At 37.3% G+C, this 54516-nt stretch overlaps 1 protein-coding gene across 1 annotated transcript; it reads left to right on the top strand.

The window, feature by feature from the left end:
- Window positions 1–16767: 16767 nt before the first annotated feature.
- On the top strand, window positions 16768–41973 carry LOC105991914 (calcium-activated chloride channel regulator 4-like). Its single transcript, XM_013024665.1, has 14 exons — window positions 16768–16926; window positions 19802–19942; window positions 20064–20211; window positions 23054–23162; window positions 24916–25093; window positions 25597–25815; window positions 27325–27552; window positions 31000–31177; window positions 32976–33082; window positions 36221–36436; window positions 36981–37248; window positions 39304–39474; window positions 40793–41026; window positions 41555–41973. The coding sequence occupies exons 1-14, from the start codon at window positions 16768–16770 to the stop codon at window positions 41971–41973; spliced, it is 2775 nt and encodes a 924-aa protein (XP_012880119.1).
- Window positions 41974–54516: the final 12543 nt, after the last annotated feature.

The raw sequence follows: 54516 nt of genomic DNA, 5'->3' as shown, positions 1-54516 counted from the left end.
GGGAGGGAGGGGATGGTAGGGGGAAAACAATGGAGGGGCTAACAATGTTCAAGAGGAAGTGTACTCATTACCTCACTCATGTAACTGTAACCCTCTATATAGTATCTTTACAATAAGAAAAATAAAGTCACAAATACATTTTAACCTTCAAAAAAAAATTCAATGTTCCTTTGGAACTACACTTTAACCCTTTGGGAGTCTATACTCAACCCTGTTTTAACTAGTAGCAAAGATTATTTTTTTAAGTCCTGATTTTCAGAGAAGAGAAAGATAATTGATTCTTGGAAATATTTCTTGCTCCCTGTAGCCAAAACAAAAATTATTTGCTATCACTAAGCATCTTCTATACCTCCCCTGTTATGCATAAGAAAAGAAGATTGATAAACATAAGAATTGTGTTACAGACAGAAGCTTGTAGCTCATGCTTGTAATCCTTGCTACTTAGGAGGCTGAGTCCAGAGGATTGATATCTGAAGAAAATTCAAGCAGACCCTACCTCCAAATAGCTGGCAAAAATCTAGGCTAGAGGCATGGTTCAAGTTGTAGGGCACCAGCCATAATCAAGGAAACTGAGCAGTTGTGAGGTCTTGAGGTACAGTCCTCAGTACACAGGATCTAGAAACCCACGCTTTTTGACCAACTGACACATACAAGCCCAGAAGATGTACTAATGACACCATGGTAGGACCACTCTGAGAGTAAAAGAATCATCTTGGGAAAACTTAGTGAGAGTGGAGCTCCAGAAAACGTCAGGAGCCATGCACCAATGACTCACCTGTAATCCTAGCTACTCAGAAGGCTGACATATGAGGATTGCAGTTTGAAGTCCACCTGGGTGGGGAAGGTCCACAAGAATCCTATCTCCATTAAATCTTCAAAAAAAGACAGGAATGGAGCTGTGCTTAAGTGCTAGCCTTAAGGAGAAAAAAAAACCTCAGGATAGCACTAGGGATGTTGGGGAGGAAGGAGAGAGAGGGACAAAGAGAGGGAAAGCCAAACACTGATATGGAAATGAGGCTTTATAGGCATCAATATTAAGTCGCTGGTATGTGAGATGACAGGTAAATGTTATAAAGGAAGTTGAAATGCTATTTCTTTGCATACTATCTCAGAAAAAAATAGCATTTGTAAAATTTAAAAAATCCAAAGCTTTTAATGATATTTTAACTTTTTGGGGGGTCCAGTTGTGGGGCCTGAACTCTGGGCCTGGGCGCTGTCCCTCAGCTCTTCATCTCAAGGCTAGCACTCTACCACTTGAGCCACAGCACCACTCTGGCTTTTTTTTCTGCTTATGTGGTGCTCATGCATGCAAGGTTTTTTATTGTGAAAATACCATACAGAGGGGTTACAATTACATGGGAAAGATAATGAGTACATTTCTTATCAAGCATTGTTGCCTCCTCCTTTGTTTCCCCTTCCCATCCCTTCCCAGACCTCCCACCCCATCCCTCCACCCCCCCAAAGTTGTAAAGTTCATTTTTCGACATAACGATTTGTACATCTCATTGTTGCAATGGGTCCACTTGTATCCCTATTTAAACAATTTGTTTTTTTCCTTCCCCTCCCCAAATTATACCAACATCAAATACAGTGAAAGCAAGGGTTATACCATGGGGGAGGGAAATACAAAGCAACAAAGAAATCATCTTATAAATATGCTAGAAACAATCACATGAAAGACAAAAGCATTTGAATACTTATCTTGGGGTTCATTTCACCTAACATCAACTTATTTGACTGTTTCTGCTTGTCTCAGACAAGCAGAATAAGGGAAACCATGGGACCTATGTTTCTTTGGGCCTGGCTTACTTCACTTAATATAATTTTTCCAAGTTTTTCCATTTCCTAACAAATGGGGCAATGTCATTCTTTCTGATGGAGACATAGAAATCCATTGTGAATATATACCACATTTTCTTGATCCATACATCTACTGAGGGGCATCAGGGTTGGTTCCATATCTTAACTATGGTAAATAATGCTGCAATAAACATAGTTGTGCTGGTAGCTTTAGTATGGTCTTGTTTGTGATCATTTGGGATATTTTAACTTTTAAGGAATCAAGATGATCTTGCAAATATGATCTTAAACATCTCCTGTTACAGACTAGTGTTAATTTTCCCGGCCTCCAAAGAAAGAACCACCATTCTGGCTAGTGTAGCTCTGTGTCTTAAAATTTGTACATTAACCAAATCACTTGGAGTTAGTTAAATAAATATTCAAGTTTGGTAGATTCATTTTAAATGAACCACAGATAAAGCTATGAACAAAGTTTGAAAAAGCAAGGACTGAGATCAGCCCTATTTCTCATTTCTTTGATTATCTGATCTTCCCTCCTTTATAGTTGACTCAGAATATGCCCCTGACTATTAGTTCAGTATCATCTCCCAACTACAGGTGATTCAGTTATCAGGGTGGACACCTGACTCAGTCAGATCAATGTCTTCTGGCTTCAGGTGATTCATTCATTCAGGGTGGGTACCTGACCCAGGAAGATCAGTGTCTTCCCCTGGTTATAGGTGATTATTCATCCAGGGTGGGTACTTGACTCACAAAAGGCTTATCAGTGCTGTTTTTCAGGATTTTTAGAGGCAGAACTAGGGAAAAAACATTCTCTCTGGCACAAAGCTATGTGTTCTGAGGTTCAGGGTTATTCTCTACATATTCCTGCTGAAAGAGAAAAGGTAATATAAAAGGTGAGGCCCAGGGCTTTGCAGAAATCAGACTATATTTATGTCCCTGGTTCCCCAGATTCCCCTAAATTGGAGCTCTGGTGGCAGCCTTGCCTCTGCAATATCATGTGAAACACTGTCCTTTACATTTATCAATACTTATTTCAGTTTATTTTCGGTCACCTGAAACCAAAAATTACAATGCAATTGGTATTTCAAGATATAACTTTTTTTCTTCTCTTTTGAACTAAATAAAAATTCTTTGCAACACAGAACCTACTTGCTAATTTTTTTGCTTACTTTTTTTGTCTGTATATTACTTTTCTGTGGCTGTGGTCAGAATACCTGAGAGAACAACTTACGGGAAGGACCATTTTATTTTGGCTCATGGTTTCAGATGTTATATCTCTGATTGCTTGGTCTTGTGAGCATGGTATTGGCTAAAACGTGGTAGAGATGTTTTTTTCTCATGATAGACAGGAAGGAGAGAGCAAAGAAGGGACAGAGGTTAGGAACAGCCTTCCTAGACATGTCCCCAGTTATCTATTTTCTCCAATGAGGCCTGTCCAACTGCAACCTTAAAGGTACCAGAGATGAGCCTCAGAAATACTGCCACTGCCTGGGGACCAAGGATTCAGCACATGATTGTATTTCATATTCAAACCATAATGGCCTGAGCATGACACAGTCTAGCACTTGGGACATAATATTTGTTGGTGAATTTATTGACTCATTGAACATCATGTGTATCATATGGCAAGTACCATATTGAAGGCTGGTTCCTTCCAGTTGATTTTAATTTAGTTGGGGAGACAAATAAGCAAAACAATTTAAAATTATGGAATGTATCACAGGAGCACAAAGGAGACAGCATCATGGAAGGGATGACACCTCATCTAATACTTTCAGGATAAATGTAGGAATAAAAAGAAGAAAAATTCTAGTCAGAAAGAAACAAATAGGCAAAGGCATATAATCATTAAGCTTCTAATCCAGCCTTAGTCTTAGAATGAAAGTAAATCTGTATTGGATTAGGCAACTGTTAATCAGATTTTTTTAAAATATTTTAAATCTTCCTTAAATCTTTTTCAAAGGCTCCTAAAAATGCCTATGGGAAGAGTCAGGGAAGAGGTGAAGAGGGGAGAGATGAATGAGAATGTCGAAAGGATGGCATGGATCAAGATATTGATGCACAAGACACCACCAGTGTGGTTGGCTCTTGTTCTCTGGTAGTATTGAAATAATACCAGGAATGATGAGCACACTTTTAAAGAATTTCTTTAGTAAAGAGAAATTTAAGGTCACTCAAAACAATTAGTAGGAGGACCAAGAGGCCAGTGGTCCTGGGCTGTTGCTTTATGTTGCCTCTATTCTCCCCCTTTCTCTCCTTTCAGGCAACCTCATAGTATGACTGATGTGTTTGAATCAGGCCAGATCTTCTCCAGGGAAGTGGCTTGAGGATGGTGATCAGAGACTGGTGGATTTGGCCTGAGACAAAGAAGAAAGACCCAAGACCATCCTCTGCATGGTGGCTTGTTGGAGGCCTGGCCTGGGAAAGACCCAAAACCCTCCCCTGGATGGTGGCCACCAATAGAGGAGGGGAAAAGCTGGCTACACAGGTTTGCTAATATCCTTCAATATACTGTATTCACAAACAGCTTTGTTAAGTGGTGATTTTTAAGCTGGGTGCTAGTGGCTCATATCTGTAATCCTAGACACCCAAGAGGCTAAGATCTGAGGTACAAAGCCAGTCCAGTCATGAAAGTCTATGAGACTCTTATCTCCAGTTAACCACCCAAAAAAAAAGCAGGAAATGGAACTGTTGTGTTGGTAGAACACTAGCCTTGAGGGGAAAAAAAAAGCTAAGGGACAGTGCCCAGACCCTGAGTTCAAACCCTATGATTGCCAGTATGCACGTGCACGTGCACACATGCACACGTGTGCACCTGCGTGCACACATGCACACACACACACACACAGATGACTTCTTTGTACAACTACTTAAAAATAATTTTAAAATCCTAAAAAAATTAAAAAACAAATGACTATAGGCTGAATATATTATTCAAGTGTGAAATACAGACCAAAACAAGCTATCAAGATAAGGAGAAGGCAGAAGAGTAAAGACCCTGAATTATTCAAACTAAGGTGTGCTTCTTCAAATAAGCAAGGGTCTGCTACGTAGCAATGATCCCTAGCTTAAAAAAAAAGGTTTTACTGTTTTAAGGAAGGTTTAGGTTCATAGCTAACTTGGAGAACTAATATGGGACATCTATATATCTAACCTCTGCTGCCACAAATGTACAGCTTGCCCCAGTTATTGACCTGTGCTAACATGTTGTAAAGTAAATCCAGTTGGTGCGATACCGAGAAGCCACATTTTGAGAGGTCGAATTGGGAATCTATTAAGAAAACTAGCATCTGCAGGAGGACTCTGTCACAAAGAACTGCAACCCTGTAAATACACTTAACACTGTTAGAAAACTGAACCATGAGAGCAGGAGAGGAAAGGAAGAGCAGAAAACCAATACCAATCACCCAGATCCACTCCAATGGAGAGCTGAAGAGGATGCCTTGTTGACTGGAGGGGAGACAGGAGACAGGAATCGCAGCACAGGAGGCCTGGTCTAATGGCTGCTTAGCTCGAATGACCCTAAAATAGGGTCAGGTCAGAGAGCAGGGTCACATGAAACTCCAGTCTCCAAGTTCAAGGCACAGGACTGACAGGTCCAGTAAGCTATCATCTAAATCCCCGCCTCTGCCTCTAGGAATTCAGACACGTGCATCAGCTGGTAGGTGGGATTCCCCTTTCTCCACTGTGAAGAGAAGATGGTGTTAAACCCAATTCCCTGTCCACCACTTGGCCAACCACTGGTTAGACCCAGCATCCCCACTTCAGAGTGGTATATTTGCTGCAAGTGATGATCTTCCATAGGAGTATCATTATCTCCCAAAGCCCATAGCTTACTCTTATGGTTGTACATTCTATAGGTTTTAGTGAATGTATAATTAAGTATCGTGTAGATACGAATTACCTTACAAATCCTCATGAATTCCTTACCTAAATCCTGGTACCATAAATCTTTTACTGACCCCAAATTTTGCTTCCTCCAGAATGTCAACTTGTTGGAATTATATAGTGTACATACTTTGTAATAGAGTTTTGTACACAGTCATAGTTGTCTTAATGTCCTTGGATATTCTGTTCTATTTTTTTGTTTTGGGTTTTGTTCTTTTTTTTTTGTTGGTCATGGGGCTTAAACTCAAGACCTAGGTGCTGTCCCTGATCTTTTCAGCTCAAGGATAGTGCTCTACCACTTTGAGCCACAGTGCCATTTCTGGTTTTCTGTGGTTCAATGGAGATAAGAATCACACACACACACACACACACACACACACAACAACAACAACAAAAACAAACAAACAAAACAACCAGAGTCTCACAGACTTTCTTGCCTTGGCTGGCTTGGAACTGCAATTCTCAGATGTCAGCCTTCTGAGTAGCTAAGATGAGAGATGTAAGCCACCAGTGCCCAGCTTCTGTTCTCTCTCTCTCCCTTCCTTCCTTCCTTCCTGCCTTCCTGCCTTCCTTCCCTCCCTCCCTCCCTCCCTTCTTCTCTTCTCTTCTTTCTTTTTCTTTCTTTCTTTCCTTTCTTTCTTTCTTTCTTTCTTTCTTTCTTTCTTTCTTTCTGTCTTTCTTTCTTTCTTCCTTTCTTTCTATTTTTGCTCTTTGATTTTCAGTTTCTGAGGTTTGCATTGACACGGCCTTAAACTCAGAGATTATTACCTTATCATTGTGCAGTCTACTAATAAGCATACCAAAGGCATTCTTTATTTTAGTTACAGTGATTATTTTTATTTCTAGCATTTCTTTTTATTTACTTTTTAAGAATTTCTAATTATATTACTTACCTGTTCACACATGCTGTGTACTTCATTCATTAGAGCCTTTATCATATTAATCAACACTTTTAAATTCTTGAACTGATAAGACCAATATTCCTGCTATGTCTGGCTCTGATGCTCTAGTTGTCTCTTCAAATTATTGTTTGACTTTTATTATGCCTTGTAATTTCTTTCTTGATAGACATGATATACTAGGTAAAAGAGATTCAGTAAATAGGCTCTTCCTAATGTATTAAGGGAGAAATAGGTTTATGATCCTATGCTTAGGTCTCAATATTTTAGTGAGTCCATGCCTCTGTCCTTTGAATGCTAAAAGTATGTCTTGGGCTTTTTCTTTATCTCCTCTAAAGATGGTAAAGGATGGCTAGAGTCATTGCAGTTGAGTATTTCTCTTCTCCATGTGGAAGACTGGAGTTTACTAGAGTTGAGTACTTTCCTTTCCCTGTCATTCAGACTTTTAAAATCCTCAAGGGTTAAGCTTTGGTTAACTATTCCCCCCCACCCCCCAAGGTAGATTTGTTAAGAACAGAATGCCCTAGCGCATTTCAAAAATGATTCTACTAACCTCTCTTTGCTGTAAGCATAAAAGGTTTTTCTCCAACTTGAGCACAAAATGATGAACTCCTCTATAACAGAGTCACCTTAACATTTTAAACTCTTAAATATGTCCACACTGAGTACTTTATCAAGAACTGCACATTTTCCCTATTTTGACACTGGTTCCCACTGAAGCTTCTTATAGGTCTCTCTCCTTAACAGATCCAAAAAGAGTCCAGTCTTTTCACCACTTCATTTGTTAGCACAGAATGTCATTTTATGAACTTCTCACATCTAGACCAAGACAAAAGTCAGCCTTTTCAGAAATAATTCAGTAACGTAAGAAATATATAAATAATATATATTATATATAATATGTATAAGTAATATAAGAAAGATGTCAGGCTCCATCAGAAATCCAGAAGTAAAGCTGTGGCTCTAAGTGGTAGAGATCTAGCTTTGATTAAAAAAAAAAGTGGTCAGGGTCAAGGACAAGCTTCGTGACTGGCTGACAAAAAAAAAAAAAAAGATGTCAGGTTCTACTTTCCAGGTTCCACTTTCCAGAATACATAATAATAATTGATATTTGACGAGCATTTTCCATATTTATACATTATGCTGAGAATCTTATGTTAAATTCACTTTTATCTTAAACCTCCCTGAAAAATGTTTTATTATATCTTCTCTTGAGATGAGAAAACTGAGACACAAAGAGTTCAAGAATCTTTGATTCAAAATAGATAGGTGAGGAAACAGAAATTATATTATTTTTTTTGTCTTTTTATTTTTTGGTACTGGGGATTGAACCCAGGACGTTGCATTTGCTAGGCAAGCGCTTTGCCACTAAGCTACATCCCAGCCCTATTTTTAATGAATATAAAAAGGGACAGAATCACAAGTTAAAACCAAAAAGCAACTGGAAAAAGTCTGGATCTAGAAACCTAAAAAGGGCTATCTAAATTTGCCCTCTCCTTTAAAATGGTTAAAAAAACCTAAATTGGTAACTCTCTATAAATGGATAGGAACAATAAGGTGAGAAAAAAAAGAAAGCCTTAAAGCTCACCTTTTGTTACCCATGTTTTGGGTAAGACCAGAGGCATATTTTAAAACAATAAGCAAAAGCACCCATCATGGCAACCCAGAACCACTTTCTAATAGTTGGGAGCTGCTTGACTGCATGACCATGTATATTTGTTCCATTCAGAATAAAACAGCAGATAACATTTTGAGTATTTAACTCCTATTTCCTGCTTGAGGAACAGGAAATGTTTTTTTTTTCAATTTCACTGTTGGAATCTCTTTTTGTGAGACACTCAGAAATTCTTTTCCTGAATGGGTCTCAAGGACCTGTGGTTTTGTGCAGAAACTGGAAGCTGAGAGTACACCATCTATTCTCTAGTGATAGTTTAACCAAGTTTACCCAAATACTAAGTGATGAAGCTGGGGTTTGAATTTAGCACAACTTCAAACCCTTGTACTCTCACCTGCTTTATTTTATTTCTGTCCTAAAGGTAAGGATTCTTTGGAAATCCTAAGACTCTATGAAAATCATTCCCTTTTGTCAAATGTTGCCATTGACATCTCCAAGCTCTCATATCCATTTAGAAACACATAAAAATGCGAAAGCTTAATTTGAGACTCATACATATAGCATAACTGTGGATATATAAACACTCACTGCTTGGGAGCAAACATTATAACTATAAAATCTTCTGGGTCTTTAAAGACTACAGTGATTCTATACACACTGTCAGTCAGAGAGAGACACTGCTACTACACCTACCAGAGCAAGTTCTTTGGGGCTTAGGCCTTTGTATTAGAGTTTTTAAATGGAAGAATTAGAGACAGAAGCCATTTTCTACTTCTGTAATTTCAGCCTCTCTTTCCAATATGATTATGATATGCATTTTTCCTTCATGGGATGAAATAGAATGGGAAAAATGGAACAGAACATAAAATAGAATGGTAACATAGTAGAATCAAATAAAATACAAAAATGTTATTTATACAACTAAGCTTAAACTTCATCGCTCCTTAACTCTATCACCAGCTCTGACTCACCTACAAATCACTAGGCAGTGATTTGTATCATCCTCTTTGCTATCATGTACTTTTATATGACACTTAACAGACTATATGCTAGGTCTTCCTAGGTCAATCTTCTTCTGAATTGAACATACCTTAAGGGATCCTAAATCATACGCTCCATAAATATTCTAAGGATTAGTGTACAAACTATATGGCCTGTCATAGGTTTTTCTCAGACAAGAAAACATTGTTTCCTTGGTTACAGATATCTACATTCTCTGGGTAAGAAAAAAATAAATTGTATAATGATATGAATATTAGGTTTGCAGTGGAAATTAAATTATTTCTTTTTAGAGTCTTCCTCAGATAGAGTTTAACCAACTATGAATTGAACCCCTTGAAAAGGGAAATGACATAACCTCAAGGAATGAAGCACAAGGGTTATTAAAATGACTTAGAGTCAGATAAGGGTTATTTGGTTCTGACAGTGGGCATGTGATTGACAGCAACCTATCAAGACTCATTTGTAAAATGAAGAAATGATATCTACTCATACTATTTGGCATATAATAAGTGCTTAATAAAATATACTTGATAAGTTTAGGCAAGATATCTTAGGCTAGACTCACCTAAAGCAAACTGAGACAATGATTTGTATGTAAGCAATTTACTAAGAAAATTCTCTGAGAAAAAATGATACAGGAATAGGAGAAACAGAACTACTAAAAAGAAGCAGCCAAGTATGGATATGATCAGAGGTAAAGCCCCATCGAGATAGCACCCATCAGACTGACAGGAATTTGTACCTTAGAATGTATCCACCCAAAGTAAAGGCACTGAAATTTCACTTTCCTGCATTGTTAACAATCAGCTGAAGATGCACACTGTCTTCTTGCTTTCTGAGGGAACAGATTCAGTAGCCTGGGGTTCATTTTCCAAAGAACAATGGAAAGAATGAGCTATTGGAAGCAAAGGCATGCTTGTATAGGTGTAAGAATATAGAGGAACAGTAAAAGTGCTACAAGAGGATTTGGGCAGAACACCAGATTGCAAGGGATAACCAACCACACGCAACATAAACACGATAACATGGGATAGAAACAGGTAAATATAGATTCAAATCCTGGCTCTTCCTCTTTTTTGGTTAAATAAACTCAGCTAATTTACTTAACATTTCTGAGTTTATATTTTACCACTTGTTGAAGTTAGTTGATAATACATATTTCAAAGAGTAGTATATATGGATGTATCCATATATACTCAGTTCATATTAGTTTTCTCTAACTCTTGTAGGATTTGTATTATAAACAAAGAGTAGATTTTTTACACACCAAAGTTAATAGATGATTCTAGATAAATTAATTATCCTGATGTGAAATTCTGTAGATAAACCCTGCTTAAGGAAATTTTGTTTTAAAGATACTTCTACTTATGGCTTTTATTCATTTTTTCTGATTATATGAAGAAAACATATTTGAGTCATGTATTCCAATATTTCTGTAGAATTAGCTAACTTACAACTTCTAAGAATTAGCTAACTTACAACTTTCTGGTGCTGTGAGTTTATTGTATAGCAGGTGTAACAAATTGAAGCAGTAAATTGAGCTCAAGAGGAGTGGAGTTGCATAGCATTGACCAGGAAGAAGTTGGGACAAAGTGTGAACCAATGCAACAGTGACACTCACTAGAAACTATGTTGGAAATGAACTTTACAACTTGGGGGAGAGGGGAGTGTGGGGTGAGACACGAGAAAATTATGGAGGGGTTAACACTATTCAAAAAGTAATATACTTAAGAGCTGGGAATGTGGCTAAGTGGTAGAGTGCTTTTCTAACATCCATGAAGCTGGGTTCCATTCCTCATGCTACATACACAAAAAAGCTGGAGGTGGTGCTGTGGCTCAAGTGGTAGAGTGCTAGCCTTAGCAAAAAAGGCTCAGAGACAGTGCCCAGGCCCTGAGATCAGGCCCCAGGACAAGAAAAGAAAGAAAGAAAGAAAGAAAGAAAGAAAGAAAGAAAGAGAAAGAAAGGAAGGAAGAAAGAAAGAAAGAGAAAGAAAGGAAGGAAGGAAGAGAAAGAAAGAAAGAAAGGAAGGAAGGAAGGAAGGAAGAGAAAGGAAGGATGGAAGGAAGGAAGGAAGGAAGGAAAACAAAGGAGGAGGCAACAATGCTTGATAAGAAATGTATTCATTATCTTGCCCATGTAATTGTAACCCCTCTGTATGGTATTTTCACAATAAAAAAAAGAAAGAAAGAAAGAAGTAAAAGAAGGAAGGAAGGGAGGAGGGAAGGAAGGAAGGAGGGAAGGAGGGAAGGAAGGAAGGAGGGAAGGAGGGAAGAAGGGAAGGAAGGAAGAAGGGAAGGAAGGAGAGAAGGAAGGAGGGAAAGAAGGAAGGAGGGAAAGAAGGAAGGAAAGAAAAGTATTCATTACCTTACTTATGTAACTGTAACCCCCCCCCCTGTATATCACCTTTACAATAAAAAAGGGCTGTGCCAATCTAAAGTAATGATGAGCTCTTGAATTTGAGAAGGGTAAGATGATGATATACATATAATAACTAATGGCGTGTAAGATAAATATGAACCAGGAAGAACTGTTAACTAGGAAATCTTTAAGAAGAATGACAAGCTATAAATAAAAATAACCCTTAAAATCAAAGCAGTTTGTATTGATTAGTAGATATTGTAAAGAGACTGGCTGACCAAACCAGAGTCCTACAATAGTGAGCAGTATCCTCACATGGGCCTGGAGGAGCCTATATTCCCTTTGATTATATAAGACTATATAGTTCTTTCTAAATATACTCAGCTCTGCTTGATGGGTTTGAATATTCACCTTTGGGAGAGGAAGTAGGAAAGAGATGAAGTATACTGCTTTGCAAATACAAAGAAAATACTTAAGATTCCAGGAATCTAGCAATCCAAGAAGGAAGGAGGAAGAATAAGAGAATAAAGGGAAGAGAAAAGAAAAACTGCACACTAAGTTGGGGGGAGAGGGGCAATAAAACTCCTTGACAATGTCCCAGGCAAGTGATTTCACATTGTTTCCTATTTAGTGGATCAGAGCTATGAAGTGATGAAAGTACAGTCAGTTCCCTTTTAGAGTTTGGAATTTATTTGGAAATAGACACAGGAACCAAGTGGATGATCAAAATATTAGCTGTGCATGTGGTGAAGTTTAAATAGCTAGTATAGTTACCACAAGCCACTAAGAACTCAGAAAGGCACTTTACCTGCCACCCCAGAATAACTGTTGGAAAAGCAGTTACTATCTCTCCAGGTAGAAAGGGAAATGAAAGCTTATAGGAATTGGGCTTGTGGTAATAGAGACAGAGAAACTGGTTTGCAGATCCGAATCTAGAGGTACCCAGTACTGAGCCATGTGCTGTAAACAAAGAATTCAGAGCAGAAAACACATTGTAGATGTAGCGAAAGAACAAAAAATACAGAAATACAAAAGTTCTGGAGCTTGAACTCAGAGCCTGGGCACTGTCCCTGGGTTTTCTTGCTTAAGTCTAGCACTCCACCATTTGAGCCAGGACTTCACTTGCAGTGTTTTGGTTGCTTAATTGGGGATAAGAATCCCCAAGATAGGGACACAAGTGGTTTTATCTTTCTTGCTGTTGTTTTTAATGTATTTATAATGTACCATGTGATTTTTTTGTTTCTTTTGTATGTTCCTCCCCCATGGGAAGAATTTTAAAAATTGTTTTATGAGCATGAATTAACTATACAGAGGAATTTCATTGTAATATTTTCATATACATTATGTATTTTGATCAAATTCACTCTTCTATAGTACACATTCTTAACTATTCTTGTTAAAGGAAAATAGAATTGGAGATTATTGTCTATAGAGACATAAGTTTTCACTCATATGTAGAATATAGAACAAAAAAAGTATACTATTATGGTAAAATGGGAATTGTTGAACACTATTTTTCCTGTACCTGGGTTTAAACTCAGGATCTTGTGCTTTCACTTGACTTTTTCACTCACAGCTGTCATTCTACCACTTGAGTGATATCTCCAGTCCAGATTTTTTGCTGGTTAAATAGAATCATAAGGACTTTTCCTGGGCTGGTTTTAAACCATAATCCTCAGATCTCATCTTTTTAAGTCACTACTGGCACCCAACTTACACATTTATCTTAAAATAACAATTAAATACACAAAAATAAATTCACTAGAATAATCAACATGAGACACTAAGAAGAGAATTACATAGTAAATTCCAAATAACAAAAGCAATGACTAATGAAAGAAGAAATAAACATTGCTAGCTATGGAAGTGATATAGATTCTCTCTGCTATTCTCAGTGGGCAGAGCCCTTCTGGCTCTTTAGCCAGTAAAACCTGCTAGGGTTGCTGTCTTAGCTGGTTCTGTAGCAGGCATCTGGTTCCTGCTTGCCAGGCCAAGATACTGTCAAGAGGTCCTGGGTCCAAATTGATCTACTCTTTTGTTGGGAGCTGACAGTTAAGTTTAAAGATCATCTTGACCCTGGTGCTCACTTGAAGGCACGTACAAGGAACTGGCTTACTTAAAAACACCAGGTGCCCAGGATTGCTTTGCTATGTCTGCAGAGGTTTTTTTTTTTTTTTTTACTTTCTACCAGTTGACCGTGTCTTGTTTTTACTGCACTCTGTTTTTACTGAAATTTTCCTTGTTTTTCTGGACTATTGTAACTTTATGTTACCTCTTGTCTTCTAATAGTATATATTAGGGAAAGTTAAAAATAAACGGTGCTGCAGTCTTGAGCTGCAGACCTCCCGACCCCATCCTTTGTCTTATGTCTTTATTTTTCCATCCTTGCCCCCTAATTCAGTATTCCCTTTCGTTGCCGGCAGGCTCCGGCACTCTCTCAGTGGTGCTTGCCTATAATACCAGAACTCAGGAGGCTAAGGTGGGAGGATTGTGAGTTTAAGGCCAACTTGACCCACATAGCAAGACCATACTCTCCAAATTAATTCACTACAAGTGCCATCGATAATAACTCTCCCAAATAATTTTCAAGTGAAAGCATAGTCCTTCAAACTGGAAAGCTAAACACACATAATTATGAATCAATAATGAAAGTTCAAATTTTAGTTAAGCTATTTTATGAACTTGTATTAAATGTTTTAAAAAGAGATTATTCTATACGCATGCTACCATAGACTCCATTGGCTAACCTCATCCATGCACGTGCCAGCCTCAAGACTGTTGCCCTGTCCCCATACTTCTTCTATTTGTTTCCTAATACTGTACTTCAGATCATCTCACTTTGAAAGGAAAAAAAATGAAATAAAAAGCCCACATCCTGGTTTCAATCTTCAGTATCACAAAGAAAAAAAATGTGAGTTTGATACATTAGATACATTTTTCTATTGTACACTAAATTGAATACCTAACAGCTATTTTTTCTTTGTTCTCAAGAGCAAAGAAACCCACTCCCCTTAAGTGATGGATATGAAACTGTCTGGATAAGTTCTGGACCCACTTAGCATGGTCCTTTTGACTTGAGATTATAGCCTCTGACAGAACGTCTTTGTGAGGTGGGATTGACCACAACAGTAGACTTGTAGCTGGACCAACCCACCTGGAATATGTCCAAAGTGAACTAGTTATACTTCACTATGATTATAATGAAAAATTACTTTTAAGAGTATATATAGACAGGAATGATGCTATAATGAGTATATATAGATAAAGAAGCTACCCACTGCCCTCCTTGCAAAGAAAACAACCAGTAAAACAGCCAAAAATTAAGCAAAGGATACACATCTGTCTCCTAATTTAAGGTTCCTAAGATTTCAAGAATGAACAAAAGGAGACTAATATAACTATTTACCTATTTTCACTAGATATCACATGTTCAGTGCCTAAAGAAGCTTTCCATAGTTCTTTGCCAAAGACCAAGTTTCTCCCTTCTGATCCTGTAACTGAGAATTTCTTGAGTGCACTGAGGGTGTAATAACACCGCCTCAAAATAAACAAGACAAATCTCCAAAAGGTGAAGAGGATACAAGTTTTTCAGGTATTTCCAACATTTTCAAGATGGACAAACTTCGTTTTCAGCATTGTGATATGTTATAATTTGGGATTAAAAAAAGATAATCATTCACTAGTCCACTCATGCTCAATTTCTTGAGCATGAAGTAAATAGGATGTTAGGAGCATGCTGGTTTGCAGGAATCCACTTTGCTGGAGTTGAGTAAGAGGTGGGCAGTCATAACAGGAGAGGATTGCACAGGTGCATTTGTCAATACCTTTTCCTACTCCAAGACATCCCAGATTACCTGGGGTTTCCAGTACAACAGTTCATCCAGCATCTTAAACAACAAATCACTTCTATGAGCATACAGTTAATTACCTTACAGTATTACTGATTGGATGGAAGGAGGAGTAAGATGTACAGCCTGAATGCAGATGATAAAGGATCAATCTTGGGAATGTGGCCAAGAATTCAAAATTGTATCAATTCTCAATTCTGAATTCTTGAAAAACAGTTTCTTCTTTTCTACTTTTAATCCTCCTTTGTGTCCTCTGATGCACCCTGGCTGCTGTTACTTTAGGTTAAGATATCCTTGATTTATTGTGGAAATTCCTAAACAGATCCCTTTACTCCTTAAAAAAATGTACTACATTATTTGCATTCTAAAATAGCATGACCTTGTAATAGACTAAATCCTTAGGCCTGGAATAAGAATGCTAGACATTCACAAGCTGTGAGGTCATGGCAGGTTTTACACTGTCTATGCTTCACTTTCTCCATTATAAAGATAATACATGTATTTAACTTATAGAGAGTTTTGGTGAGGATTGAGAGAATCTTTGTCCTGGAGTGCACTGAATAAATATCAACTATTAATATTATTTACTCAAAAATAACGAGCTAGAAACCAGGTGTTTTTATATGCTTGTATAAAAGCAAATTAATTTCATTCTTTACTGGACAGGATTTTTATAGTTTATTCTAATAATTTGACTTTGTTAGTTCTAAAATTTATCATTCTTTAATTTAGGTTTCAAATTTACCTCATTGGGCAATATCTATACTTGATAATCTTATATTCCCTTTCATTACTTATACAATTAATATCTAGATGACAATGTAGACAATAATTAAGTTACTCTATAAAATGTAAAATAACACTAACACTACTGTCTGTTCATTTTTATGATTTTATTAATTTTGACACTCCATTATATTTTTTAAAAATACATAAAGTCTATGTCTATATTTAAGAAATGAGTCAAAATCTGGAAGTATAAAAATACGTTCTAGAAGAGGCTGGTGAGGAGCTCAAGTGTAGAATATTTTCTAGCAAATACAAGGCCCTATCTTAAAACCTCAATACCAAATATACATATCTATCTATCTATCATATATATTGTATAATATATAACACATATTAAGAGGAAAATATTCAGTAGATTTTATAATTCTTCTTGATCACTTTTATGCTAATATACAGTAAAACTGTTGCACATGCTGAAATTACATAGTTTGCTACACACATAACACTGACCTTTAGACTGTCAATCTCTCATAATCAGCCAACTGCAATAACTTTGAGGAGTATATATACCAGGAGAGCGGCAGATAGGTCAGAGAAAATCCTTTGATCAACTGAGGACAAACAATGGTGTTATTCAAAAGTTTTGTCTTCTTCTTACTCCTATACCTGTTGCAGGGGTCCAGTGCTTCCTTTGTTAGGCTGCATGACAATGGATATGAAGATATTATTATTGCTATAGACCCTAGTGTGCCAGAAGATGAAAAAATAATCCAAGGAATACAGGTAAGGGCAAGTTTTTTTTCATTTTTAATTATAGAAAAGTGAATAATTGTAATGGAAATTGAATATAGCATGCTACAGTGAGAAGAATGCTAGCATGGGCAGTGAAAATGAAGGTTTTAGGTGGGGATCTACTCTATTACACCGTGAGACCAAACACAAGTCACTGAGCCTTCCTGGTCCTCAGTTTCCTCATCTGTAAATTAGTACTTGGGTTCATCTATATTTAAAATAAATACTTATTGAAAATTTGTGACATACTAGAGGAAGAAAAATCAGAGAAATCAGAGGGAGAAAAAAATCTTCTAGTGGAATGGAATATATATTCTTTTTAGAATTAAGGAAGCACTGAAAACTTTAACCTAAATACTTGTAAGGGTAGATAATCTTCAACTGAGAAAGACAAACTAAGTGGAAAAACCTGGCAGTTGGAAAACTAGGAGTGAACTTTTGGGAATTTTGAAATTGCAATGCTCTTTAGACATTGAGCAGAGATCCTGATGCTTGAGTTGTGCTTAGGTCTGTGGATAAGATTTGTCACCCATTTCTATAAACTCCACTGCATCACAGAAGTGATGGCTCACAGGGAATAATACTTTTTCAAGCACTGATATCTTCATCTTCTTTGACCCAACTATAATACCAGAATTCCAAGAACTCAGGAATTGGGCCAGTATTCTTTGACTTTCTCATATAAGGCTGGCACCCCACAACTTGAGCCACAGATCCATTCTGGCTTCCTGATAGTTAATAGGAGACAAGAGAAGAGCCTCATGGACTTTCCTCCTTGGGGTTGGCTTCAAACCATGTTTCTGAGATCTCAATCTCCTGAGTATAGTCTCTTTTTTTTTCAAGTCAGGCTTCTCTGTGATGTTTCCTGGTATAAAACAAACCTACAGTAGAGCTATTCAAGAATCCAGGGTTCCCTTCCTAGTTCTTTCAAGAGATTCTAGTGTGTTGACTCACAGCTGACATACAAATCAACTGATTGTGAGATCAGAGTCATGGGTTTAGTCAGAAGGCCAGAGTTCAGGAAGTGAACCCTTAGAGGACCTGCCAGGAATTAGAAAAAGCATATATATATATATTAAGAATGCTAAGGTGGATTGATTCCCTTTTTTCTTTTTTTGGTCCAGTCGTGGGCCTGAACTCTGGGCCTGGGCGCTGTCCCTCAGCATTCCAGCTCAAGGCTAGCGCTCTACCACTGGAGCCACAGTGCCACTTCCGGTTTTTTTCTTTTTGCTTATGTGGTGCTGAGGAATCGAACCCAGGGCCTCAGGAATGCAAGGCAAGCGCTCTACCACTGAGCTACCTTCCTAGCCCTGATTATTTCTCACTAACCCTAAGACAGATAAAAGAATTATATCTCTTTCCTAAAGGATGCTTCTCTCTTTTTCAAAAGCAATGTGTAAAGATGACAGGTTGTGCCCCTACATAGTTTTTTTGAAAGAATCTCACAGACTTTTCTACCCAGGTTGGACTTGAGCTTTAATCTTCCCATTCTCAGACTCATATATAGCAAGGATTAGAAGCATGAGCTACAAACACCCAGCTTTATTGAAATTTGGTTGGTATTTCTCTTGTATCTGGTAAAATAATTAGCATATTTCACACATACATTGGCAGTTTCTCTAAAAATCCAGATATGTCCTCAGGACTTTCAAAAATATATATTTTGTTTAACTTTATAATTACTGCATTTGGGGATTCATCTGAGTTGAGTTACTATGTAACAAATGAAGGAGGAGTAAGGTATATTTTTCCATAAAAATACTTTTCATTTTCATAAATTGTTAAAGAAAACTCTCTTCATTCTCTATTTACTTTTATTTTTCTGCATACTGAAAGCATACTTTGGTTTTATTTTTATTATTCATCTTCATATCAATATGAAATAGACTTGAGTAATATATTCCAAATATTACTGAGGTTTTGTCCTCAAAGCTAGTGTTCTACCACTTGAACCACAGCTTGTAGAAACTCATAGGATTTTTTTTCACAGGCTGGTTTTGAACCATAATTCTCAGATCTCAGCCTTATGAGTAGCCAGGATTATAGACATGAGCTACTATCACCCAGCTAGCTCTTAAACTAATTTCTACGGACTAAACCATCAGCTAAATCTGCTTTTGAGTCATATTTCTTCTAACTAGTGAGGATATCAAATAGTTTTAGAACTGCTTACACAGGAGACCTTTGTAATTCATTCTTTCTGCCAACTATAATGATTTAATGAGGTAAGGAAACTAAGCTCCAAATCAACCAGAATCTATCACCCTGAAGTATGAATGCTAGGGTTGGGAAGGTGGCTCAGTGGTAGAGTGCTTGCCTTGCATTCCTGAGGCCCTAGGTTCAATTCCTCAGTACCACATAAGCAAAAAGAAAAAAAGCCTGAAGTGGCGCTGTGGCTCAAGTGGTAGAGCGCTAGCCTTGAGCTGAAGAGCTGAGGGACAGTGCCCAGGCCCAGAGTTCAGGCCCCATGACCGGACCCCCCCCCAAAAAAGGAGTATGAATGCTAGTATTACTAGTAAATAATTATATATTACATATAACTATATGTAATTATATCACCATATCACTCTATATATATATATATATATATATATATATATATATATATATATATATATAAAATCACCAACTATAGGCAGTTAGGTGCCTTTTGAGGTAAGAGGAAAAAACATTGAGAATCCTTTAATGTGCAGAATGAAGAGAGATTTGGAGATTGACAGATACTAGTGTCATTGGACTTACAGGTGGAGGGAGACCTTCGCTTCAATAATAAGAATTAAAAGTGGGAAATTCTGTATGTGAACCCCTGATCTGAAAGTCTACTCTCATTTGGTCATCCTCCATATTTTTTTCCATTTGACAACAGGAAATGGTGACAACAGCATCTACTTACCTATTTGAAGCCACAGAAAAAAGATTTTTTTTCAAAAACGTATCTATATTAATTCCTGAGAAGTGGAGGGCAAGTCCTCAGTACAGAAAGCCAAAGCATGAAAGCTACACACATGTAAGTGTCAAAATCTTCTCCAACAAACAAGATTATATTCTGATGTTCTCCAGTTTTTGCCATAAATGATTACATAAGAGTCTTTCTAACAAAATATTAAAGTTTTCATATTTTTTCCCAGGCTGATGTTATAGTTGCACTGCCTGCCATCCCAGGCAGAGATGACCCATACACCAGACAGTTCAAAGAATGTGGAGAGAAAGCGGAATACATTCATTTCACCCCTGACTTTGTACTGGGAAAAAAACAAAATGAGTATGGAGAATCAGGTAAGAAATTTGGTTAAAACATCTAATTTTGCAACAAGCAAATGATCTGTTCCCAGCATAAGTGTGCAGGAATTAGAGCAAGAGTAAGTGTGCATGAATTAGAGCAAGAACAGTGAGGTTCCAGTTTCACCTACTCTACTTGCTATTTCTGTCACCTCAAGTGATCTACCTCAAAGGTGCTTATATACTGCAAAATGGTACATTTTTGTGGTTTGTGAAATTTTTGTAGATTTTCTGTCAACTAGTTAATGCAATATCTACAATGTCTTCAGAAAGTTTTGTAAGGCATACTTTTAGATTTTAAGTTTTTGGTTTTCTACAGCTGAATATTAATCAACCTCATGGTAGAAGCAGGAAAATCAGATGCCTTGCAAGCTGGAAGGAGCCAGGACACCAGTTGCTGGTCAAAAGCAATATTCATAGGCTATTAGTCATTAACATTATTATCCCATCTATTAGGCTGTACCAGACGAAACTGGCTGCAACCGATCATTTAGGGCTACTACGATGGCAGTTTTATCTAGTGTAATCTAAATGTTAGGATTATTTGTCCCAAAGAACATCAGCCCATTATTTTTAAAATATAAATCACTATTAAAAGAATGGTCTACAGGCTGGGAATGTGTCTTAGTGGTAGAATGTTTGCCTAGCATGCATGAAGCCCTGGGTTCGATCCCTCAGTACCACATAAACAGAAAAAGCCAGAAGTGATGCTGTTGCTCAAGTGGTAAAGAGCTAGCTTTGTGCAAAAGAAGCTCAGGGACAGCACAGTAGGCCCTGAGTTCAAGCCCCAGGACTGGAAAAAAAAGGTCCAATTAATGTTATTTTGTATCTTTTTTTTTTTTTCTGCTTATGTGGTGCTGAGGAATCCAACCCAGGGCCTCATGCATGCAAGGCAAGCACGCTACCACTGAGCCACCTTCCCAGCCCAAAGGTCCAATTAATGTTGCCATTTAGTGAAAAATTTCATGACTCTTCATGGCCCAGAATACCCTCACCTTCTCTTTCTCTCTTTCTTCCTCTCCTATTGCCTGTTCATTGAGTATTTAAATGTCTCTGAACACTCAGCAAGCGTAGTCATTATCTAGAGTAGTTCCCCACTCCAATCTGGAAAGTTCTGTTATGTCCTCCCATCCCACTCTTACCAGTCCTTCATATGTTCTCCTTACCATTTTTTTTCTCACATTCCCTCTAATCCTTGTACCCTATACCAGGAATGACCAAGAATCACTTCAACCACAAGTGCCAGTAGCTCAATTTCTCCACCACTCTTATCCTTAGCTATCGTTCAGTGCTAAGTCCCTCATATGGTATGATCCAGTCAGTATCTTTGGCTCCTACTATGTTTCCCAGATTGTTTAAGAAAATTATAAAAACCAATTCGGATTACCACAAACATAGTTTCCAGTCTGAGTGAAGCCCTCAGTGCTGTTCAACATTACTTAATTCATTGGCTCCTCTTAGTTTCCTTCTCTTTTCCTAAAGAAATTTTCTAAATTTACCATTCTTCTCAATTGCTAGCCATTCTATTCCCTTCTACTCACTCCAGTTGCCATGTGCTTTAACTGAGCAAACAAAAATCCCCTCTCTTCCTGTCTGGGTCCAAACTTATGGTCACCTCTACCTGCTCTTCTTTCTATCCCCTCTCCTGTTTTACCTTCAACTGTTATAGAGTTGAAGGACTTTTAGGTAAGGCCTGTAACTTCAGTATCAAAAGTTGTGATTCTATTTCTATTCATTGTACCTAGAAAAAAACTCCTCAAACTGGTAATTTTAAAGTTTAATACATAAAGAAATAACTAGACACTATCTAGATCACATTCTAAGTATCAAAGACTTAAAACAGAAATATGACTTCTTCCCAACTGCTTCTCCCTGACCCCTTCCTACCCCCACCCCCACCCCACTATTCTCTGTTTTCAGGCCATATGAGGTCATATGGGCTACTGAAACACACATTGTAGCAAAAAAAATATTGCTAGCCTTTTGCCCATTTTTGTTTCCTCTGAAGTTTTCTTCAATTTCATTGCCAGACGTTGTTTCTTCTCTCTGTATCTCAGACTTTGGATTCACCTTTATCCTTCCATTCATTCTAAAGCACTTGTGAAAATAAGGTTTTAGTCTGACTCCTTTCAAAACCTCTCCAAATCAAAGGCGTATTAATATTTCTTAATAACTAGTATTATGCTTAATATATAATTAAAATAATTGTTTCATGTAATTAATAATGAAATGGAGCAGAAATGAATCACTTCTTGTGATATCCTCCAAATTCCAAGTGATCTACAATATTATTTCTCAATCATTTTTCCACTACCAACACCCTCAGGAGCATTTCTGCATACATTTTTCCTAATTGCCTACCCTTTGTATTTTAATACAACAAAATTACCATTAGTAATGGAAGTTTGGAAAGCCATAAGCCATTGCAATATGTAAGATCTTTAGCTCTCCAAGAACCAAAACCCAAATCCTAGTCTAATTTGATAGTCATATATACTTTATTAATGTTTCATTAATTTAATCTGTTGATGAATAAAAAGGAAATATACTTTATATTTTCATTTAACACATAGACTCTTCTTATACACAAAACTATAAATATTAAGATTTAGGGAAAACAATTCTAAATATATTTTGTAACTAAAGGAAGATTTTCACAAATAAACAACAAAAGCCATACAAAATCATTTTGAGATAGAGTCTGACTGTATGATCCAGGCTAGTCTGAAACTTGAGATTCTCCCAGGGACTGGAATTACAAGTGTATGCCGCTGAAATTTTGAGACAAAATGTTTGCTATTTGGATTATGAACATGTATTTGAAAATGTTTCCCCACAGGTAAAGTGTTTGTTCACGAGTGGGCCCATCTCCGCTGGGGAGTCTTTGATGAGTACAATGATGAGCAGCGCTTCTACGAGGGTAAATCAAAGAAAATTGAGGCAACAAGGTATGATTGGCCCTCTAACTTATGTTTGATGATCTTGGGCTTTTAACTGGCCTTATTTTCCTTGATTTAACTTCTTTCAACTGACCATTCTTCATTTTTGCCCACATGCAGATTATAGATGCTATATCAAATGCTGCTTTTATTTTTAAAGAAAATTATTTTAAAGCAGCTGATTATATATTCAACATACATGTAACTTCAATGGCAGTTAATGTCAAGGTATTTTATGCCTCCTTGCTATAGGCGCTGAAATTCATTTATACTGAAGTTGTACACTGTGTAAATGGACTGTCTATGGGTGGGACACCATCAAAGTTATTTGCATTAAGTAAGAAAGAACAAAAATGGCTGAGCATTGCTAAATGAGAGGTCAGGAGGAAATCAAGCAGCTCTAAAGACTCAACAAGGAATATCCTCTTGATTATGGTGTCAAGAGAGCAGAATGGTTGGGGGAGATTTATTTTAAATGAGGCCCTTAATCTCATTAGTGTTACATGTCTTGCTAGAGTTGAGACTTGTTGCAGATAGAATGATACCTGACTTCAGTGAAGGCCCTTTCTATGCCACCTATTCACCCTAAATGTCCAATTTCTGCTTCAAAATATTCATCACAGTTGTTCATATAGATAGCCTCATTATTCTCACCAAGACTTGGAGCATAGACATTTTTAGAATGCTTCTAAATGACTGAATAAAATATAGCCAATGTAGCTAGGTGCCAGTGGCTCACACCTATAATCCTAGCTACTCAGGAGGCTAAGATCTGAGGACTGCAGTTCAAAGCATGCCTGGGCAGGAAAGTCCATGAGACTCTTATCTCCAATTAACCACCAGAAAAACAGAAGTGGTGCTGTGGCTAAAGTGGTAGGGTGCTTACCTTGAGCTGAAGACCTAAGGGACACCACCCAGGCCCAAAGTTCAAGCACCATGACCAACAAAAAGTATAGATGTGGAGATGGGAGGGGAGGATTGGTAGGGGAAAAATAAAGGAGGAGACAACAATGCTTGATAAGAAATGTACTCATTATCTTGCTCATGTATCTGTAATCCCTCCTCTGTACAGAAAAAAATAGCCATGATTTCCTGAACAGGAACTGAAAAAGATGAGACACACACATTTTAGCATATTGGCTATAATCACTGCCACCTTTGTCCAATTCCATGCAACAAAGCATACATCTTTTTTATTCTACTATCCTTCTGGATACATCTCATTCTTGGTTCTCAGCTGCATTTCCCTTTGGACTTAAATACCCTTAAATAGTCAAAATGATTGTAGCTATGACTTATTCCAGTCTTTGGGAGATAGCTTCTATGAAAGAGATGTATTATGAATTTTGAGCTACTTAGAATACATGTTTTCATGTTTCCTCATTCCCTCACAGTGCAGTTACCAACCACAAGGAAAGCAGGAAGTTTTGGTTTCTAAGCAAGAAACCAGAATCATGAATCCTAGCAGTTACCAATCTCAAGGCCAGCAAGAAGTTCTGGGTTCCAAGTAAGAAACCAGAGTTGTTAATCCTTGCAGAGAACTCAGGCATTATGTATATCTGGAGGTCCCAGCTCAATTCTTTCATTATTCTATCTTTGATTGGAACTCTCAACCTACTGTCAGCATAAGGAAGTACATGACACAGGAAAAGACAAAAACAAAAACAAACCCTTGATACAACGATCATCCTGAATTGAAGCAGTTAATGATTTTTTAAAGTGTTAATGACTACATGGTCTCAAAGACTGTCACATTTTTCAGGTGTTCTACAGGTATCTCTGGGGAAAATAGAGTTCAGAACTGTCAAGGAGGCAGCTGTGCACTTAGAAGATGCAGAACTGATTCTACCACAAAGTTGTATGAAAAAGACTGTCAATTCTTCCCTGATAAAGACCAAACAGAAAAGGCATCCATAATGTTTATGCAAAGTATCGATTCTGTAAGTATGCCAATTGTTGCTTCCTGAATTTAAACCCAAAAGATATAATGGTAATTTCTCTGTACAATACTTTAATAATTACAGTAAAATTACATTTAAAAAGTAAAAAAAAGTCAAAAGATATGTCCGATTTTGGTGATTTTAAAACTGCTATCATTATTATTATTATGCTTGGGATTGAACTCAGGGTCTTTCATATGCTAAGCAAGCCCTCAACTCACTGAGATACATTCCCAACATTGACACATCTGATCTTAAAATCTGTCCAGATGACATGAGGATTAAATACATTAATATAGAGTTCTTCAAACATTGGCAGATTAATATTACTAATTGTTATTATTACTTTTACAATAAATCTATTATATCATTGATTCCCATTAGTTACATTTCATTCACAAAAAGCATGTTTGTAAAGCATATTTTAATTTTTCAGTCTTATTCTAAGGATTTCTTAATGCATGTATGGTAATAATTATTTTGTCATTTTATGAACTCTTTAGGTGGTTGAATTTTGTAATAAAAACAACCACAATAAGGAAGCGCCAAGTCTACAAAACTTAAAGTGCCAGCACAGAAGTACGTGGGAAGTAATCAGCAGTTCTGAGGACTTTCAAATGACCACACCCATGGAGAAATTACCCCTTTCACCTGTCTTTTCATTGCTGAGGTCCAGTGAAAGAATTGTGTGTTTAGTGCTTGATAAGTCTGGAAGTATGAGTGTAAGTTTATGGGTCCACTTTTTCTAGATGTGGGAATGAGAACAACTGAATGCTAAGAACACATGAAACTCCAGATGTATCCAGATTGTTCTAACTTGCAAGGTAGCATAAAGTACCATCACTTGCTATGGTCAACAACCCTGAGATATTACAACAAAATATTATAGTAAAGAAAGACACCAGTAGAATTAAGAAAACTCCAGCATTTCCCATTTGTCCCCAGAAAATGGATATTTAGCTAAGAGTGTTGAGATTCTTCAGACACTTTAGTTGGAAGATAAGAACTAGTGATTAAAATATGAAATTGCTCTTAACAATGGACCTTTAACTAGAATGCTTGAGAGACAGGAGGGTAGAGTAGATTAGTCAGTAATAAACCATTCTAGTTCAATCAGCACAATTCCCTAACATGGTTTATTTGTACAAGTGACCTCTTCCCGCACAAAGACCCCCCCCCAAAAAAAAAGAGCATTGTCATAAAGAATATTATGGTGAAATATAGCCATTCATTCTTTGATTATTATTCACAGAATGGCAGGCATTGGGCCAGGGTCTGAAAACAAAGATCTATGGCCTGAGAAGTTCATAGATCAGGCCTAGTGCATGCTTATAATCTCAGAAATCTGAGGCAGGAGAATGAACTCAGGAGATGGGCTTTGGCTTCTAAGATGCTGTAGACCCTTTTCCTCACTCCCAACACTCTCTCTGCATACCTTTATTATTGTATATTCCATCGAGACTACATGTCTCAACCAACTAGATTGAGGGTTCCTCACGAAATTGGAAACTTATCAGATGCATTTTTGTATTTCTATGGCCAAGAGTTCATCACGGGGTGATTAATAGCTAGTTTTTGAAGTGAATGAGCTACAAATAAGCAAATATAATGTAGTAAAGAACTGGAAGGATGGCACACTTGAGTCAGGACAGCATGCTGAAGACAGGGAATAAAATCTTCAGCAAATAGGGGGAAAGTGTTTATAGAAAAAGGCAAATGATCATACAGATTAGTGCCATGAACTATACAGCAACAGGATTTCACAGAAAATAGCAAAGTGCTAAACATCAGCATGTATAGTTTCCAGGAAGTATTATAAGAGTTTCCTAATTAAGAGTAAAGTAGCCTCAAAGGTAAAGCAAAATGGTAGAGAGTTCTCGAACATGAGAATATTAGAGCTTTTCAGAAAGGTAAGCTTTACTTTTTTGAGAGGTAAACTAGTCCCCCCAAAGTCAGGCAATTTCACTTGTGAAATTCTGTCTAAACCTCTACTCCAGGTTTTACCGATAATTTATAAGTGTTTAGAGTCAAGAATCTGCTCTAAGTAAAAAGCTGGAGCTTAGATGGATACTGATCAATCAATACCTATAATCTATATCTATACCTCAATATATCACATACTACATACAACCATATTTTATTTTACCAATACAATTTACCCATGTATTTTGTATGAGCTAGTATAATCTTACCATTGAGAAACAATTATTTTCTTCTTCTTTTCCATTCAGTCCAGTGATCGCCTCAATCGAATGAATCAAGCAGCAAAACACTTTCTGCTACAAACTGTTGAAAATGGATCCTGGGTAGGGATGGTTAACTTTGATAGTACTGCCACTATTGTAAGCCAGCTAATCCAAATAAAGAGTAACACTGAAAGAAGCAATCTTGTGGAAAAGTTACCTAACGTAGCTCTTGGAGGAACTTCCATCTGCTCTGGAATTGACTCTGCATTTAAGGTGAAAATCAGATTGCAAATATAGTTTCTATGTTTTTGTTTTTAGGACATACTAATGTGAAGTGCTGCTGTGCATACTTGTGACCAAATTTTAGCATAATTAATCCTAAAACATACAACAAGACACAAGAAAAAAATTTAAGTGCTTCTTAATGGGTCAGTGAATCAATGAATGAACCATGAGGGAATAAATGAGTATAAAATTACTGCTAGATCATAAGCCTGATGAAGTCATACTAAGTGTGGTTAGAAAAGCCATCAAATTTTGGGCAATAAAGCAGGTGTGATTCCATTTTGAGTCAGTTCTCCTTTTAGTATATGTGACATTTAGATAGAACACACAGATGTATATTTATATATTTTATTGTTTATTTTACTTTTTATTTAATTACTTTTTGGGGTATCAGGCCTGGGGCTTGAACTCAGGGCCTGGGTGCTGTCCCTGAGCTTTTCTGCTTAAGGCACTCTAACATTTGAACCACAGCTCCACTTCTGGTTTTTTTGGTAGTTAATTTGAGATAAGTATCTCTCTGACTTTCCTGCCTAAACTGGCTTTGAACTACTATTCTCAGATCTCAGCCTCCTGAGTAGCTAGGCTTACAGGCATGAGCCACCAATACCCAGCTATATTTATTTATTGTTTATATATACTTATTATTATTTATATGTATTTATTAAAGTCTATGCAGCAGACACTATAATCTCTAGGGTTTATCATCTGACATAGAGGATGAAGTTTGACATCAGAATAGCAGCTCTGATACTTTCTAGTTTTTTTTTTTTTGCCAGTTATGGAGCCTGAACTCAGCCTGGGTGCTCGCTGTCCCTCAGCCCTGCAGTTTAAGGCTAGTGTTCTAGCTCTTGAGCCCCAGCGCCAATTCCGGCTTTTTTCTGCTTATGTGGTGCTGAGGAATTGAGCCCAGGGCCTCATGTATGCAAGGCAAGCACTCTACCACTGAGCCACCTTCCCAGCCCAACTTTCTAGTTCTTTAAGTAAACTTTCTAGCTCTTATAAAAACTTTTTAATCTCGATTCTTTAACCTTCATCTATAAAATATAGAAAATTGAAATACCTTCCTCATAGGATTGTTATATAGACTAAGTGAAGTCATATAGCTGCATACTTAGAACAATTATGCTTATATTATGAAATCATTTTATGCAAATGTGTGTCTTGAGCAAGTAATATCAGTTATCCTATTTTCCTGCTTAGAAATGCAATCTGTCCACTCATAGTCTACAAAATTAAGTCTTGAATTTCTAAGTCTGATATTATTCAAAAGTTTCCTAAGCCTTGGCATTACACTTATCTGTCTTTCCAGACCTTTTCTCTCAGTTTTCTCTTCGTGATGCTCTATGCATCAAATAATTTACTGCACACATTGTTCTCAAGCAAGCATGACCATACTTTTGTACATGCAATTCTTCTGCCTAAAATTATTTCCCATCTTTAAAATTAATTGTTATAATCAAGGTAATGTGCAGAGATGTTATAGTCACAGTCAGGTAAAGAGCACATTTCTTTTCTGACAACGTCACCCCTTTCCTCACTCTCTCAGTTTTTCCCTCCCATTCCCACCCTTACGTTGTGAAGTTAATTTTCAAAATAGTATCAACATAGTATCCTGCTACATTTGTTCACCTATTGTCCCTCCATTTCTGTACCTCCCCTTTGAGGGTAGAACCCCCAAACACATATAAAAGAACAGACAAAACAAAATACAAAGAAAAACGCTATAAAGAAAAAAATCTCTCATCTCTATTTCCTGGATTCATTTCAGGAAATATTGTTTCGTATGGTCAGACACACATAGACATTGTGCCCTTCTGTTCCTTTCCTAAAAGTAACATCCTTCTTTTTCCCATCTTTACATACTAAAAATCTACATAAATCTACATACTGAGTAAGTAAATTAATAAAACCAGTAATCATAGATAGACAGTAATTGTAGACCATCATCTTGTTGGGTGATATAATAAGGAGTAATGAGAAAGGAGAGCAATCATTTTCACTAGAGACTCACTGAGGCTAAGATTTGAAGGAGGAGAAAGAACCAACTGTTTATGTAGAAAGGAGAACACAAAATTTTCTTGAGACAGAGGTGGAAAGAAACTGGTTATTTTAAGAAATAATAAAAGCTAATGGCACAAGGATTGGTAAAAAGTATATGAGGGTAACTTTGTTTTAAGCATAACAGAAAGCTACTAGAAGATCTGAAGATCAGAGTCTGAGAGGCAATTTATATTTTACGAAGGTGTCTCTGGTTGCTCCTATAAAATAAATTGAGCAAGAGTTGTAATAGGGAGATAGGGGGATCTTAAACCTGGATTAACTTACAAAATACATAAAACATATTAATGCATAACGAACAGTAAATGACATTTGATCAGTAAATACTATTTGATCATTTCTTTTCATCTTTAGAATATTCTAACTATATATTGTCTGTTTCTCATTTCTATGTCTCCTCAGTCTTTGATACAATTAAATATTCAATTCTTTCCATGAAGGTGGTTCCTACTGAATCAATAGCTCAGTAACTGACCAATTATAAATGATCAGTGAATAATCTAATTCACAAAAAGGATATGAAGGAGAGAAAATTCTAGCCCTTCTTTGGATCTTCATTTTGCACTTTGGATCTTCATTTTGTATAGGAGTAGCATAAAGGGGATGTTGTATACATGACATATATAATTAAAAGTATTTTGTTAACTTTTGTTTGGTTTGTCTGTTTGGCATTTCAGTTAGTGTTTGCCCTATTTTGTAATGCATAGAATACTTGTTTTGCCTCAAAACATATAAAAATATAATATAGATGGTATGTATACCACATACCAATTTTTATTAAGAATTTCTATATTCCAAACACTCCACTGTTTATCTACACATAGATACCCACTCTGTGCCCAAAAGAGCCACTGATAATTCAGTATTCTTTCCTTTCAGCCTGGAATCAATTTCCCAAACTGTTACTAAAAGAAGACACTACCAGTTAAAACTATCAGAGAAGATTAAATATAATTGTTATCCTGGGCTACGTTCTCTCTATCCTCTGTTGCAGGGACTTAAATTAGGAACTCTGAGTTCTAGATGTTGAACTTCATAGGACAATAATTCAAAACATAAACAATACCCAGGAAATATTATTCATGTAGTCTTTGAGCACAGTTAATATGCCCAGTTTTGTGCTAATTCTAGTAAAGAATTCAGTTCAGGTGCAATTTTATTTCTAAAGTCCTGTTGCTACTTACTTTCATTTGAATATTCTCTGCAATTAAGAGGTAGGGAAAAGAGTTTAAGTTTTCCGAAGATGGTTGATTTTAAATTCTATGATTTTTTAAAAGACTCTATCTCTACTATTTTGCACCCCTTTTATTTCCTCTATATTTTCTATTTCCTATAATTTTAGATCTTACATGGTAATTGTGCTTGGAATGTCTGCAGGTGATTGAGAAGCAAAATCCTCAAATAGATGGGTCTGAAATAGTACTGCTGACTGACGGCGAGGACAGCACTGCAAGGAACTGCATTGATACTGTGTCACAAAGCGGAGCCATCATTCATTTTATTGCATTAGGACCATCTGCTGACCAAGCAGTAATAGAGATGAGTAATGTAACAGGTAAAACTATATATCCAAAGATCCCACACCTTTAATAGTTGTGTGAAAAAAGGTTGACAGTTCTGTACCAACTCTACGTGTTATGCCAGGAGTTAGAAACCAATTCACTTAGACTCCATCTCTGTTCTGATGATGCTCAGAGTCCAGTTATCTAAAAAAAAAAAAAAAAAGTTGCTAATCAAATCACAGAATCAGATACCGAATCAGATACCATTCATTCCTGCAAGTCTGGAATTTATAGAGGGGGGAAATCAATTGTCCCAGGATATATAGAGGAAGAGAAAGAGAAAAAATAAAAGCAAAGCATGAGAGACTAGATGACTTCTGAGCTGGACCTTGAAAAAGGTGCTGAAATTTTCTAGGAAGTAGGAAAGGATATACATGTTTTGTAATCTGGGGAGGGGAAGAGATATAGCGGAATGAGTAAATGGGGATGCAGGGTGACCCATCGTGACCCATGGTGTACAGGACGCTATGTTGAAAATGAACTTTACAATGTCAGGGGTGGGAGGGAGGAGTTGTGGAGATGGGAGGGACAGGATAGTAGGGGAAAAACCAAGGGGGAGGTAACAATGCTCGATAGGAAATGTACTAATTACCTTACTCATGTAACTGTAACCCCTCCGTACAGTATCTTCACAATAGAAAAATTATATTAAAAAAAGGTGATCAGAGGATGAATAAGAACAACAGAAATTATGTTTCAGCAGCAACACAAAGCACACGGTGGGAACAGTGTTCCCAGGAAACCAGGGCATAGGATCCCAGCTGTGATACATGCACTGTGAGTTGGGGGGACCGGAGCTCAGACAAAAGAACTCAAGATGGAAAGAAACAAAAAGTTTCCATTATCTATAGTGGCTGTCATTTTAGACATAGACCTGATGAAAATGGAGTATGTATTGTATTTCTAGTACTTTCTTAAACATAACAGAAAATACACACTTTATATAATAAATATCAACTACGGTCCTACCGGCTTTAATGGTACTACATATGTATTTGCTCTTTATTGTATTAGTTGTGTTGTACAAACTCTTAGCATTTCAAAGTGCACTTATGGCCATTGAAGAGTTTCTTCCTAGTCCAAGTAGTATCTATTTGGACTTGTCTCCAACTCCTTGCTGTTGTTTTATATCTTCTCAGGGCCGGTTCCTTTCAGGATACCTCGATATAGCAGTCCAGTCAGTCATCCTTCCAAATTTCTGATGGACTTTGTCTGGAAACTCTAAAAGTCAACTTTGCTAGAAACTGTATCTTAAATAAAAATGTAGAAGACTGTTGTAAAGTCAGTGACCTCATATATGTGGAATTGTAACATCTTCTGAAGTAGTCTATGGCTATTTGAAGTATTCATTTAGTTCATAGTGGTATGAACAGTGGTAAGACATATTCATAGTGGTATGAACATAGTGGTAAGACATGTTCATAGTGGTATGAACAGTGGTAAGACAGTGACAACAGGGGATAAGCCATGGGGGAGGGGGGTGGAAAACACAAAAGAAAAAAGAAATCACATAGAACATTAAAAACAACCACAACAACAAAGCAAAACCTCTTGTGTCCATGTCTTGGAGTTCATTTCACTTAGCATCATCTTATATGGTCATATGTACTATCTTATGCTTTATAGTTATAATTTGAAATTAACATTTCACTGTTAATGGCTACTTGACATTGATCTTTTTCAATAACACATACTGGGATTTTGATCTTGTTTCAACTGTTATGTAATTAATCATGATAATGTGATAAGTACTTTCCCCAAAACTACCTAACCAATTAATTTGCATTTTAGGAGGAAAACATTATTATGCTTCAGATGTAGCTGAGAACAATGGCCTCATTGATGCTTTTGGGGCACTTACATCGGAAAATGCTGACCCTTCCCAGAAATCACTTCAGGTGAGTTTTTTTGCAAAACAGAATTTTAAGTTTTGAGTGCTATATTTTTCTTGAAGCTAATTTTTAGCTAAAATAAGAACTGTAACCTGCACCAGGTTCTGGTTGTTCACACTTGTAATCCTAACTACCCAGGAGGCTAAAATCCACAGGACTGAGTTTAAAGCTAGCATGGCAGAAAAGTCCTTGAAATTCCATCTCCAAAGTAATCAGTTAAAAGGAGAGCTAGAAGCATGACTCAAAGGATAGGGCTCCAGACAAACAAACAAAGCACTGAGTTTAAACACCAGTACCACCAAAAGAAGTTTAATCTGAAGTACAAATTATTCTTTAAAATATAACCAAGTTAAGTAGTCAAGTAAGAGTAAAACAAATGGTAAAATGTCAATTTTTGTTATTTCTATCAAATTCGGGCAAGGGATAACCTAATAATAACAAACCAAAAATACACTCTGTCCTTTTTTTTCCCCCAATTAGTGCATTTCTAAAAGTTCATGCTTCCAAGCTTTCTTTACCTTTAGTGCTATGAAATAGATGTAGACAAATGAATGAACTCAACACCTACTTTAGAAATGGAAGGAATGTATCTTAGAAATAAACAGGAAGACTGAGAGGACGTATTTGCAAGCCAAAGACTTCTCTAAACTTTTCAATATATTTTACTTCACTTGCATTTTATTTTACTCACATCTGCTCTGAACTTAATTCCTTTTCTCACTGGTAGTTCAAGTGATCATATTCTGATACTTTGATGCAAAAACATTGAATAAAATTTGGCTCTTTCATTTATGACCTATATACAATGCCAGCACATACTGTTAAAATCAGAACATACATTATTCAAGTTTGTTTCTGTTAGAGTAAATTAGACTCTGCAGGAAAACCACACAGACACCCAGGTAGGAAGAACAAAGGAAAGGCTGATTGCCTGTAAGGGGATGGGCAAGACCCCTTCTCATGTGCCCGCTATTGTCTCAGATGACCTTTTTATAACTTCCAGGAGTGAGGGGTCTTGCTGCCTTATATGGTCAAAGCTATCCCAAAGGGGTGATCTCTCAGGGGTAAGGGCTAATTTGCTGCCTTATTTGCTGCCTTTACTACATGGGCCTAGGGAAAGCGTGTTAAGCTGTGAGAGAGGAGTCTTCTGGGCTAAAGTTTCTCTTCTTTCCATTCACACACATCATGACTCTGTATGTAAGACTTTTTTCTTCAATTTTCCAATTCAAGTACCTACATTGGAGTTTGCCTTATCACCTAGACATACCTTCTCATCCTCTTGTTTTCAACAATAAGGAAAAACAAACATTAGAGAATGTGGGCTAAGGGTAAGTACAGATTTGTTCAGAGATCTGGTCTACAGATTTCCCCTAAATATCTGTTAAAATATTGTCTAGTCTGGCAGTGTATGGAGAACTAATTAAAAGAGAATTAGTCACTTGTCATGTTTTCAATCTGATGATAGTACAACCTGAAACTGACAAGAAAGGAGAGATAATTGATGGCAAAGATAGTGTTACATACCAGTTTTATCTTCAGTACTTTTGAATGGATGGTGGGAACTCTACACATCCAAAGACATTAAAATTGTAAGAGCAGAATGTGGAAAACAGCTAGAAAGGAGACATTTATATGCAAGAGGTGGTCAAAATTTTGAGAAAGGATTTTTTAAGGGTGTGAAGTGGGTAGGAATAAATTTTTGTTCCCTATACTTGAAATATGTTAAATAAAGAAGCAATAAAAAGCAAGCAAATTTTTGCAATGTTAATTTGGAATCATATACATGATAGGTAGAAAAAAATGGAAGAAATAATGACCAGTTAGCAGCATGCTACAATATGAATCGATAAGAACATTGAGTTTGAGTTATGGCAGCTAGATTAGAGAGGAAAGGCTTACATCACACACTCTCCCTAGTACATCTTATTTTCTTTGATTTTCCTAATGGAGAGTATAAAAGACAAAAACATAAATTCAAATTTAACCCAGGTCCATCAGCAGACCTGTCCACATTACATTGGGTTAAGACTTTTGTCATAATAATGATGTTTCAAAGAAGAATTCACTAGCTGTTAGCAACATAGGACTGAAGCTGGGTTTGGCTGAGGACTGTGTTGGAGTCGAAATGGAATTGCCTACAAAAGGGAACACTTAGCAAGCCCCCAGGAGGTAGAAAACTTTAGATTTCCCAGGAGTTCATGCACAGAAAGCTGTATGTACATGAATCTCATGTGTGGAATCTAGAAACTTTGAAGTAATAGACACAAAGAAGAAAAGGAATAATTACTTGTAGCTGTTTAGGGATAGTTGGCAAATGAAACAAAATTTTAATTAGATAGAAGAAATAAACTCAAAGATCTATTATACAAAAGACTGCAGTTAATAATATGCACTGAAAATAGCCAAGAAAGTAGATTTAAGTATGATCAATGCACACACACACACACACACACACACACACACACACACGAAACTAATCTTGCTCTGCAATCTTATTACTCTTTAATATTAAAGTGGGTGTGTACCTACAAAACTGGACAAGTACAATAGGATCACAGTCTCAATTTTAAAACCCATATATCTTCTCCAAGGCTTTTCTTACACTTTTTCCTTTCTTCAGAACTATATTTATAAACTCTGACTGATAACTGTTACACCTCAAAAAGTATTCAGAAAAAAATTTAAAGTATGAAATGGTCCACATATTTGAGCTTGTTTTGAACCAAAATTTAAGAATTGTCTTCAAAAGGAAAAAGACTGGGGCTGGGAAGGTGGCTCAGTGGTAGAGCGCTTGCCTTGCATGCCTGAGGCCCTGGGTCGACTCCTCAGCACCACATAAGCAAAAAGAAAAAAAGCCAGAAGTGGCGCTGTGGCTCAAGTGGTAGAGCACTAGCCTTGAGCTGAAGAGCTGACGGACAGTGCCCAGGCCCAGAGTTCAGCCTCCATGACCAACCCCCCCCCCAAAAAAGGAAAAAGACTAAAATTATTCTCTTCTAAATAATGGGGGTGATGATATTGATCAAGATGTTTTGTCCTCATGAGCTGAATTTAAACCCTTTTGTGCAATTACTTAAAGATAATTTGAAAAAGCAGAAAAAAGGTATTATCTTCTGCAATTACTAAGTTTTAAATATATTTAAACAGCTTGAAAGTAAGGGATCATCACTGACCAATAATGCCTGGATGAATGACACCATAACAATAGACAGCACAGTGGGAAAAGACACATTCTTTCTAGTCACATGGCAGAAACAGAAACCCAGTATATTTCTCTGGGATCCCATTGGAGCACCAATCAATAATTTCATGGCGGACAGTAATTCCAAAATGGCTTATATTACTATCCCAGGAACTGCACAGGTAAGCAATCAGCCTGTTTGAGATTTTTCTAAAAATCATTCTTAAACCTGAAAAAATTGTTTAATGACCTAAAGGTACCAAAATCATCTTAAAAATTAAAATAAAATGTTGTATACTTTTCATTGCCTCTGTGATCCTAAAAATGATGACAGCACAAAGTAGAAAAAAAATGAAAGAAGAGAAGATAGAACTTTAAGGTGGAAATATGAGAATTTATGTAATTTTGTGTGCAGATAGCTAGAGAGTCCATTAAAAGATTTAGTAGGATCATAGAATCTGTGAGTCTGAGGTCAAAGAATAAGGGCAAAATGGAGGGAAACTTCAAAGCTTAAATTTTCCAGCCAAGTTATCACAGAATATAAGTGCCATGCATGGCACTAGCTTAAATATCCTTGTTGAAGTGCCTCAGTTTGCATCCTTTTAAAACTTCTAAAACCTGTTAGTCTTATTTCACACGTGTGCCATTTATAGTACTGCTGCATAATGGTTAGTGGATATAGCTTGATTCTGGATACTTACTATAAATTCCCATTGAACCTTTTAGGTGGGCAGTTGGGCTTATAGCCTTCAATCCAGTGCAAACAACGAAATACTAACAATTACAGTAACTTCCCGAGCAGCAAATTCTTCTGTGCCTCCAATCACAGTGAATGCTAAAATGAATAAAGATGCTAACAGCTTCCCCAACCCCATGATCATTTATGCAGAAGTTCTACAAGGGTACACACCCATTCTTGGAGCCACTGTGACTGCAATCATTGAATCAAACAGTGGACACACAGAAGTTTTGGAACTTTTGGACAATGGCGCAGGTAATTCATAGTCTACATTTGCATAACTTAGGATATATTATGGGTCTGTGGTAATGTGGGGCATTAAAAAATTGACAGGCACAGAAGAATTTAGGCAAGTGAGAAAGGAAAGGCAGAGCCAGCAAGAGATTCTATCAGGCAAAACCTGCAAAGGGGCACATGGCAAGCACTCTGTAAACACGATGTATTTCCACTGTTATTGTCTGTCATTTACCTAGCCAATGCTTACCTTCAGTTAGGAAGGTCTCATTCAGAAGGTTGAGGATCGAGTCAAAAATTCTGAGCCAGTGTTTTTTTGTTGAGACATCATGATTAAAATCTAGGCAGAGAAGGTGAAAGCCTATGCAGGCAGATGAGATAAAGGGGCTGGCCCCTTAAAGAGAAAGAAAGAAGCAATTGGAATTCTCAACAGATACAATGAAGACAGAATCCTGAGAGCAGAGGATCAGAAGTATCTGAAGCTGCCACATCTGGGGCATTAGACTCCAGATCTTTCTGGTGAGCAACAAGGAGCAGGCAGGCCATTCTCTGTCTTCTTGGTCTGTAGGCATGAATGGGAACTGAATGAAGCTTCTGTTAAGAGCTCAGGAAACAAGGAAACCAACAATTCCATACACTTCTGATTTGTTTCTGATTTAGATCAGTATCTTGGGATGGCATGGGTTTGGTCATTTAATAATCTTATCTCCATCTGGACTGGGCCAATTGTTCTTTGGTATACCTCAATGCCTTAAGTATAACAATATTTCTTACAGTTATCCCATAAGACATCTATACCACATCTATACCCATATGTTTTTATCTATATAAAGTTTATCTGCAATTGTTTCATTTCCTAGCCTTTGACTAAATAAACATTTAGCTAATTAGGGAATAAGCTACATTGGAATACCTTTACCTAAGAAGGTGTTAGTATTAGCAATGACTTAGAGAAGGCATACTCCCACTTTAGTGAACAAAAACACAGGACACTGAGTCCTTTCTCTAGGTAATCGGGGAAATTTGTACAGGTAAACATCTTCAGATTTATAGTGTTACAAACCTCTTGGTATAGGCCCTTGTTTTAATAGTGTCTGATTTAGACTGTTAACCCTTTAGGACAATGTGTTTTGTAATTTAACGACTGATTCTAATGCTGGTGATGCTGAGAAGTATGCTGTTTGTTTGTTTTTGTTTGTTTGCCAGTACTGGGGCTTGAACTCAGAGGTTTATTCTCATTCTGCTTGCTTATTTGCTTGTGCAGCTGGATCTCTACCACTTCAGGCTTGCATTTAGCCCAGATTTGTCTTGAAGTATGCTGTTTGTTTGTTTTTGTTTGTTTGCCAGTACTGGGGCTTGAACTCAGAGGTTTATTCTCATTCTGCTTGCTTATTTGCTTGCGCAGCTGGATCTCTACCACTTCAGGCTTGCATTTAGCCCAGATTTGTCTTGGTTAATTGGAGATGGCTCAGTCCTCCAGATCTCAGTATCGTGAGGATAATAGCCACCATGAACCTCTAATTCGAATACAGGTTTATTTTTTTCTCAGCATCTCTATTCTAATAGTAGATGGGATGGGGTTTTCTGTCAGAGGAGATATTTAAGTGATCATGAAAGCAAGAGCAAGATAAAGAGAGAAAAGGGATTCTTGAAGATGAGACAACCTGTCTTTTTTCTTTTTAAAATAAAGACAGTTAAATGCTACCCCAAGAAACTTCATTTGTTTTTAGTAGGGACCCTTTGACCTAAACAGAGAGATTACATAATTAATATAAAATAAAGTAGGCAGACAGCAATCCATTGGGCAGAGAAATAGTAAGAAGAGCACTAAAATCTATTTATAAAATGATAAGATAGAAATGTGAGGTGTTAAAATGTTTATTAAGCAAAAACAAATATCAATATGTACATATTTTTAAATAGATATTTTGGTATCAAAAGAACACAACAGACATCAATTTAATAACATATTGTCCTGGCAGGATATACTGCGAAATTTATCTAGTCATGCAATATTAATGAACAATTAATTAATTAAACAACAATAATAATATATTTATTTATTTCTATAAAAAGGTGCTGATTCTTTCAAGAATGATGGAGTCTACTCCAGATATTTTACAGCCTATACACAAAATGGTAGATATAGCTTAAAAGTGAGGGCTCATGGAGGAATGCATTCTGCCAGGAGAAGCTTTCAGTATCCAGCAAATAGAGCTGTATACATACCGGGCTGGGTAGTGAATGGTGAGTAACTCATGATATATAGAATCCAGTCACAGCTTCAATAGTATTTGTGATTTCATATAACAAAAGCTTCAAATATTTTACAACTTAAAAAGTATTGGTTTTTCCGGGCTGGGAAGGTGGCTCAGTGGTAGAGCGCTTGCCTTGCATGCATGAGGTCCTGGGTTTGATTCCTCAGCACCACATAAGCAGAAAAAATAAAGCCAGAAGTGGCTCTGTGGCTCAAGTGGTAGAGAGCTAGCCTTGAGCTGAAGAGCTGAGGGACAGCGCCCAGGCCCAGAGTTCAGGCCCACGACCAGACCACTCCCCTCCCCCCAAAAAAGTATTGGTTTTTCCATTTTTACAGTGAAGTTTGCAGATCATTGCCTTCAGGTTAATCTCAGCTTTGGAAAACTGCTTGGCATCTAGTAAGAACTCAAAGCCTGTCAGCTAGTATTAAGTTAGTTTGGAACACCTTATAACAGTAATATAGCCAGTTTTTGGTCAGGACAAAATAAGACAATCTACTATGTGATGAGGCTATATACACAGAGGTAGGGTATACCTTTCAGAATACATGGACTATAAGAGTGAACCTTTATGTGGTGTTTTTTATTAACTCAAAAGAAAAATATGTATAGAATATGATGATAGTAAGCATTAAGGATGCAATCTTTGCTATCTTTCCTTTGGTCCCTTTATCTTGTGGCTTTGAAGGGCTTTTCATTGAAATACATTCAGAAGTGTTCCAGAAGTAATCCTAGCTATTTGAAATGCTGAAATCTGAGGATCCAGGTTCAAAGTTAGTCTTGGCAGAAGAGTCCATCAGACTCTTATTTCCAATGAACCACACACACACACACACACACACACACACACACACAACCCAGAAGTGGAGGTATAGCTAAAGTGGTAGACTGCCAGCCTTGACTGAAAATGTAAAAGTGAGAGTATGAGTAGGAGGAGGAAGAGGAAGCAAAAGATTCCTTAACACCACTTCCAGGAGGGAACAGGACCTTGTCCAAGTTGTAGGAAGGGAATCTGCAACCATTTTCCCAAATATGTTCTTATTTAACAAATAATTTTGAAGGTAATGAAATGCCTATTTAAATGGCTCATGTTGAATTATGTGACATTATTTTCATTCAGTGCAGTATGCCAAAGATATTTGTTATTGTTTTTTTCCTGTAACATTCTTGCTAAAGCAGTCTCCCACCAACGGAATGCTATGATTATGTCATAAGGATGAGTAAAAATGTGACTCTATAATAGTGAAAAGGTGAATTATATAAAGGATGCACAATTTTGCCTATTTCAAACTAGTAAATTTTCAATGCAGGAAATGTTCAAGCAAATCCACCCAGACCTGAAATCAATGAGGATGGTCAGACAGTCTTGGAGAATTTCAGCAGAACAGCATCTGGAGGTGCATTTGTGATGTCACAAGTGCCATCTGGTCCCTTGCCTGATGTGTTTCCTCCAAGTCAAATCATAGACCTTCATGCCACATTTGATGAGGATAAGATCAATCTAACATGGACAGCACCAGGAGATGATTTTGATATTGGAACAGGTAAGAACAAGGTTTCATCTGGTTTGATGTAAGTGAAAGATACTCATTGGAAAAGCAAGGTTTAATGGATATGTGAGGAAAAAATACTTTTTGACAGATGAATTTTATAATCTAATACTTTTGAATAAGTCAAACATGACATAACCTTATCTTACTATGTATAAAGTAATGCATCTGGCAGAGTTTAAAAGCCAGAATTCAGTGGAGCACAATGTGGCCCTTTTAATACTAGCACTTGGGAGGCTGAAGCAGGAGAATTGTGAATTCTAGGCTGCCCTTAGTTATACTATGGTTTCCAGGCAAGCCTGGGATGTAATGATAGCCTATGTTTTAAAAAAAACTGGTAATAACAAGCAACCATAACAGATTTATTCATTTATTTTAGTAGTCAAAATTGTTTTCATAAAAATGTGAGGCTGATATAAATATATATTTTACATAGAGAAGTGACACTTTTTAGAATAAATAGAAGGAAGCTAAATATGCTATCTTAGTTACTAAACCACTTGCAACTGTTTTTTTCCTTAGTTAAACAGTATATCATAAGAACAAGTGGAAATATGCTTGATCTGAGAGACGATTTTGACAATGCTCTTCAAGTTGACACATCTAATCTGTTACCAAGTGAAGCCAACTCGGAGGAGACCTTTGCATTTAAGCCAGGAAATATTTCAGAGGAAAATGACACGCACATATTCATTGCCATTCAAAGTGTAGACAAAAGCAATTTGACATCAAAATTATCCAACATTGCACAAGTAGCTTTGTTTGTCCCTGAGGCAGATCCCAGTCCTGATCCTGGTGCCAGTAATGCCAAGTCTGGAGTTAATATTCTCACTGTGGTGCTGTCAGTGCTGGCAGCGGTGGTACTTCTGAGTCTTGTTGTAGGTATCATCGTTCACGTTTTTAGAAAAAAGTCTTCAAGAAAACATTCAACAACATTTTAATAAAGCAGAAACAAAGTAAAGACTGTTTCTGAATTTTTAAATTCTTCCTGTGTGACTGTGAACTCTTAAAAGTAGTCTTAAATGGTCTAGGAAAGTTACCAATTAAATAAAAGGCTGTTTATGTGAACAACTGTCAATATTATAGTTTTCCATTTTATTCATTCATTTTACTTAACATGTATAGAGATAGTTTTTTTCATATTGATTCCTAGATGTGTATTATTTCTGATGAAAAAGTTTTCTGAAATGAGCTATGGTGACTCATGCCTATAATCCTAGTGACTCTAGAGGTGGAAATCAGAAAGATCATTATTCAAGGGCAGTCTAGGCAAAAAATTAGTCCGTCCTCATCTCAACTAATAAACTGGGCATGGTGGAACACATGTGTCATTCCAGAAGGCATGAATAAGAGGACTGTGATCAAGACCAGCTGGGACAAAAGCATGAGATCCTATGTCAAAAATAAAAGTTCAATGGTATGGCTTAATGGTTAGCACAAGTCACTCATACCTCAACCTCAATACTGAGCAAAAAATAAACAAAAACTTTCCTGAAACTTCCTAACATGTCAAACTTCATGGAGAAGTGAACAATCTAAATAGTCAAAATACAGTAGAATATTTGAAGAAGGTGAATCAATCAATATTTGAAGAAGGTGAATATGGTCTTATTGCTATAGGCATAAATTGATAGTCTTATATACCTATCTAATATTTCCAATTATATACTATAATAACTAATATCACACTTACTGACATTCATAGACATGAAAGATGCTACTTTAAAAAAAGCAATACCACCTTCAAACCCTAAGCTTCCAGACTTCAGTTTAATATAAATATGTGTCTATTTCTTTTCCCTTAGAAAGCCATAGCTACCCATATACTTTTTCCTTCATCATAGGACAGACCTACTGAAGGTACTGTCCATTTACTTCTTTACAGAAAGAAAGCAGAACACATTTTAATTCATTACTCAGAGTCATAGACTTGGGGTCACAATCATATTGATTAATAAGACCAATTGACAAGGGAATGTAAATTGAGAAGAGCAAATTTACTTGATTGGCTAAATTTACAGCCTCTTCTGAGTCCAAGTTTACAAGTATATGGTTTTCCTCCACTTTACACAGACTTTTACTATCATAATGTAGCAACCCAGAGAACTGGAGAAAAACAACACATATGATCACTTACATCCATATTTCAAGTAGCCTTAACAGGAATTATTTGCTAATTTGGAAGTAAGCCAATATCAAAGTCATGTAAATTGAGTACAAGAATAATTTTCAACAGTCTTTAAATGTGGACTAGATCTTTGACCTGGTATAATTAATTTGATCTGATTAATAGAGCTGACAAATGGCTTTTGTGGTTTAAATAGAAAGGAATATAAGACAAGGGAAGAGGAAATAAATGGTAGTTTTCTGGTGACCAGGAAGATATGACTTGCTTTAACAACCTGCTTAAATAAATAAGTTTGCCTTAGGGTATTTGGGGACTGTGCTATTGAAACAGAAGATCTATTGGCACTATTAGTTCTTCTAGCAGGCCAGCATTTGCTCAGCTAGTTCTAATGCCAACGAATGGTAGATACAAAGAAAATGTGCGGAAAGAGAAAGGGCTAACCACCTGGACTTTTATCTCTTGAGAGAGAAATAAAGGCCTGAAATTCTTTGTTGTCAACAGAGATGTCTTCCCTGCGTCCTTCTTACCTATTCACCAGTCAAGCAAAGCCTACCAATCTGGTTATATCCCTTTTGATGCTCCAGTGTTCAGATCAGTACGACTAGTGGGCTATTTTCTCCTAGATCAGGCCTTGATTTAAATCCTTAATGTCTGTGGGCATTAAATAATTGGTCATGAATTAGGAAGAATTAAAATACAAAATGGCCAGGCACCTAGCTACTCAGGAGGCTGAGATCAGAAGATTCTAGTTCAAAGCCAGTGGGGCAGGAAAGTCCATGAGACCCTTTTTTTTGGGGGGGGGGTCCGGTTGTGGGGCCTGAACTCTGGGCCTGGGCGCTCTTCCACTCAAGGCTAGCACTCTACCACTTGGCCACAGCGCCACTTCTGGCTTTTTTCTTTTTGCTTATGTGGTGCTGAGGAATTGAACCCAGGGCCTCATGCATGCAAGGCAAGCGCTCTACCACTAAGCTAACTTCCCAGCCCACCATGAGACTCTTATCTCCAATGAACTACTCAGAAAATCAGAAGTGGTACAGTGGCTCAAGTGGTAGAGTGCTAGCCTTAAGCTGAATTGCTGAGAGACAGCATTCAGGCCCAGAGTTCAAGCCCCATGACCAACACACACACACACACACACACACACACACACAAACTAAATGATTGCTATAGTCATAGTCAGGACAGGCTACACAATATGTACTTTCCAGTACACAGTGGAAACAAGAGGCATTTGTATAAAAATCAGGGTTTCAAGACAGAAAAAAAATCAAAGAATTAAACTATTTTCAGAGCCCTTCTAAGCACAGAGGTCTGAACATACACATACACCCCAAGCCTGTAGTGCTAGCCCTGTCAGTAACTACTGAAGGAAAAAAACTAGCAATAGCACCCACAGTATGAAGTGCTTGCTTGAACATTCTATTAAAGCCACATGGTCTAATAGTTGAACTACTACATCAAAATTTACTAGATCTGGGAAGGAAGCTTAGTTCTATTGCCTCTGAAAGGGAATCTAGAAAATAGAAAGTAAATAAGCCATCCTAGGAAGGAAGAAAGGCATCCTGTGTGGAAGAGGACAGCTCCTTTCTCTTCAATAACATTGCCTCAGACTATAACCAATGCATACTGCTGGAAAATTTAGTCATAACTGGTTTTTCTGTCTTCAGTGTATCCTCTCCAAGTCCCACAATGGCCCCAAAGAAATTAGGTAAAAACTACACAATAGATCCCAACTGGACTTCTAGATAAGATTGAATTACCTCACCTCAGAAAGCTAAATACAGACCTTCCCTACGACGCAGCTATACCACTCCTAGGCATCTACCCTGAGCAACAGGAACCAGGACACAAGGACACGTGCACCTCCATGTTCATTGCAGCACTGTTCACAATAGCCAAGATATGGAAGCTACCAAGATGCCCCATTGCAGATGCATGGATCCAAGAATTGTGGTACCTATACACAATGGAATATTATGCAGCCATTAGAAAGGACAAAATATTTTGCAGGGAAATGGATGGAACTAGAGCAAATCATATTGAGTCAGGTAAGCCAAGAGCAAAGAAACAAACAGCACATGGTCTCCCTGATATGTGGATGCTAAAGCCAAAATGCAAGGAGATATGACAAAGTAAAGAGGAGTTGAGAAAAAAGGACTTCCACTCATTTTGTTGTATCATTGCTAAATGACTCCATGTTCTTGACCACACACAATATATATGTGTGTGTGTACATATATATGTGTATATATATGTGTATATATATATATGTATACACACATATGTGCACATCTAAGGGAAGCTAGGAGGAAGACAGAATCAGAGGGAAATGGGAAAACATACAACAGTGGGACCCATCAGCTGCCCTAGACATTGAGGAAAATGAACTAAGCAACTCAAAGGCAGCAGTGAGAGGGAGGGAATGAGAAGGGAAGAGGGAACAGTTTACAATAAACAAAAGGAAAGAAATGTACATATCAGGGCTGGGAAGGTGGCTCAGTGGTAGAGCACTTGCCTTGCATGCATGAGGCCCTGGGTTCGATTCCTCAGCACCACATAAGCAAAAAGAAAAAAGCCGGAAGTGGTGCTGTGGCTCAAGTGGTAGAGCACTAGCCTTGAGCTGAAGAGCTGAGGGACAGTGCCCAGGCCAAGAGTTCAGTCCCCACGACCGGACCCAAAAAAAAAAAAGAAATGTACATATCACCTGACGTGGAAGAAATAGCTGTATTGTCAAAGCTCATAGAATTCACAAACTTTATAGACCATGATAATGACAATTTGCCTTGTGAAGATTAAAATGTGTTTGTGACTTTAACTACATATCATTATTTCACAATACTGTGAAATATATGTAATTTATGTAATCACCTAATCTCAATAACAAATTATTTTTTTAAAAAAGATTGAACTACCTCAACATATCTCAGTGGAAGAGATGCGGCCAGTTTAATTGATCCCTTATTTGTCAGGTACCACAGCAGAGTAAACACACAAATATTTGTGAGATAAATGAGCACATTACCAGGATTTCACCCCTACCTCCTCTTTTCTATGGCATCATTCCCTCTATACCACAATTGAAATCAGTCACAGACACATGATTTCCCCCAAAGCACATACTGTTTTATGTGTTGATGCTCTTACTAGGAACAACATGCTCTTTTCTTCCATCTGAGATTCTAACCTTCAGTCTCCCCCTCTGTCTTCTAAGTACAACATGCTCTTTTTTGGGGGGGGGGTCCAGTTGTGGCCCTGAACTCTGGGCCTGGGTGCTGTCCCTCAGCTCTTCAGCTCAAGGCTAGCACTCTACCACTTGAGCCACAGTGCCACTTCCGGCTTTTTTTCTTTTTGCTTATGTGGTGCTGAGGAATCGAATCCAGGGCCTCATGCATGCAAGGCAAGCGCTCTACCACTGAGCCACCTTCCTAGCCCCCAACATGCTCTGTTAAAATCCTAATCCTACTGCTCACTTCCCATCCCCCTCCACACTCAGATAGAAAGGATGTCCCCTCTTGGCATCACTTTTCATGTAGTTTCCTGACTCCCAAATGCACTTGTTTACTATTTAACAGAAGTCCCTCTCCAAGCTTCCCTGCAGAATAAGTTATTTGAAACAAAGAACTGGACCTTGAGGAGAGAAAACAAAGGAGAGAAACAAAAGCACTGAATGCTGAATATTCTAACTCATTCATAAAATGACAGAGATTTTCCTATTCTTGCTACTTTATTCTCTAAACCCCATCAGTTACCAAGTCCACACAATTCTTAATATCTTTGTGTGTGTGTGTGTGTGTGTGTGTTAAACTTTGGGTTTTTTGTGTGTTTTTAAATGTTTTTTATGGTAAAAAACAGTTTTTAAATGTTTTTTTATGGTAAAAAGTGTACAGTTATGTGAGTAAGGTAATGAGTACTTTTCCTATGGAGCATTGTTACCTCCTCCTTTGTTTATCCCCTACCATCCCTTCCTTCTCCACCTCCACAACTTTATTCCCCTCCCCCACCAAGTTGTAAAGTTCATTTTCTACATGGTGTCTTGTACATCTCATTGTTATAATGGATAAAGCTATATCCTTATTTCAGCATTTTGTTATTACCCTTCCCCTCCCCAAATCAGAAAAATGTATATATAAGATGTAGGGTACCAACATCAAATACAGTGAAAATAGGAGTTATACTGTAGGGGAAACACATACTAAAGAAGCAAAAAAAAAATCACATAGTACATTTTAAGTTAGTTTAAAACAATAGCAAGAAAGAAAGAAAAGAGTTGTGTCCCTATCTTGGGGTTCATTTCACTTAACATCATCTTATATGGTCATATGTACATAGCATTTGACCTTTTCTGCTTGTCCTAGACAAATACTAGTTATTGCAAATAAGGGAAAGCATGGGACCTATGTTTCTTTAGGCCTGGCTTACTTCACTTAATATAATTTTTCCAAGTCTTTCCATTTCCTAATAAATGGGGCAGTGTCACTCTTTCTGATGGAAGCATAGAATTCAATTGTATATTTATACCACATTTTCTTGATCCATTCATCTACTGAAGGGCATCTAGGTTGGTTCCATATCTTAACTATGGTAAATAAGGCTGCAATAACATAGTTGTGCTGGTAGCTTTAATATAGCCTTGTTTGTGATTGGTTGGATAAATTCCCAAAAGTGTGATTGCTGCATCACAGGGGAGCTCTATATGGAGTCTTCTGAGGAACCTCCATACTGCTTTCCAAAGTGGCTGAACAAGTTTATGCTCTCACCAACCATGCTATAGGGTTCCCTTTTGGCCACATCCCCTCCAGCATCTGTTGTTATCAAATTTCTTGATTATAGCCCTTCTAACTGGGGTGGGATGGAATCTCAATGTTGTTTTGATTTGCATTTCTTTAATGGGTAGAGAAGTTGAGCATTTCTTCATGTGTCTATTGGCCATTTTTCTTTCTTCTTCAGAGAAGTTTCTCTTTTTAATTCTTTAGCCCACTTATTAATCCAGCAGTTGTTTCTTTGAGGATTTGTTGTTGGGGGATTTAATTTTTTGAGTTCTAAGTATATTTTAGATATGAGACCCTTGTCTGTTGTATGGCTAGTGAAGATCTTCTCCCAATCTGTGGGCTTTCTGTTATATTGCTAGCTATGTCCTTTGCCATGCAGAAGCTCTGCAGTTTCATGGAATCCATTTGCCCAACCTTTCTTTGATTTGTTGTGCTTCTGGGTCTCTATTAAGAACATTCTGGACTGTGCCAAGGAGACCTAGGGTTTCTCCTATGTTTACAGGAAGGATTGCTTTGACTTCAAGGTCTTTGATCTATTTGGAGTTGATTCTGTTGCAGGGTGATATATAAGGATCTAACTTTAGTTTTCTACAGGTGTTTAACCAGTTTTGCCAGCACCATTTACTAAAGAGGCTGTCTTTCTTCCATTCTATTTTTTTAGCTCCCTTATCAAAGATTAGATAGGTCTGTGGGTGCATTTCTAGGTCTTCAGTTCTATTCCATTGGTCTTCTGGTCTGTTTATGTGCTAGTACCAAGCTGTTTTAATTACATGGCTTTGTTGTAGAGTTTGAAATTTGGTATTGATATTCCTCCAGCACTGTTCTTTCTGCTAAGGATTGTTTTTTTGCTATTCAGGGTCTTTTATTATTCCACATGAATTTTTGGATTGCTTCTTCTATTTTATTGAAGAATGAGGTTGGAATATTGATGGGTATTGCTTTGAATTTGTAGATAGCCTTTGGACGTATTGCCATTTTCACAATGTTAGTCCTCCCAATTCAGGAGCATGGCAGGTTTTTCCACTTACTAAGTTCTGCTTTAATTTCCTTTTTTAGGTTTTTAAAGTTTTCATCATAAAGGTCCTTCATTTCTTTAGTTAACTCTTAGGTATTTTATTTTTTTGTGGAGCTAATACAAAAGGAGTTGGTTTCCTGATTTCAGCCATGCTTTTCTCATTGTTGACATACAGAAAAGCCATTGTTTTTGATTTTTAATATATATTTCTATTTGTAATATAAACTTATATGTATATACTATATATTTATTGATATTTAATATATTATTATATTGTAAAAATGTTGTACACAAGGGTTAAGTTACATAGTAGGGTAAAGAGTACATTTCACAGTAAGCATTGTTACCTCCTCCTTTGTTTTCCCCCACCATCACTTTTTTTGGTGGGGGGGTCTGGTCTTGGGGCTTGAACTCTGGGCCTGGGCACTGTCTCTCAGCTCTTCAGCTCAAGTCTAGCACTCTACCACTTGAGCCACAGCTCCACTTCCAGCTTTTTTTTTCTGCTTATGTGGTGCTGAGGAATCGAACCCAGGGCCTCATGCATGCAAGGCAAGTGCTCTACCATTGAGCCATCTTCCCAGCCCCCTATCATCACTTTTGTCTCCACCTCCCCAACTCTTCCTACCCCTTCCCCACCCTGACATTGTAAAGTTCGGTTTCAACATAGTGTCCTGTACATCTCGTTGTCACAGTAGGTCAGCCTGCATCCCCATTTAAGCATTCCCCAATATCCCTTCCCCTCCCCAAATTAAAAATGTACATTCAAGGTGCAGAACACCAGCATCAAATCCAGCGAAAACAGGGGTTATACCATGCGGGAAGAACCTACAAAAGAATCACATATTGCATTGTAAGTACATTAAAAACACTAGCAAGAAAGAAAAAATACCACTTGTTTTCCTGTCTTGGAGTACATTTTGCTTAACATTATCTCCTGTGGTCATATGTACATAGCCTTTGACCTTCTCTGCTTGTCCTAGACATGTAGTAGTCATTGCAAACAAGGGAAACCATGGGGCTTATGTTTCTTAGGACCTGGCTTACTTCACAATATAATTTTTTCCAAGTCTTTCCATTTCCTAACAAATGAGGCAGTTGTCATTCTTTCTGACGGAGGTATAGAATTCTATTATATATATATACACACATATATCACATGTTCTTGATCCATTCATATACTGAGGGGCATCGGGGTTGCTTCCATATCTTAGCTATGGTAAATAATGCTGAGATAAACATGGATGTGCTAGTAGCTTTGCTATGACCTTGTTTGTGATCCCAAAAGTGGGATTGCTGGGTCATAGGGGAGCTCTATGTGGAGTCTTTTGAGGAACCTCCAAACTGCTTTCCAGAATGGTTGAACAAGTTTACACTCTCACCAACAATGCAGTAGGGTTCCCTTTTGGCCACATCCCCTCCAGCATCTGTTGTTACAAGATTTCTTGATTCTAGCCATTCTAACTGGAGTGAGGTGGAATCTTAACGTTATCTTGATTTGCATTTCTTTTATGGCTAGAGAAGTTGAGTGTTTCTTCATGTGTGTATTGACCATTCTTATTTCCTCTTTAGAGAAGTTCTCTTTAAGTCCTTAGCCCATTTATTAATCAGGCAGTTGTTTCCTTGAGGATTTGTTGTCGGGGATTTAGTTTTTTGAGTTCTAAGTATATTTTATTTTACTATTTTTTTGGGGGGGTCTGGTCGTGGGGCCTGAACTCTGGACCTGGGTGCTGTCCCTCAGCTCTTCAGCTTAAGGCTAGCGCTCTACCACTTGAGCCACAGTGCCACTTCTGGCTTTTTTCTTTTTGCTTATGTGGTGCTGAGGAATCAAACCCAGGGCCTCAGGCATGCAAGGCAAGCACTCTACCACTGCGAGTGGTAGAGACCCTTGTCCTTTGAATGGTTAGTGAAGATCTTCTCCCAGTCTGTGGACTTTCTGTTGATCTATGTCCTTTGCCTTGCAGAAGCTCTGCAGTTTCATGCAATCCCATTTGTCCAACCTTTCTTTGATTTGTTGTGTTTCTGGGTCTCTATTAAGAAACTTCCATTGCGTACCAAGGAGCCCTAGAGTTTCTCCTATTCCTTCCTGTAATGTTTTCAGGGTGTCTGCATTTTTTTGAGGTCTTTAATCCATTTGGAGTTGATTCTGTTGCAAGGTGATATATACAGATCTAGGTTTAGTGTTTTACAAGGGTTCATTTTATACCTTGCTACTTTGCCAAAATTTCAAATCAGCTTGAGTAATTTGGGAGTGAAGTCTATGGGATTCTTTAAATACAAGATCATGTCATCTGCCAAGAGGGAGAGTTTTACTTCTTCTTTCCCTATTTGGATCCCCTTCATGTTTGCATCTTTTCTTATTGCCGTAGCTAATACTAATACTGTAGCATTCTAATACTAAATTGAAGAGAATACTAAATTGAAGAGAAGTGGAGGAAGTGGACATCCTTGTCTCATTCCTGAGTTTAGAGAAAATGGCTTTAGCTTTTCACCATTAAATATAACATTGGCTGAATTCTTAATATCTTAAAATGCCCGCAGTGTGTCTGTTTCCCTAGTTCACACCTATCATTTCTAACCTGGATTCTCCACAAAACAATTCCCCAAAAAGTTCAACTATGAACTCTTGTTTGAATTATGCCCTGCCTGGAGGCTCCTGAGTACAAGGAGTAGAGTCTAATATCCAGTCTAACTCAACTTTCTAGGGTTGTAGATGGGTACTGTTTAACAACTTGTGTGCCAAAAAAAATCAGTGCTAGAAATCCAGGTCTGCTTGTGACCACTATTCACCTTATAGTCCAAGTCTTTTCTAAAATTCAATTTAGTTCTGTCCTTTTCCTCTCTAAAATCAGTGACTCTCCTTTGTACTCTGACTCTGTCTATGTAACTGATTATCCCTTAACTTCTTTCTACCTTCTCACCCCTCAAGATTATTCTCTTTATGATTGAATTTTAGGAAGAGCTGTTCTGTTGGGAGTTTTACCCGCTTTGCTTATCATAAGTGATTTGTTTTTGTTCTTAGATCTGGTCTACTGGGGCTTAATGCAGGATTCTAGTCCAAAACAATGGCTTGAGGTTGGAGGCATGGCTTAGTTACTAGAGCACCAATCAATGAGCAAAAAGCATCAAGTACTATGTTTGAGTCCCAGTCTCAGACCTAAAAAAGAATTTTTTTTATAAAAAATGTAGTCTATAAGGAAAACTCTGCTTTAACCTTTATGAGAAAAATGACTTGCACTAACCAGCTATTTAACAATCTCATTTTTTTATTTTGCTATTTCCTTGATCTAATCTTACTAAAACCAACCACTCTGTCAAACTTGGTGGAATATTCTTTTTAGTGATACCAACTAGAAAAATGGGTTTGTTTTCTCTACCCAGTAAAGAATTAAAAGGCAGAAAAAATGTGTAAGGTAAACTGAGTAAGTTTATTTGAAAAAAAAAGCCATGAAAAAAATTAGCTTGCCAGACCCTCCATCCATTTGGAGAAGAGCCTAAGAAGTTGTCCAGTAGAGTCCTCTCAAAGGGCATACTTTGTAAGACAGGGTGCTCCTTTTCTCCTCATCTAGGAATTGCACTGATTGCTCAATGGCTCGTGTGTGCACTGTTCTGTGTCTTTTCATTGATTGAGCAGGCACCTAAGGCATTATGGGGGGAAAACATGTGAGTCTGAAGAAGCATTTCAGAAACAGCAGTAGAGCAGGAGCCCACGTTGCATGGGAATAAGATATGTCATGATGAAGCACATGTTATTGGCCATATATGATAATCACCACTTTTCCATCGATGCCTGCTTAACAGTTCTTTTGTTCTCTGGGAATCATCTAAAGGAAGGGAAAAACCTATTTTACATATGAGAAGTAAAATTTTGCCTGGCACTAGTAGCTCACACCTTTAATCCTAACTCCTCAGGAGGCTAAGATAGGAGGATCACAGTTTGAAGCCAGCTCAAGTGAGAAAGACTGTGAGACTCTTACCTCCAATTAACCACCATACAAAGGCAGAAGTGGAGCTAGGGCTCAATGGCAAAGCACTAACCTTTATCAAAAAAGCTCAGGGACAGCACACTGATCCTGAGTACAAGCCCCAGGACCGGCACACACACACACACACACACACACACACACACAATGTGTATATATGTATATATATATATATATATATATATGTAGAGAGAGAGAGAAAGATATATATTTGTATATATAATATGTTTTATATATAAGATTATTAACTATGTTATATATTTTATATTATATATAAGATAGTATATATATATATATCTTATGTTATAAATAATATGTAGATATATACCTATATGATATATATATAAAAGAGAGAGAGAGGGAGAATAAAATCTTTCTCATTTGGTGCTTGCCATATATGCCTGAACACAATACTGTTCCATCCACCTACTCAAGTTAATAAAACAATTAAACTGAATGTTTGAAAATTTATTTTTTCTCTTGTAATCCAAGCACAGTGATCTATTTTCTTTGCTCACTTTATCTTCTAAAACTGGTTTCTCACATTAACTTCTTAAATAAATAAATAAAAAGTGTTGACTTAATGCTGAAATAAAGAAGTTGGTCTGTTTATTTTGTTAATGCTCACAAGTATAGTAGCATAAAGTTACATGACAGCACTGTTTAAAATATTTTATGCTAAATAAAATTCTGTTTATATTATCTTTTTTGCTCATTTTCTTTTTTTTTTTTTTTTTGCCAGTCGTGGGGCCTGAACTCTGGGCCTGGGCGCTGTCCCTCAGCTCTTCAGCTCAAGGCTAGTGCTCTACCACTTGAGCCACAGTGCCACTTCTTGCTTTTTCTGCTTATGTGGTGCTGAGGAATTGAACCCAAGGCCTCATGCATGCAAGGCAAGCACTCTACCACTGAGCCACCTTCCCAGCCCCTTTTTTGCTCATTTTCTAAAGATTGTTGCCTGTAAAACTTCTATCAATTATTGGGTAAATTTTTATAAGCCAAAAACTTCTAACTAGCACCTATATCACAAAGAAAGCATTGTCAGCATCTCTAAAGCTCACTTCTTGTTTCCTGCGGTCATTATCATCCAAAGTAAACATTATCAAGCTTCTAACACTAGAGATTATTTCTGTCTGTTTATATAGGTAGAATGACTCAGAGTAAAAGATTCAAATGAAAAATGGAGGTAAAGATGCCAAATGTTTATTTTGGTTTTAGTTACCATTTAGACATTTGAGGGGCAAGTAAAGAATAGTCTAGGCTTTTAGCAAAAGCAGTTTCTTTTTTTTTTTTTTGCGTCCAGTCGTGGGGCCTGAACTCTGGGCCTGGGCGCTGTCCCTCAGCTCTTCAGCTCAAGGCTAGCACTCTACCACTTGAGCCACAGCAACACTTCGGCTTTTTTTCTCTTTTTGCTTATGTGGTGCTGAGGAACCGAACTCAGGGCCTCACGCATGCAAGGCAAGCACTCTACCACTGAGCCACCTTCCCAGCCCCAAGACTTCTATCTTTGAAATTTAAAATCTTTTTATTTAATAATATGGCAGCATTTAAGATTTCTAATCAGTCTGCTTCTGTTGTTACAACTTTCATTCTTT

Source organism: Dipodomys ordii, unplaced genomic scaffold, assembly GCF_000151885.1.
Source record: "Dipodomys ordii isolate 6190 unplaced genomic scaffold, Dord_2.0 Scaffold78, whole genome shotgun sequence".
In the NCBI taxonomy this organism is placed as follows: Eukaryota; Metazoa; Chordata; class Mammalia; order Rodentia; family Heteromyidae; genus Dipodomys; species Dipodomys ordii.
The sequence above is the reverse complement of the archived record's forward strand: the minus strand, read 5'-3'. Positions and strand labels throughout refer to the sequence as shown.

What these genes read in the sequence shown, in the direction of transcription:
- LOC105991914 (XM_013024665.1), top strand. Translation starts at nt 16,768, where the DNA reads ATGGTGTTATTCAAAAGTTTTGTCTTCTTCTTACTCCTATACCTGTTG. An exon ending in ATAAGTCTGGAAGTATGAGT is followed by an intron (nt 25,816 to 27,324) that starts GTAAGTTTATGG and finishes TTTTCCATTCAG; the next exon opens with TCCAGTGATCGCCTCAATCG. An exon ending in CTATCCCAGGAACTGCACAG is followed by an intron (nt 36,437 to 36,980) that starts GTAAGCAATCAG and finishes TGAACCTTTTAG; the next exon opens with GTGGGCAGTTGGGCTTATAG.